Genomic DNA, 70,691 nt, shown 5'->3' on the forward strand with positions numbered 1-70,691 from the left:
GGCCTTTGATCGGCTCGGGGATGACGACACTATGTCCACTGCCTGCTGGTTGCTAAGGACATCCCACACCTGCATGATTTGCATTAGCATTAGATTCCTGAAGTGTGACTGCACCAAGTGGTGCATCTTGTATAATTTGGTCGAGTACAAGTTACAACTATAAAGAGACAGGGGGGATTGAGCCAAACAAGAGAAGACGGAAGGGCAACTAGAATGATTCAAAAACACATCCGTGACCAGACCAGTGAAAACACTCCTGCTGATTCCAGACCAATGCTCTTTTAAACAACCATTGACGCCAAAAGGGAACAAAGTAGCATGCTTTTGCGAATTATAATTAGAAACAGCTGCAAAAGGCAAAAGCAATTACGGACAGTGACTGAAAAATAAAGCCAACTAGTCATCCATTAAAAGAGCATTTCAAGTGATAGAGAAGTCCATTACATAGGGTAAAATAAACTATGCAACTTCACCAACTACCATCATTTCAACAAAGGGTTCAGTTCAACCATGACAAAATCAAACTTTTGACAATACACATTGTTTAAGGTGATGCACCATGGGTGCACTAATGGAAAAGGCAATCAAGCGAGGGGGTATGAATCCGAAAGAGAATTTGGAACCAGTAAGATACCGATGCGTGATAATCAGTTTGCTCATTGGTATAACTGACAACAAAATGAAAACTAATGCCCACATGCAACACATCGTGATTTGATTAATGCGGGGAATAAAGGCACTAAATCAGTGCTTGAGTAAATTCTGGGGAAGACACCCTATCACATGGGGATATATTTTGTACTACTAGGTTATTAAAAACAAGGGGTATAGTCAAATATTTCAGTAATTTTGATCGGTTGCTGTACTTTATAACAGTGACATAGTGACCTGTGATAAACAACAAAGATTAGATTAATGCTAGATGACCAGATCATTCAACGAAAGCTGAAACAATTTGTACATCTGGACCTTAAAGAAAAGTTATCAATCTTTTAATGACTCGAAATGCATAAGGTCGGTTCATCGCTTGGAAATCCAAAAGTTCTGATGCACAGATAACCAATGATGAAGTAATTTATTTATGAGCGAGAATTTTATCTTTAACAATCCAGTGAAGAGCCCTTGAGAATTTTAATTTATCCTGCTTAGGCCAGTTTTATTTTATCTACGGTGGTTAAGAGCCCCTGCACTACCAGCTCAATGCTGGAAGGTGCAACTCATCTCACCGCAATGACTAAACCAATTGGTCATGTCAAGTTCAATATGAATAAGATTTAACAGCTGACAGCCAGCAGATAACAATAGGTGGTGACCATGCAGTGGAGAAGGGTGTTAAGCTGGCTAATCATTATATATGCAGAAGGCAGGAAAGGGACCAATGCCACAAAATATTATTCTTGCACCTGCCATGATGACAGTTTATCAACCGACCCCTAAAGCTATAACATTTTGAAGTCAAAAGACTGGATCACTCGTAGGCATGATCATGAATTCTCTTTTAGCTTCAATGAAATGCACGGGACGTCCTGGACGCTGAAGGCCCACCATGTGCCGCTACTTAGATCACGAATGCGAAAGTGCGGCAAATTGACACTACATTGCAACTAATCATGCTCTGATGAAAAAAGATTATGGCAAGATTTTGTTGGATCGGAGATATACTCAAATGCATAATATCTGAAAGCGCAAATATCTGAAAACAAAACAGTGAACACTAAATTGGAGGACTTGGTAGAGGAAATTACCCCATCTGATGCAAGGACGACGAATTGATCCTTCTCCGTAAGTGACCAGTGGAAGAACTCTGGTACAGAGATGACACCGTAATCCTTGAGGCAGAAGTCCCCAAACGCGCGGGCCATTGCCAGGCCTGGCGCGTCGTCGAACGGCAACCAGACCCGCGGCACCTCCGGTTCATCCTGCAGCGCGAACACTCTGCCCCTGCACTTCTTGATCCGTTCTGCCTCACCTGAATCACAAGTAGAGCCATTAACACAGGCAAACAAAAAAATGGCAGCGCATCAATAAAGCTAATTTAATGGCGGGGAACATGGTGGCGTACTGGGAACATCAGGTTTGAGGTCCACGGTGAGCTGCACGGCCACCATACCGCCGGCGGCGCCGTCCCTTGAGCCTAACACGGCACGCGAATCGCCAATGTTGGCCATGTAGAGATCCGAGCCCTGCGTGCAGAAACCGCCTGTGAGTTGCACGGCCGAACGCATATACGTCCAACAGAATTTGATTTGACGTTTGTGCCTGCGAGGAAGGATGAATCGATGGGCAGGAGAGTCGTGTCAAGTCCAGTGGCACGTACGAGCTTGAGGACGGTGACGGCGGTGCTGCCGCTGCAGAAGCAGTCGAGGGTGGCGTGGGAGCGGAGGTCCTTGTCCATGGCCTTGTAGGCGCGCGCGAAGGCCTTCCTCCACGCGGTGGCGGGCATGTCCAGCCCGGCCTTGGACGCGCGCACCGCGGACATGAGCCTCAGCGGCAGCGCGTCGCGGACCCTGCGCGCCACCAGGTGGCCGTGCGGGCCGTGGCCGTCGAACACCCCGCACAGCACGATGTCCTCCTCCCCGCCGAACCCCTGCCACGGCGACAGCTCCACCACCATTACCACACCGCCCGCGGCGGACCAAATCGACGGCGAGAACCCAACCGTTCGCGTCGGGAGAGACGGGGAGGGAGAGAGAGATTAGGCGGGAGATTCGGCGGCTTACATCCCAGACGAGCATGGCGTCCTGGTTGATCCCCTTGCGCCCCTGCTGCGTGAACACGGCGGCGGTGCGGCTGCGGCCGTCGTTGGAGAAGATCCGGCCGGGGACCGAGCCGAGCTGCTCCTCCCGCGGCGCCTTCCACCTCCTCCCGCACCGCCTCCCGTCCTCCCCTCCAGCGCCCGCCGCCGTCACCGTCGTCCTGCCACCGCTCGCCACGCAGTTCCCCATCGATCACGCCTCCCGATCTCCTCCTCCTCCTCCAATGCCGCACTCGCCCGGCAAGTAAGCGCCGAACAGAGACACCCGCGCGGAGACCAACGACGCCGGCCTCCGCTGCCGCCGCCCCGTGCAGGCGGAAGGGGAGAGGGATTCCCTCCCGGGGTGGTCGGGTGTGGAGTGGAGAGGAATCGCAGATCAGCCGCCGCGCTCAAACGCAACGTGAAAAGTCAAGGCGGGGGCGGGTCCCTGGATGAGGAGGGAGGTGAGAACGGAGGAGAGAGAGAAGAGGCGAGCGAGTTATTTATTGCGGGCGCGGGCGGGCAGGCGGGCACGGCAGCGACGCACGCACGCAGAGGCGGAGTGAGGCAGACAGCTCCGGCCTCCGGGTCACGGAGAAGAGGCTGCCTGGGCTCTCGCTCGGGGACGGCGACATCCGAATTTTTTTTATAGATTTTTTATGCATTATTTGCTCTCTACAATTGAAAAGTTGAAAAAACATCTGAATCCGTATCTGATCCATATTCAATTTTTTATATCTATTATTTGAGAATATATATAATAAATTTGAGATTTATTTTTTATGAATTTTTACAAGATCAATATTAAATACAAGGCTATAAATTTATATAATAAATTTTATATTTTATTTGTTCATAATCGAAAAAAATAATTAAAAATTTGACATTTGAATAAATATCTGTTTCCACCCATACACGGCGTGGGAGGGAGGCGGGCGGCAGGCGACGAGGGGGCGGCTCAGCGCCCCGACGCGCTGTCCGCCCCGTGCCACGGCACTGCTTGTCGCTGGTGTGGCGGCCCGGTCGTCGGCCCGGCCCGGATTGATTTGGGCTCTGTTTGGTTTTCGTCCTAGAGTATTAGGAAATTTTGATTGCTAATTACGGTATTAAATAAAATTAATTTACAGAACTAACTCTAGAACCCTGCGCTAGGAACACTGAAGAATCTAATGAGGCTTTTGATCGTACTTGAGCTAGGAAACCTGAAGAATCTAATAAGTCTTTTGATCGTGTGATTAGAGGATGTTTACTAAAGCATCACTGTAGCCAATCATCGATTAATTAACGTCATTAGATTCGTCGCGAAAAGTTATACCTATCTCTAAAAAAGTTCTACAAATAGACTTCATTTAGCACATCATGCATGTGAGATTTTTTCTTGAATTGTGTGCACTAAGAACCGTAGGCCTTGATTATCTGTGCGGTTGGCTAGGGGCGGCAGGGCGTGTACCGGCTGCCGGGTCGCGCACTGCGAGGAATAATCAAGCGGCGATCAGGCTAGACCGCCGACCGGGTCGCCGGGGTGCGGATGTGGCTGGCGGGTGGCGGCAGCGGTCAGAGCGGGGAGCAGCCCAACGGCCTCCAACGGGCGAGTTACGCCGATCGATCCAACTACTATTTGTTTTGCTCGGTTTAAATTTTGAAGTGAAAGCGAAGTATAACTAAACTTACATATGCCCATTTTTAATAATGCAACTCTTGTGCTGGCCTAATTTTAGACATAAGACTATTCAGATTTAGCATCTCAATTATCAATTCCGCCTGATCTTGATCCAAGCCTTTTATGGGTGGTTCTCAAGTGACATGGTTGTTTATCCTCAAAGTTGACTCTTTTTTTGCGACTAACCATTTGAAAAGTAAGAATGAGACTCGTGCTCAAGCCACGTCATAACCTAGATGGGAAAAAATACAGCCACATTAATTGAAAAACAAAAGAGAAAAAAAGGCGAGCTAGGGGTCAAAATTGAACGACGTTGATGATAGAAGTATTATGTTGCAGCTGATGGTCAATATTCCATCCATCTGCAAAAAGAATGCAATTCTCACTTTTTGATAGTAAGTAATACAGTTTGAACTTTGACTGAGTTACATAAAAATAATAATAACATTCATGATACAAAATAAATACCATTAAATTAGTTATAGAATATGTTTTCATAATAAATTTATTTGGAGACATAAGTGTTAAAACTATTTACTATATATTTGATCAAATTTGAACTAGTTTGACCGGCAAGGATCCCCATAATGCATTCTTTTGTGGACGGAGGAAGTATTAGATAAACATAAAAGTAGATCCGGTTAAAATGGGCCTTCTTCCTAAAATTATTCTTTGTTCAGGTTATGAATTTATATCTCTAAGTCCTACATTTCATGCAACTAAACATGATTTAAAAAAATAAAGAAAATTGACATGAGGTCTGCCTTTCATTCGATCAGGAATCGTTCACGTCAAGCTTGGAAACAGGATACATTTATAGTAGTTGATTACTTTATTAGACATCCAAACACTTCGGTGCGGCCACAGCACATGAAAACTCTGAAAACAAAATATTAGGGTCAAATCAGCCAGGATAAGATGATAGGCAAACGAACAGGTAGAGGAGGTGAACAGTGGGTACAACACTGCAACGATGGGCGGCCCGAAGCACGACACTAAAAAGCACGGCACCAGCCTGGCCATAGGCACGATTGATCGGGTCGCGGGCTGACCCGGCACGATGAGATGTTAGTGCATGGGCTGCCACTTCGGCCCATAGTGCCGTCCCGAAGCACGGCACGATAATGACCCGGCACGATAGCGGCCCGTGTTATTAAATGGCCCAGCAGCCCACTTCCCCTTCCCTCTTCCCCTCCCACATATAAAATCATCAAACCCTAATTTCTCCACCCCACCCTAGCCGCCCCTCCCTCTCCTAAAATCCTCCACACGCACGGGACCTGCCTCCGGCCGGCGTGCGCCTCGGTCCCGCCCTCGCTCCGGCCGCCGCCGACCCCAGCCAGCGCCCGCGACGGCCGCCGCCCACCACGGCCACCTCTGGCCCCCGCGCGCCCCCGGCCTGGTGCCCCTCTCGTCGCCGCGGCCGCCTCCACCTGCCCCCGCGTGTCCGCACGCCCTCGCCGGCGCTCGCCCTGGCCGCCACCGCCTCTTGTCCGCGCGCGCCCCAGCCGGGCACCCCCCTCGGCCGCCGCCGCCTCTGGCCCCCGCTCGGGCGCGGCCGAGTGCAGCATGCCCCCTGCCCGGCGCCACCTCTGGCCTCCGCGCACCAGATGGGCCGTCGCAGACCGATGGGCCGCCAGAGCCCGATGGGCCGGTCGGGCCGCCATGCCGGCTCAGCCCTATAAAGGCCTTAGTGCCGAGCCTGGGCCGCTAGTGTGGCACGATGGCCCGATGGGCATGACACTATCGGCCCGATGTTCGGATAGTGCCGGGCCGCATCGGGCTAGGGCCGGGCCGCCCATTTGGAAAACTATACTAGCCACAGGTGGAGGATGGCTAACGGGTGGCACTTGTCCGAAAACCATGCCCACTACGTCAGCGGTTGAGTCCGACCGCAGGATCGTAGAGGAGTGCTGGTTGATGGAGCGGATAGGAGAGCATACGGATACCTAGGGATTAGGAGGCCACCGCCCAAGAATGTTCAGTTATATCAGGCTGTAGAAGAACCAAAAAAAGGTAGTGCGAGAGAAGTAGGATCACAATTGGAGGCTTGGAGACAAGAGGTTTGTTGATAAATTTCTGTTGGATTGATCTCTTTCCTAATAAGCCGAATGGCCTATTAGGCCCCTTAATCCCGTGCCCCCCTTAATCCCGCGCCCTGATCGGGGGCGCCCAACCCATTAATGGTTGGTGGGCACCCACTGTACAGCGCCAGATAAATAGGGGTGAGAGGCCGGGGCGCTCGGTACGAGGTTCACCGTGCCGCCGATGCCCTCACCCACATTCCCAAAACCCTAAGCCAATCTGGAGGGGGCGCTGGAGCAGTGGGAAGAACTACCATCGCCGCCGCCGCCTTCGTCCTCGACTCGTCGCCGTTGGCGCCATCGTCCACGACGACGTCGCCACGACTGCGAAGCCGCTGCATCACTCGCTGCTGACCTAGTGCAGATCACCATCAGCAAACAAGGGATGGCCGGCTCAAGCTCCTCTGGTGGCGCCGAAAGTCTCTCTACTTTCTCTCTCTGTGTATTTCCCATAGATCTAGGAACCCTTGTACTCAGATCATAGAAAAGAGAAAGAAACCCCACTCGATCCGTGCATTGTGTGATCCTAGAGTTCTAACAATGGTATCAGTCGCCTTGCTAGCGCACAAATCTAGTAGGGGAAAGTAAGGATTCGTCCACGAATCGACAGAAATCAAAGAAACGAAAGCCAGCTCGATTTCGAATCGAAAAAGAAATGCAAACCCTAAAGGAAAAGTGCGGGCGGGGCTCACCTTTGAACCTGGGCCGCCAACGGCTGCCGGCGCGCGGGTTGGACACGCGCCACCCCTCGCCGGGGGTGCGGCACAGAGGAGCCACCACCTGCATCCGGGTCACCGGAGCAGCGCGCGGGGGCTCGACAGTTTTGGTGCTGGCAACGGCTAACTCGACGCCGGCGCGCTCACCCCACGGCGAGCGTGCACGCCGGCGAGCTAGCCGCATCGGTGCCGTACCACCGTCTCGCCTTCCCCGGCCGCTATGGCCGCCGTCTTCTCCGCCCAGTGGCCGCCACCGCTTCGCGTGGAGAGAGAGGGGGGAGGAAAGCAAATGACCTAGGGTTTGAAGGGGACGGCGCCGGCGTCGCCGTTTTGTTCGGGCGAAAAGACCAGACGACCGTCGGATTTGAGCCGACGGCCGGCGGCGGCCGAGCGACGAACGGGCCAAAAGCGGCCCGAGAGGGAGCCGCGCGGGAGGCCGAAATCCCGGCCCAGGCCCAGGTTGCGGCCTGGGCGCGGGGGGCGCCGCGCGCACCGGCATGGGCCGGGCCAATTTCGGCGCTGGACCGCATGCACAGTGAAAATTGTTTATTGTTTTTCTATTTTTTCAGAAGCATTTTCAATAGAATTTTGAATGGATTTGTTTATAGTTTGATCCCTGTTCAATTTTGCATCAACGTGTACATTGTTTAGAGATAAAAGTCCATAGTATTGCTTCTGAAAATAGAGATAAAAGTCCATGTTTCTGCTGCAAAAGTTTAAAGTTATTGCTCTCTAATTTAGTTCGAACCAACGAGACAATTAAATTTAAGAGCATGTTTAAAGTAATTTTGAGGATTATGGTATTGTTATTTTTCTGACCAACATTGTTAATTACAATACTATAATTTTATAGTTCTTGTGCATTTATTTCTATTTCTGCACAACGGTGATATAGATTTAATTGCATAAACAGTTGTATGTTCTATTTTCGACCAATGTTGGAATTATTACATGCAATTGTTGTTATTATGTTCTCACTATTTTTTAAAATTTTCAGCGGGGATGAACTTGATGGGATTCATCAACTACATCCCATCTCTAAAAGGAGACAACTATGGCGAATGGATCAAGAAGGTTGATCTTGCTTTCGTCTGTGGAGAGGTGGATGAGATAATCACCACTCCAAAGCCCACTGAGCCACCGGCTCCAGTGAGAGGGGAATCTGACACTGATGCTGAGTGGCAGAAAAAGGAAAGGGACTATGCTCCCTTAAAGATGGCTTATGATCTAAAAAAGACAAAGTGGAACAATGCCAACAAGAAATGTATGGCAGTGATAAAGAACACAATTGATCCTAACATTTTGGGTTCAATTGGAGAGTGTGATTCTGCTGCAGAGTACCTTGAAAAGATAAAAAATCAGTTTACTGGTTCTTCAAAGACTTATGCCACACATATCATAGAGCAGTTGGTCACAAAGAGGTACTATGGCGATGCCGGAACTATAAGAGATCATATCATGGGGATGTGCGCCTTGAACTCCAAGCTCAAACCAATGGACTTGGATCTCAAGGAAGAGTTTATTGTGCATCTAGTATTCGCTTCTCTGCCAAAAGAGTTTGCAACATTCGTTGTAAACTACAACTCACAGCCAGAGAAGTGGAACATGGAAAAAGCAACAGGCATGTGTGTGCAAGAAGAAGAAAGATTGAAGCGCCAGAATGGTGGCTCAATTAATTTTGTCCACAATAAAAAGAAAAGATCTTTCCAAGCTAGCTCTTCCTCACAGTTCAAAGACAAAGCCCCTATGCCACAGAAGTATCAGCAACAGCGCCCTCTAGCACAAGATGAGTGCTTCCACTGCCATGACAAGGGACATCGTAAAGCAGATCGTCCCAGCTACTTAAAGATGATAATGGCAAAGAATGGTAAGAATGTAATTTCATTTGTTAATGAATCCCTGTATATACAGTTTTCTAAATCTACTTGGTGGATTGACTCTGGTGCAACTGTGCATGTTGCAAATTCTTTACAGGAATTTCGTTCGACAAGGACTACGCTAAGAAGTGATAGACAAATTAAAGTTGCGAACGGAGTACAAGCAGAAGTTGAAGCTGTTGGCGATGTCTCCCTCGAGCTAGTTGATGGTTTTATGCTTGTATTGAGAGATGTTTTATTTGTTCCTTCGCTTCTGTTATCGCCATAAATTAACAGGGTTAATTAATGGGCCGATAGTAAGTTGGGCTTAGTGCGGAAATTAAAGGAGGCTTACGAATCGGCTCCTGTGTGAGTGTTTGGGTCATGTGGGCCATGTATCTTTAGATTTAGTTCAGTTTGAGTTAGAGATAGAGTCCGATATGGACACGTTAGTTTAGATTGTTGTCCAAGTCTCCGAACTATAAATATGTACTCTATGACATTTGTCAAAAAAGAGAACGTCATCACATTTTGCAAACAACAACTCTCGGCGCACCGCCACCACTAATTCTAGGGTTTCATCCAAGCAAGCGTCATGTCATCTCTGCGCGATCATGTTTTAATCTTATACTAATTCTCGTTGCATGGAATTAGTCGCGTAGAGATGACACTCTGCTCCTTTTTTATCTAGTAGATCTAATCTGTTATGGTTAGTTCTTATACTTAAGAATTGGCGTAATATCTGCTAGTTTAGGCCTTGCAAATGGGTTGGACGATCTGGCGACATATTAGATGCTTTGCCTTGATCTTAATAGGGATTGATCCGGGAATCGGCTTTCGCTTGTTCTTAGGCCTCTTTTCTGGTCAAGGTTCGATTATCTTTTACGTTCGTTAGGCCTAACTACATGTAGGATGTTCCGATCTAGCAGTGAAGCTTTTACCGTCGTGGATTAGATTAGCTAGATTTAATTGAAGCAGTTTTTGCAGTTATTTGCTTTATCCATTACCATCTGGATATGCAGATCCAATCTGACACCGGGACTCGATCGGCTCTTTAAAGCCGATGCAAGAGTCGTCCCGGGGAGCCGACCACGGCTCGGACTAATGTTTACACGTGTCTGTGCTTGTAGGCAAATCGTCAAAGGCACGTTCGCACCCTCCTGATCGGGTATAGATCAGGTGGCACGCCCTACATCTCCGGAAGCGACGTCGTGTGCCAAGATCTGGGCCGTTGACCGAGGGACTGGTGCCAGCCAGCGCCCCAGCAGCCTCCCGGCTCCTCGTGTTGCCTGTCCCTACTCGCCGGTGGGTTTTGACCGATAGCACATTCTGGCACGCTCGGTTGGACACTCAGCAGCAACAACGTCCACCGCCGGAATGACTGGACCTCAGAGGCAAGCGCCGATCACCAGCCCTGTCACGTATGAAGAGCTGACCCCCAAGCACAAGCAGAAATACGATGAGGTCAAAGCTCAGTTCGAAGCCGATCTCATCGGCTCTTTCGAGAGGACCCGCAACCACAGCATCAGGTGGAAGGGGTTCTCACCCGAAGGCGCTCTCGACAACGTTGACTTGTCCGTACCATCAGAGGAGCGCACCAGAGCCCTGCGCCAGGAGATGAACTACATGGTGGCTCACACGCTTCATCGGCACTCAGAAAGCCTGGTGAATGAGCTCGAGCGTGTGGCACATCGTGTCGTCCAGGAGGTGATCAAGAGCCAGTACTCCCCATCAGGACCAATCCTGGGGAGTCACAGGGGAAAAGGACTCACTTCAGTCTAGGCTGCCAATATCGTATTCGCTCACAAATCCAGGCCCGCAGGCTTCGCCGATCTACGTCGTCTACAAGATCGGCGGTGATCCCGGGAAGGGCCAGTGGAGATCCCGCACGGCTACACGTGCATGTACATACCTGACAGCATCAGTCCAACGTGCACGGGACATCTGGTGGGTACAGGAGCTTCAGGGGCAGATGCGGAGAAACATGCATTGCTAGCGAAGTAAGCTACCGGGCCGAGTACTGAGCCCTCGGCCCCAGGAGTTCTTAGTGTGGATCAGATCAGCGCAATACTAAGGGACCAGTTCGGCATTCTGCCCAAGAGAAAGGCGACCGGCTATTCCAAGTCGTACCCAAGCGAATACGACTTGATCCCGTTACCACCCAAGTATCGGCTCCCGGAGTTCACCAAGTTCAGCGGGTCAGAAGGGGCCAGCTCCATCGAGCATGTGAGCCGATACCTAACTCAGCTCGGGATGATTTCGGTATCGGATCCTCTGAGGGTCCGGTTCTTCTGTCATTCTCTCATGGGCTCAGCCTTTGGATGGTACACATCATTGGCCCCAGATTCGATCCGCACTTGGAGGCAGCTGGAAGATCAGTTCCACACCCACTATCACTCAGAGGCTGCTGAAGCCGGGATTGCTGACCTCGCCCAAGTCAAGCAGAAGCGAGGGGAATGTGTGTCGAAATACGTGCAGCGCTTTAGAGAGGTTAAGAATCGATGCTACTCATCGCGCATCACAGAAAAGGTGGCAGTCGATTTGGCAGTTCTGGGGCTCGCTAAGCCGATCAAGGATCTGGCTTTTCAATTGGAATTCACCTCTCTGGCGCACATGGTACAGAAGCTCACGACGTATGAACACTATCACCCTGAGTTGTACCAGGAAAAGTTCAAGCGCCATGTGAATATGGCCCAAGTAGATGATTCTGATGATTCTAGAGGGGAACAAGAAGTGGCTATGGCAGAGCGGACCCGGGGGGCAAACCCCGTCCTGTGCAAGTGGGTCAAACAGAAGGGGCTTGTGAAGGGCTTTGATTTTGACGTGGCCAAGGCAGAGCAGATATTCGACTTACTGCTCAAGGAAAAGCAGTTGAAGCTCCCAGAGAATCACAAGCTGCCAACGACGCAAGAGCTGCAGGGGAGGCTGTACTGCAAGTGGCACCACTCGTTCACCCATGCTACGAATGACTGCAAGGAGCTGCGTCGGCAGATCCAATCGGCTATCGAGCAAGGCCGATTAATTCTGGCCCAACACACGATGAAGGTGGATAGTCAACCATTCCCACAATCTAACGTGGTGGAGCTGTCGGATTTTAGACCTGAGGGCCAGAACTTGGCGTTCCAGATTAACATGGCGGGACCCATACGCCGCCGTGACGAGCAGAGGAAAGAGGCCGCTTCTGGCAAACGGCCCCAAGATGAAGACGAGCCGGAGCAGCAACATGTTATTGAAGAACAAGTGCATCACATCCGCAATCAACTCCCAGCTTCCAATCGGCTTCTGGAAAAATACCAGTATCAGTACAAGTTGCACCGCCGATATGAATCGGAAGAGGAGGAGTATGAGCACCGCACAGGAAGGACGCTGGGGAGGCGCCAGGCTATACGCGACCACTGGCATTGCCCGTTCTTTATGTACTGTTGGAATTTCAGCATGAGCCGATTGCCTACTATCAATGATTGCTTGGAGTGCAGGCCTCGGGGATGCCAGCCAGGCGAGACGTCGGTGTTCCAGCGCTTGGAGCCCAAAGCACGTCACGACGACCATATTGAGCGGCCATCCAGGGATGATCTTGAGCTAGAAGGGGAAGATAAGTATCATCGTCCACGATGGTGTCCTGATGGGCTCAGCCGCTCACAGAAGCGCAGAGTGCAGCGCTTACGCAATCTCGAGGAGGCAGAAGCAAGGTACCTCGACGTACTGAGGAAAACACGTCCGGATCTCGCAGGGCAAGTCAGGCACCCGCGAAGGGTGGAAAGGCGCCCTCCAAGGATGGAGTGGCGCCCCAAGCAGCCAAGAGCCGATGAAAAGCCATCGGCTGATGTGAATATGGTGTTTGTGCTCCCGTCGGAGTTTCGGGCGCCCCAACCGGATGAATTGGCCGTCGTGCGGCTGGATCTTGGCCCACAGCCGATCATCTTCGAGAAGCCCAAGGAGAAAAGCTACAAGCACATGAAGGGATTATATCTCAAGGGGCTCATCGACGGCAAGTCTGTGAACAGGATGTTGGTCGACACTGGTGCCGCGGTCAATCTAATGACATACTCAGTATTGCGCCGATTGGGTCATTCTGCTGCTGATCTTATCAAGACCAACGTGATGCCCAATGATTTCAACGGCCAGCTGTCGGAGGCACAGGGCGTCCTCAATGTGGAGTTGACAGTTGGCCGCAGGACCATCCCAACCTCGTTCTTCATCGTCAACAGTAAGAGTACGTACACAGTGCTGCTTGGGAGGGATTGGATTCACGCCAATTGTTGTGTTCCTTTCACGATGCACCAGTGTTTGGTCCAATGGGATGGTGATAAAGTGGAGGTGGTCTGTGCAGATGACTCCAGCGAGGTTTTGCTCGCAGACATGAACGCCTGGGACGCGGAAGGGCAAGAGCCGATCTCAGGGATCGCGCTGGAAGACTATGATCGGATCGAAGCGATAAAAAACAGATTGAGGCTGGTCTTATCCACTGACCTCACAGAATAAATACATCCTGGCACGCTACGGAGGCTAGCAGGTTTAGGGAGCCCGGCCCCATCGACAGGCCCCAAAAAATAGACAATTCTTGTTTAGAGTCAAAACTGTTACATTGCGGACAGACTTTAGCCTTCTCTGGCAGTTGGTTAGTTAATGAGCATTCAATTTCGAGGGGTAATATAGAGACGGCCGGCCCGTGCGGTCGGCCGAAAATTTTCTTTTGTCATCTCCCCGTGTTTGCTGTCGACGTGGCAGAGGATGACGAGTCGCTTGCGTCCACAGTCGATTTTACAGGCGACGGCAAGTTGGTGTACGGGTTTACATCAGGTGACGATTTGGAGGAAGTTGATATCGGCCCCGGGGATAAGCCGCGACCAACATTTATCAGCAAGAAGCTAGATCCGAGCCTGCGTGAGCCGATGATAGCACTGTTGAGGGAATACCGGGATTGTTTCGCGTGGGATTATACTGAAATGCCTGGTCTGGATAGAAGCATCGTCAAACATCGGCTCCCGCTTAAGAAAATGATTTCGGCCGTTTCAACAACGAGCAAGGCAGATGAAGGCTGAAGTCCTGAAGGAGGTCAAGAAAGAGGTGCAAAAGATGTTGGACGCAGGGTTCATCAGGCCATGTAGGTATGCAGAATGGATCTCCAGTGTGGTCCCTGTACAGAAGAAGGATGGCCGATGGAGAGTCTGCGTGGATTTCAGAGACCTCAATAGAGCGACGCCAAAGGACGAATATCCGATGCCCGTGGCAGAAACATTGATCAACGCTGCTGCCGGTCACAAAATGCTGAGCTTTATGGATGGTAACGCCGGCTACAACCAGATCTTCATGGCCCTAGAGGATATAAGCAAGACCGCATTTAGAGTACCAGGCACGGTCGGCTTGTTCGAGTACTTGGTTATGACCTTTGGATTGAAAAATGCCGGCGCAACGTATCAACGCGCCATGAATTACATTTTTCATGATCTCATCGACAAGCTGGTAGAAATCTACATTGATGATGTCGTGGTCAAGTCCACATCGGCTGGGGGCATCTGGAAGATTTGCGTAAGGTTTTGGAGCGGACTCGGAAGTTTGGGCTCAAAATGAACCCGAAGAAATGTGCCTTTGGCGTATCGGCCGGTCAGTTCTTAGGATTCCTGGTACATGAGCGAGGAATCGAGATCGGCTTGAGGAGTCAAGAAGCGGTAAAGACAATGAAGCCGCCTACTACGAAGAAGGAGTTACAGAAGCTCATCGGCAAAATCAACTTTGTCAGACGATTTATCTCCAATCTGTCTGGGCGTATCGAGCCGTTCATGGGTCTGGTGAAGATCAAGTCCGAGGATGAGTTTCACTGGGGGGCAGAACAATAGCAGGCTCTTGATGAAATCAAGGAATATTTGTCGAAGCCTCCAGTATTCGTTCCGCCTCAACAGGACAGGCCTTTCTACGTGTTCCTGTCCGTGGGTGACACTTCCATCGCCTCGGTTCTGATTCAGAAACATGACGATCAGGAGAGGGTTGTCTTCTACCTCAGCAGGCGCATGTTGGACGCCGAGACCAGGTATCCTGAGATTGAAAAGCTTTGTCTTTGTTTATTCTTTACATGTACAAAGCTTCGACATATTTTGCTCTCGGCAGAAACGATCGTCATATGTAAATCAGATGTCATCAAGCATATGCTGTCGGCTCCTATTCTAAAAGGCCGACTAGGAAAATGGATGTTTGCATTGTCAGAATTCGATATCCGATATCAACCTGCAAAGGCAGTCAAGGGACAGGCACTGGCGGATCTCATTGCAGACAGGGTCAACACTGACGTGTTTGCACTTTTTGTATGTGCCTGGGCCATGTTTTTCGACGGATCGCCTTGTGATGATGGGTGTAGCGTAGGAATTCTTTTGGTATCGCCTCGTGGGGTGATTTATTCTTTTTCCATTAGGATGGCTACTCCATGCACCAATAATTTAGAAGAGTATGAGGCCGTTCGTAAGGTGATGGAATTACTCCTGGAAGCTGGTACAGAAGCAGTGGAAATATTTGGGGATTCGAAACTGGTGATTTCTAAGCTCACGGAAGAATATAAATGTGAGAGCGAGCCTCTTTTTCCGATATGGATGCAGTGCTGTGAGTTGATGTCACAATTCAGGTACATTAATTTCCACTGGATACGAAGGACTTTGAACAGTGAAGCAAATGACTTGGCACAGATGGCTTCCGGATACAAGGAAACATCTGATGGGGTCGATGTAGAGGTTCAGTTTCTAGAACCTGGAGACTGGAGAGCCGATATCTTCAATTATTTGAAGGATTCGGCTCGGGGGACACCCAGAAGGATAAGACTCAAAGCTATGAAGTATGTTCTAATAGGGGACGACATGTTCTACAGGACTTTGGAAGGATTGCTGCTTAAATGTTTGGGGCCTTCGGAGTTGAATCAGCTCTTGCATGAGGTTCATGAAGGAGCCTGCGGTACTCATCAATCGGCTCATAAGATGAAATGGCTGATTAGACGATCGGGATATTACTGGCCTACCATGCTTGATGATTGCTTTAAATATTACACGGGATGTCAGGCATGTCGGAGATTCGGCAAGATTCAGATGGTGTCGGCATCAGTAATGAATCCTATCATTAAGCCATGGCCATTCAGGGGTTGGGCCATGGATATGATTGGCCAGATTAACCCGCCATCTAGTAAAGGTCACCAATGGGTGTTATCTGTCACGGATTATTTCACAAAATGGGTGGAGATGGTACCCATGAGGTCGGTGGCATCAAAAGATGTGATCAGTTTCGTTAAAGAGCACATCATTCATAGGTTTGGGATTCCTCAGACCATTACGACCGATGGAGGATCGGTCTTTATATCGGAGGAATTTAGAAAGTTTGCCAATGACACAGGGTTCAAGCTGATCAGAACATCCCCGTATTATGCCCAGGCTAATGGACAGGCCGAAGCATTCAACCAGATCCTTATCAAGCTGATCAAAAGGAAGATCGATGAATATTCTAGGCGCTGGCATGAGGTGTTGTCAGAGGCTTTGTGGGCATATCGTATTTCATGTCACGGATCCATCAAGACGTCACCATACCATCTGGTCTACGATCAAGACGCTGTGTTGCCATGGGAGATCACGGCCGGATCGAGGCGTGTTGAGTTTCAGAATGATCTATTGGCTGAAGAGTATGCAGCCTTGATGAGCGATAATGTGGAGGATCTTACAGAGCTAAGACTTTGGTCACTCGAGAAGATCAAGGAAAACAAGGCTAAAGTTGCTCGTGCATACAACAAAAAGGTCAAGCCAAAAGAATTCAAGGTTGGAGACCTAGTTTGGGAGGCAGTGCTACCATTGGGAACTAAAGACAGGAAGTATGCTAAGTGGTCTCCAACTTGTCATGGGCCGTACAAGGTTGATCAGGTCCTTCCTGGAAATGCGTACATGCTTGAAGAATTAGATGGTGTCAAGTTTCCTGTAGCCGTCAATGGGCAACACCTCAAGAAATATTTTCCGAGCATGTGAGAAGGCGACTAACAAGAGCCGATGAGATCCATCTGACTGCATTATAAAAGGCCAACACGTTGAGTTGGCCAGTAAAAAAAATGAGATAGGCCAACACGTTGAGTTGGCCAGTAAAAAAAAAGCAAAAATGAGATAGGCCAACACGTTGAGTTGGCCAGTAAAAAAAGCAAAAATGAGATAGGCCAACACGTTGAGTTGGCCAGTAAAAAAAAACAAAAAAGCAAAAGTGAAAAAGGCCAACACGTTGAGTTGAAATCCATCGCCTCCAGGAACAGTGTGGGGAGCTGATATATTGCCATCGCCTCAAGGGACAGTGAGGAAAGCCGATGCGTTGCCATCACCTCCAGGAATAGTAACATTAAGGAAAGCCGATGCGTTACATCACCTCCAGCATATAAAAAAAAGCAGGATCTATTCTATCGATCAATTGTTGAGAGCATCGGGAAGCTACAGGAGATCACCAACAAATTGCCGATGCCGCCAACACTACTGATACCGGTATGACGAGCAAACTTTATTTCTTACTGCAAAATACTTGGGAATTTTGAATTTAAATAGCTTAGCTCCTCTGTGATATGCTAAATTCCTACCAGAGCCATATATACACATTTAAAACCTTTATACATATGCTGCTTGTGTTTGCATTGAGCATTGTCAAATTCTTTGTGATCCTTGTGAGATTCGCTTCATATTTTTAAGATCAAGATCACGTACACTCCATGTACTCAACCACTCATATGCTGACTTCTACACTGGAAGTTACGCAAGTATATGCCTTCCATCCATAAAAATGCTCCATTCCTTTTTTGATGGAACTCTTTATATTCATCATGTAGAAAGATTTGGGCTATGTAAAAAAATGAAGAAAAATATATAAATGTTTGTGCCCAAAAAACATGAGAAGAAAAAAAAAGAAGAAAGAAAAATGAAAGACAGCTTACATCTCAGCAAAAGATAAAAGGGAGAGTTCTGCAAAAAGGGGATGCGGGTTCCAGCCACAAAAATTCCACACACATGCACATCTTGATCTGATTGTATGACTTGCTTTTTCTATTGGATCCGGATTTTGACTTTGCAACATGTGCGGCAGAGTATGCTACCTCTTCATTCCCTACCCTGAACTCCACAAAAAGCCATACTAGAGATAGGGAGAAAGGAGGCAATATAATGCTTTGGTGAGGAATCATACACATTGAGCGATTTGAGAGAATCATTTGAGGAGTGAAGTTATTTTCTGTTCAAAAAATCCAAGTTGTTTAGCAGGAGGAGTAAAGTCGATTCGTCTCTTTGCGTTGGCTATCAGTAAAGCATCAGCTATCAGAAGAGCAGCATCAGAAGAGCCGAGGCGCTGAGTCCATCATGCAGATTGAGGTGTCAACTATACAAAGTTTCAAAGCATTCATACTTTGAAACTTGGGGGGCATGTGTTATCGCCATAAATTAACAGGGTTAATTAATGGGCCAAGAGTAAATTGGGCTTAGTGCGGAAATTAAAGGAGGCTTACGAATCGGCTCCTGCGTGAGCGTTTGGGTCATGTGGGCCATGTATCTTTAGATTTAGTTCAGTTTGAGTTAGAGATAGAGTTCGATATGGACACGTTAGTTTAGATTGTCGTCCAAGTCTCCGGACTATAAATATGTACTCTATGACATTTGTCAAAAAAGCGAACGTCATCATGTTTTGCAAACAACAACTCTCGGCGCACCGCCACCCCTAATTCTAGGATTTCGTCCAAGTAAGCGCCATACTGCCCTGATCGCTTCTTGCGATCAGGGCAGCGTTGTTCTTGCTTTTACCTTGGTATTACTCGTACTGAAGCATTTTTGATGGCGAGTAGTGCTAGTTATCCTGATTTTGGTAGCATGATTTATAGTAGATTCATCGTGCTTTTGTTGCTTATCATCTACGAACATCATGTCATCTCTGCGCGATCATGTTTTAATCTTATACTAATTCTCATTGTATGGAATTAGTCGCGTAGACATGACACTCTGCACCTTTTTTATCTAGTAGATCTAATCTGTTATGGTTAGTTTTTATACTTAAGAATTGGCGTAATATCTGCTAGTTTAGGCCTTGCAAATGGGTTGGATGATCCTGCGACGTATTAGATGCTTTGCCTTGATCTTAATAGGGATTGATCCGGGAATTGGCTTTCACTTGTTCTTAGGCCTCTTTTCTGGTCAAGGTTCGGTTATCTTTTACGCTCGTTAGGCCTAACTACGTGTAGGATGTTCCGATCTAGCAGTGAAGCTTTTACCGTCGTTGATTAGATTAGCTAGATTTAATTGAAGCAGTTTTTGCAGTTATTTGCTTTATCCATTACCATCTGGATATGCAGATCCAATCTGACACCGGGACTCGATCGGCTCTTTAAAGCCGATGCAAGAGTCGTCCCGGGGAGCCGACTACGGCTCGGTCTAATGTTTACACGTGTTTGTGCTTGTAGGCAAATCGTCAAAGGCACGTTCGCACCCTCCTGATCGGGTATAGATCAGGTGGCACGCCCAGCATCTCCGGAAGCGATGGCGTGTGCCAGGATCTGGGCCGTTGACCGAGGGACCGGTGCCAGCCAGTGCCCCGGCAGCCTCCCGGCTCCTCATGTTGCCTGTCACTACTCGCCGGTGGGTTTTGACCAACAACAGCTTCATAGAAACTTCATTAGTGTGTCACGTCTAGACAAAGATGGTTATGGTTGTCATTTTGAGAATGGCAAATGTGAACTATAGTTTGATAATAATTATGTTGGTGATGCTTTCCTTCACGATGAGCTTTATTTATTATCTATGTGTGATAAATTACATTCCGTGTATGATGCGAATGTAAATGTGACAGCGTCCTTGTCAGTGAATGCGAACAGGAAAAGAAAGAGAACTCAAGTTGAATCGTCGAAATTATGGCACTGTCGTTTAGGCCATATTTCGAGGGGGAGAATTGAAAGATTAGTAAAGAATGAAATTCTTCCTCCACTAGAGTTCTCTGATATTGAACAATGCATAGAATGCATTAAAGGAAAGTTTTTAAAGCAAATTAAAAAGGATGCCAACCGAAGCGCAGGAATTTTAGAGATAATTCACACAGACATTTGTGGACCTTTTCCTATGCGAGGTGTGGATGGTTGTGACTCGTTCATAACATTCACAGATGATTACTCCTGTTTTGGATACATTTATTCAATTAAAGAAAGATCAGAGGCTTTGGATAAATTTAAAATATTCAAAGCTGAAGTTGAAAATTAACATGATAAAAGAATTAAAATAGTAAGATCCGATTGTGGGGGGAGTACTACGGTTGGCATACCCCATATGGACAAGTTTCTGGACCTTTTGCGAGGTTTCTATAGGAAAATGGAATAGTCGCCCAGTATTCTACACCGGGCGAGCCTCAGCAAAATAGAGTAGCTAAAAGGCATAACCGTACACTGATGGATATGGTGCGCAGTATGATGAGTTACTCCACCTTGCCATTGAGTTTGTGGATGGAGGCGTTAAAAACCGCCATCCATATTCTCAACAGAGTGCCAAGTAAGTCGATGCCCAAAACACCGTACGAGCTGTGGACAGGAAGAATACCCTCACTAAACCACCTGCGTGTGTGGGGGAGCCCGGCTGAGGCTAAAGTATTCAACCCAAATATTGGGAAACTGGATCCCAAGACTGTAAGCTGCCATTTCATTGGCTATCCAGAAAAGTCAAAAAGTTTTCGTTTCTACTGCCCAGACAGACACACAAAGTTTGTAGAAACGAACCACACTATTTTCCTAGAGGAAGAAATGGTAAGGGGGAGCATGGTAACTCGAGAAATTGATCTTGAGGAGAAGTGGGTGTGTGTGCCCACTCCGATGATTGAAGAGCCGTTTTTTCTCACTACCTGTTGTTGCTGCACTGACAATATCTGATATTGTGATGCCAGCACTTGCTGCTGCACTGAAAATACCTGATATTGTGATGCCAACACCAGTTGTGAGTTCTCCAGCTGTGGAAATAAATAATGATAGGGAACCTGTCCTTCAGGATCTGACAGAACCAATTGCCACAGATGAAGGGGAGCCACAACAGCCCCAAAAGAATAATGTGCCACAAGTTGAGGTACAATATGTACCAGAAGTTGAGATCCCTAGAAGGTCTTAAAGAGTCAGGAGGTCAGCTATTTATAGCGACTATAAAATTTATAATACAGAAGATGTTCATATGGAGGGCGATCCCACTTCATATGAAGAAGCCATGAGAAGTGCTCACTCATCCAAATGGCTGGAGGCTATGGAAGATGAGATGAAGTCGATGAGTTCCAATGGTGTTTGGGATTTAGAGGATATTCCTAAAGGGGCCAAAATAGTTGGCTGCAAATGAGTCTACAAGATTAAACGTGACTCCAGAGGGAATGTAGAAAGGTTTAAAGCACGACTCGTGGCAAAGAGCTTTACGCAAAGAGAATGGATTGATTACAATGAGACATTCTCTCCAGTCTCATGTAAAGATTCCTTTAGAATTATAATGGCACTGGTGGCACATTATGACTTAGAGTTACATTAGATGGATGTAAAGACGGCATTCCTTAACGGAGATCTATGTGAAAGTGTTTACATGGCACAACCGAAAGGTTTTGTCATGGAAGGAAAAGAGCATATGGGATATCGCCTAAGAAAATCCATTTATAGATTAAAGCAAGCCTCTAGGCAGTGGTATTTAAAGTTTGATGAAACCATAAGAAAATTTGGGTTTAAAGAGAATGATGAGGACAATTGTATTTATGCAAAGTTTAAAAGTGGAAAATTTATTTTTCTTATCCTGTACGTGGACGATATTTTACTTGCTAGCAGTGATGTCGGTCTGGTACTGGAGACAAAGAAATTTCTGTCCTCAAATTTCGATATGAAAGATCTCGATGAAGCTTCATTCGTTTTGGGAATTGAAATTCATCGAGATAGAAGAAATGGGGTATTAGGATTGTCACAGAAGGCTTACTTGGAAAAGGTTCTAAAGAAATACAGTATGCATGCTTGTAAGCCTTCACCTGCTCCTATAGTCAAGGGCGATAGATTTGGGAAATCTCAATGTCTCAGGAACCAGTATGAGATCGATCAAGTGAAAATAGTTCCATATGCTTCAGCTGTCGGAAACCTACAGTATGCTCAAGTTTGTATATGCCCTGACTTAGTTTTTGTTACCGGGATACTTGGCAGATATCAAAGTAATCTAGAACAGGCACACTGGATCATGGTAAAGAAAACTTTGCGTTATGTGCAAGGCACAAAAGGCCTCATGCTGACATACAGAAAATCCGATTCTCTGGAGATAGAAGGGTACTCAGATGCGGATTTTGCGGGAGACATATCGTGGAAAAGCTCCAAACAAAGTGTCACTGCGTCATCGACGATGTACGCTGAATTTGTAGCATGTTATGAGGCCTCGGGAGCAGGTTGAATGGTTAAACAAATTCATACCCGGTTTAAGAGTGGTAGACAGCATTCAAAGACCACTCAGAATGTACTGCGACAATGAACCCGCAGTGTTCTATGCTCACAACAATAAATCAAGTGGTGCTACCAAACACATTGACATAAAGTTTTATATTGTGAAAGAGAAAATACAGAATCACTCCATCACTCTCGAGCATATAAGTTCAAAGAAAATGCTTGCGGATCCGCTCACAAAAGACTTACCACCCAATGTGTTCAATGAACACATAGCCGGCATGGGTTTAAGGGAAAGCCTGTGATTTTTGGAGAATAAAAGGGCCCAAAAGTTAAAGAATTTGTTTCAAAATAGTGATATGTGTGGTAGCTGTTGAGTCTATCGGTCTTGGACCGTGACGATAAAACATGCTCTATTCATTAATCTGTGATGGAACAATTAAAGGAAAAAGTTTCAAATTAAAGTATAAAGTTAAAGTACAAAGTGAAATCAAGGGAGAGAATGTTGGATTGATATCTTTCCTAATAAGCCCAATGGCCTATTAGGCCCCTTAATCCTGCACCCCCTTAATCCCGCGCTCTGATCGGGGGCGCCCAACCCATTAATGGTTGGTGGGCCCTCACTGTACAGCGCCAAATAAATAGGGGTGAGGGGCCGGGGCGCTCGGTACGAGGTTCACCGTGCCGCCGACACCCTCACCCACATTCCCAAAACCCTAAGCCGATCTGGAGGGGGCGCTGGAGCAGTGGGAAGCACCACCATTGCCGCCGCCGCCTTCGTCCTCAACTCGTCCCCATTGGCGTCGTTGTCCACGACAACGTCGTCACGACCGCGAAGCCGCTGCATTACTCGCCGCTGCCCTAGTGCAGATCACCATCAGCGAACAAGGGATGGCCGGCTCAAGCTCCTCTGGTGGCGCCGAAGGTCTCTCTACTTTCTCTCTGTGTATTTCCCGTAGATCTAGAAACCCTTGTACTCAGATCATAGAAAAGAAAAAGAAACCCCACTTGATCCGTGCCCTGTGTGATCCTAGAGTTCTAACAATTTCAACTTTGGAGTTTTCCTAGCCAAAGTTACCTACCCCTGAACATTTGGACTGACAGTTCAACTTTCCACATCAATTCTCACTCTCACGTTTTTCTCAAACCTTATCCCTCCTCCTAAGCTTTGCATGATCCGAGCCACATTAGATTCAGTACAGCTGATATTATTATCATTTACACAAAAAAGTTAACTGATCTCCCATCAAAATTATTCTTTCGAGCATGATCATCAGACGGCGCGGCGCAAAAGAGAAGGCCCGTAGCGCCGTAGCCTTTTCCTGAACAAAGAAAGGAACGTATCTGAACCCAAAAGAGATACTACTACTGCTACTCTATACAATATCCCAAGCGGGCAAAAGGAACCTTGTACTTCAAGATCTCCAGAAAATCTCTGCAAATCAAGTCCGGCGGCCCAGTGCATGGATGAACGGCTCGTTCATTCGTTCAAGCACCAAGCCGTGGCGTCATCGCGTGCGCCCGCCCGGAGGCCGCTCGCCGCCGGCTTTCTGCGCGCGGCCGCCGGCGCCAGCGACCTGCACGTATCTTTCCGCGTTCGTGCCAGCACTTTACGGTGGGGATCCCAATCCACCTGCCCATTGAATCCGATCCCGAGCCGGCGCTTTCCCTCCGAGTTCCGGCGGGGCCCCCCCCGGCCCCGAGCGGCTGGGGGATCCCCATGATCAGGACCACTTGCCGCAGCACCTCGCCTGATGAATGCCCAACCACCCCCGCCCCAGGCCGTGGACCATCCGCGTGCGTGGGTCGGGCGGATCGACCATTAGCGGAGGGGTCGCGAGCGCACGGGCGGCGATTGATCACTCATTAGCCGCATCTTAGTGCCCCACTAACGCTAAGCGCCGGGCCGCCGCGGCGGGATTTTTCTGATGCGAGGAGGAGCCGGCCGGCATGTAGGGTCGAGTTGACGGCTGGGAGCCTGGGGGTGGTTGCGCCTCGATCTCTAGCGTCCAGCCTGCTCGATCGCGCACGGGTGACGACGCCGTGCGGTGGCATCCACTCTGGTTTCTGTTGGAGAGGCTTGCAGCTCGGTCGTCAGTCCGACACGTTACGTCAATACGTGGATCGTGAGAAACATGGCTGGCAGTCAACTGGAGTATACTAAGGCCACGTTTACTTTTTAAAAAATTTCTACAGCACCCATCACATCGAATTTTTAGACATGGAAAAATAGTTATTTAACTGTAAACGATAAGACGAATTTTTTAAATCTAATTAGTTTATAATTAGATATTAATTATCATATAACAACAAAAATACTACAATATCAAAAATTCAAAAAAATTTGCGAATTAAACAAGGCCTAACAACAGCATGCGGATGGACTTTCGTGGTTGTACTGACATGTGTTGTTGTTGCATTGTCCATGACTAGGGTAGAAGCAGGGGACTAAATAGGCTAGAATGGGCTTGTTTGGATCTTCTATTTTTTTAGCCCTAGAGAATCTTACTATTTAAGATTATTAAATAAAGTTTATTCACAAAACTATTTGCAGAACTCCTGGATTATTTTGCAAGACAAATCTAACGAGGTATGCTAATCCACGATTAGTGTCCAGTTACTACAGTAAATCATGGATCAATTATGCTCATTAGATTCGTGTCCCAAAATAGCTTAGGGGTTGTGGAATGTGTTTTGTCAATAATCTACATTTAGTACATCAAAATAGCAAGATTCCCTAGCGCTATTTTTTTAGTCGGAGCATCCAAACACCCCCAATGTTACATAGACAATCACTCCGCAGTTGTAGAGACTCAGTCACTCAGAATGGCTGTGATGATGGCCGTGCGGATTGCACGTTCTGGGGTGTCATCAGAGAGCAAAGGGATAATCAGTCAGAAGCAGCCGACTAAATAGGCTACTATACATAGATAATCAGTTAATCACTCCGCAGTTCTAACTTGTACGCACGCAAATTCACCTATGAGTCCACATGACTAGATCAGCTGCTGTCGCCCGGAGATTTTGGGCTACCGACACAAACGTGCCTTCGAACACAAGTGCATTCTTCCAGTTCCAGAGGGTGGCTATGACGATGGCCGTGGGGTGACACGTTCTGGGGTGTCATCAGAGAGCAGAGGGGTGGTCCAGAATGTCTCGGAACGAGCTTTTTTTTAGGGCGTCTCTGAACGAGCTTTGAAGATGTCGGATCGGGCACATTTCGGCCTATCTCTAGCTGCCACGTTTCATATTTGGCAAGCAAGAATCTTTTGTAGCAGATGTTTACATCCTTATATATACTGTATATATATTGTGAACGTGTTCCGCACACAAAAAAATAAGAAAAAGAAAGAAAGATCTAGTGGACGTGGGTAAGCCCAAATCTACCTGTAGATCACAGCCTAGCGTTTCTTCGAACGGGCATTTTGCAGCCCGATAGCTTCGAACCTTTCCAAACCCCATAAATCCCGTAAACACAAAAAAAACGTCACATCAAATATTTCGACATATGCATGGAGTACTAAATAAAATCTATATACAAAATTTTTTGCATAGATGAGCTGTAAATCGTGAGACGAATCTAATGAGCCTACTTAATCCATGATTTGCAACAGTGATGCTACAGTAACCATCCGCTAATTATTAATTAATTATGGATTAATTAACATCATTAGATTCGTCTTGCGATTTACAACCCATCTGTGTAAAAAAATTTGTAAATAAACTTCATTTAGTACTTCAAATTCGCAAGATTTCATCGCAAATTTTTTTTACAAAACATCTAAACCGGCCTTAGTCCGAGAATTCTGCCGTGGCCCAATATAGAGCTGCATACAGGTTGAGCCCAATGTGGGCTGGATTAACTTTCACTCCCATCACTCATGCCGTCTTCATTCCACATCCTCCACATCCTGCCTCCGCACGCCGAATTAAACTCCTCGCGGTAACTCGTACGCGACACGTACCGTACGTTAATGGGCGAATCCCGACGCTTCTTCTGGCCTGTCGCGACACACCATTACCATTAACCCCCGTCATGATCGGTAGCTGCCGCAGCCGCTTTCGCTCTCACCCTAGCCCCGGGCCCCACACATCCCCCGCCTGTACGACCCTGGCGGCAGTACAGTCACATCCGTCACGCCTGTCCAGCGGCACGGTGCATTCAGCCACCGGCGACGGGGAACGACAGCCACAACCGCGTGCATTCCCGCCCTCCTTCCCTTTCCTTTTCCCCCACCGTGAAATTCGTCCGCTTTTGTTGCCGTTGTGCGGTGGGGAATTGTGGATTCACTGTTTCACTGACGAGGGAGGTAAGGTATGGGGTGGCGGCAGCAGCCAGCAGCGGGACAAAAGGGGAGATCGCGTCATCAACCGGGCGGCGACAGCTCCCGGATAGCAGCAGGTAGGCGACCGGGCTGTTGCACTCTGCTTTCCCCCGCAGCCGCCGCCCGAGATGGCAAGCCCGGGCCCCACACCCCCGGCCGGATCGCCAGCTGGCTGCAAACCTAGCTAGCTTCGATCCGCCCGCCCCTGAATGGCAACAACGCAGCTGGCCCTGTCATCGATCGGGATCAGATAGATCAGACAACGATTAGTGCGTGACTAGCCATCGCTTTTGCGTTTTCGCCCGGCGGATGGAACGGCTGCGCCGTGCTTATCAGCGGTTTTGACTACGGGGGATCGGTAGCCGGCAGCACACAGAATCGCACCAGCCAGCCGCCACTCGCGTCGTGGGATCGCTGTAGACCAGTAGCAGCTAGGGCAACGGGATGACAGACACCGTGTTCGGCTGGTCTTCAGTCCTCCAGCCCTACAGTATTTTTCTCTCACACCACTCCAGCTCCAGCCTCCAGCCACCAGCCAGGTAATAGTATTTTTCTCTCACACCACTCCAGCTCCAGCCTCCAGCTCCAGCCTGCCGAACACGGTGAGAAAGGCTTCGAGGCGCCTGGAAAGGAAAGCTTTTGGCCGCGCCGCAAAGAGACATTACTGTAGATACGCGACGCCACCGCACATAGAGACAGATGGTGCCCCGAGGTAACCCCGCCGGCTGGCCCGTTCAAGAGCACAATGTCATCCTCCTCGGCTGGCCCGCGACGGAGAGGCTGGTGGCCAACCTCCCCGACGACCTCGTCGTCGAGATCCTCTCGCGGCTGCTGGCCAAGTCACTCTGCCACTTCAGGTGTGTCTTCAAGTCTTGGTGCGCCCTCATGTCCGACACCGCCCAGAGGCACAAGTTCGCGCACACCGCGACTTGCTTCTTCGTCTGCCGCCGCCGCTACCCGCCCTGGGGCTTCGTCATCGCCAACAAAGATCGAGCTGCTCGACTCCTGCAACGGGCTTCTCCTCCTGCGACGCTCACCGGCCACCACCGGTAGCGCCGGCGCCACTGTACAACCCCCACTGCCACCGCTGTCGGCGGCTTTCTACGTCGTGTGCAATCCAGCCACCGCAGAGTGGGTCACCCTGCCCCCGCCGAGCGTCGAGCCCGAATTCGACGACTTCTACACGAGGGCGCGCTCGGCGGCGCTGGGCTTCGACCCATCCACCTCCCCGCATTTACACGTCTTCCAGCTCGAGGAGGAGGAGCACCACTACGAGCACTACGTCAGTGCGGTGGAGATCTACTCATCGGAGACCGGCGCTTGGGCGAAGAAGGGCTCTGTTTGGTTCTCTGTACTAGGGAGTACTAGAAAATTTTGATCGCTAATTACGGTGTTAAACAAAGTCAGTTTACAAAACAAACTTCAGAACCTCTGTGCTAGGAACCCTGAAGAATCTAAGGAGGTCTTTGACCGCGTGATTAGAGAATAGTTACTACAGCATTACTGTAGCCAATCATCGATTAATTACCGTCATTATATTTTTCCTCGAAAAGTTATATCCATCTCTGAAAAAATCTTGCAAATAGACTTTATTTAGCACTCTATGCATGCGAGATTCTTTTTTAGGCTTGTGCGCACTAGAAACCCTGGTGCGAACCAAACAAGGCCAAGGAAAGCGGGTGGTGCCTTGGGCTCCAGCTGGCCGGCCACATGACCTACCTCAACGGCTTCCTGCACGTCACCACGTGGCGCCACGTCATCGCCGCGATGGACACCCAGTGCCAGGAGTGGCGGACCATCGGCTCGCCGTCCCGGCGGTCTACCGACTACGACTTCGTCAGCCACTCGCAAGGCCGCTTGATCTACGTGGACGTCCAGCGCAGACAAACGGGTGTCCAGCTGGTGATCTATGCTCTTGGGGAGGATCATGACAGCGAGGAGTGGACTCAGGCAGCATCTCCAGCAGACTACCAAGTAATACATCTCCAAAAAATACATATAGGTGGTCACTTATTATTGGTATTGATCTTTTTATTCACCTCCTCCAACAGATTACCAATACTTTATCACTCATATTTTGTACCTGGGCCGCACTGACCCAAAGCAGCCCGTATGCAACCCAGATTCTATTTTCTCTCGCTTTCTTCCCCTGATTATATGTGCAAGCATCTTGCCATTCGTTGTTGACATAAATATTAGCGACACATATAAATGGAAAGAACTCTTTAAAATGAACCGCCTCACGCCCCTGCACGGAACCACCACGCTTGGGCTGCTTATTCCTCTCCATCTCCTCCATCTCAGCAATCAAAACTGCTGCCATCTCGAAGTCATCATCAGACTCATCGGACTCATCGTCAAAAAACAAATCAAGAAGTGAATTCATCTGCACAAAAAGGAAAAATAATTAAACATCCTGATTAACTCAAACTGAATGAAGGAGGGAGGTACGGCCAAGCTAGGATCATATGCAAGTAGTAACTCACATATCATTCATATTGCAGAAATATACTTGTACAAATATTTATTGGGTAGAGAAATGAAAGGCTAACCAAAATACACTTGCAGAAACATTCAGTTCTTTTTCTATATATGCAGAAACAATTGCTCAACACATGAATATATATGGTGATAGCCTATTTTTTATTTCCATCAAATTAGATCAGACCACATGCTGGGACAACAAAGAAGCTACTCTAGCTCAGCACGTCAACCAAGCAAAGAAACAAAAAACTTGACCTGCGGGGGGTAAGACAGCCCCCGGGCGTTGCATTAAGAGAAGACCTTCTCACACAGGTCAAGAAAACCCCCGAACCCCTGCCCCATCCTTACACGCTCCCACGGGGGGTCGAACCCAGGACCTGAGGAGTGCCGCTGGGTTCCTCTAACCATCTCAGGTGGAGGCTCTTTTGGCACCAAGCAAAGAAACAAGATCTGCTTGAAATCAAATTCACGGACTCCAAATCACATTCATTAAGCAGATATGTATAGAGGCATCTAATTTATATACCTTTCCTCGTATGCTTGGGAGGGAGGGAGATCAGGGGCGCTGGGTCCCTGGCGATTTGGTGGAGGTCTGACTCCTCTACTGCGTCAAGCAATCCGGTGAGCGTGGCGTTCCTGTACGTCTTCGTGCCCGCACTTTTCAGGTGCAAATCGATGAGCGGGGTGTGTCATGGAGAACTGATCCGACGAGCGCTGGCTGCAGACAAAGCCTAGGGGATTGAGCCCCGGCCTCGACGGCGAGGAGTTGGTTCTCTTCCGCTACCCGCCGGGAGACGTAGAGAGAAACAAGCACAAGCACAAGAAGATCAATTTCGCTTGAGAAGAGGTCGATTCAGGTGAGCAGGCTCTCAATCTAGTGTATGGTACAGCACCGGGAAGGAGCGAGACGAGCGGCGGCGCTGGGATGGAGTGGTGAGTGGCGGCGCCGGGATGGAGTGGTGAGCAGCGGCACCGGAATAGAGGAAGGCGACGCGGAGCGCGCGATGAGGAAAAGTCCTCGTGCCGAAAGCAACGGTGGTCGGTGGATAGGGGAGAGGTGTGTCTCCCCTCTATTTAGGGTGAAAGAGCTGTGTTTTTGGCAATTGCCAAAAATTTTTGGTATTGACGATGGGATTGGTAGTCTGCTGGAGCACTTCATATTATCAAAAAGACAGTTTTTGGTATTGGGAAGAGAGATAGATAGTCTGCTGGAGATGCTCATAATTGACGCTCTGTTTGGGCCAGGGGAGTTGTCGTGTGGGCTGGAAAGGCTTGTCGTTGCGTTTCATCCCAACTGCGATAGCTATAGGTGTTTCTTCTACGATCGTCACTCGGACAAGAGGCCCATCATGTCCTGTGATATGAAGGAGAGGCGTGTGCTCTTGAAGGTGTCGCCGACGAAATTCACCTATTTTTCTCGGAAATCTTATACATCTTTTACAAGATTTTTTCTTCCCCACCTGCCAGTGTTTGAGATTCTTGCAAACAATATTATCCGTTAGATCCTCTCAACCCTAACCTTCTTCCTCCTCACGTCCCCTTTCTCATCATGCGCCCCCGCCGCCCTAAGCCCGCTCGTCTGCTGGCCGCCACGCGCTGCGTGCTGCTGCTGGCCGCCGCGGCTTGCTGCTGCGTGCTGCTGCTTGCCGCCGTCGCGCGCTTGCTGCTGCGTGTTGCTTGCGTGTTGTTGCTGCTTGCTGCTGTGCGCGCGCCAGGCTGCTGCTGCGGCGGCCGCCGCCGCGCGTCGCGCTATGCACGCCGCCGCCGGAGGAGAAACCGTCCAGCTCACCGGAGATTATTTTCAACATTTTCATTTTAGTATTTTCAATATTTTATATTTTCAATTTCAAGATTTTGTTTTTACAGGTTCAGCATTTTTAAAGCCAAAAGTTGAACATGTTTAACAACATGTTGAGTTAATTCCTTAATTCTACCAAAATGTTGAACATGTTTACAGTAGATAATTGGGCCTAAGTGAACTTTAAAGATGAATCTCTTATCTATCTTCCAGAAGATCCATAAGAGCCTCCCATTTTTCTTGTATGTCCCATTGTACTCTGCTGGGACGTTAATTAGATCGCCAGATGTCAAGTAGGAGTGTGACGATCTCCGGTGCAGACCTCATAAACTGAAGTTTGATTTTGTAGATGTTTGGCGTAATTGATGCTCCCCTGTTATTAAGCTCCAAAAGACCATAACAACTATAGTTGTGAGATTGCCCTAAAAAAAAACTATAGTTGTGAGATGCAATGCTCCATCTCAGTTTTTATGTACGAGCATAGGATCAGCATGGCAGTTATATCAGTGCAATGCAACACATGCAATGATGCAATGCTTTTAGATGGGTCAGGTAAAGTTATCAAGTTTCCTGCAGAGCGAAAATGCAAAATTATCTGGTTACTCTGTAATTAGTGTGGTGTTTTGAACACTAGTCGCCGCTATGTGCTCTGGCGGCTGGTATTCTTCCGGAGATCTTGTTGAAGACGCTGACAAACTACTCGTTGATCAAAAAGTATATAGCAAAAAACCCAGATGAGGCGTATAAGCGAGCTGAAGCGTGCACAACTGCACAAAGCTTGAATTGCTGTACAGATCAAAGAATTTTCATTTCCGTGACGGCGAATCTAAGAATCCGATCACGACGGCCGCAGCCGCGGCGAGACGGGGGATGGCGAGGAGAGCGACGACGCATTGCGCAGCCGGCTGGGCGCCGGCCGGAAGCTCCACCTCCTCATTCGCACAGGCCCGCCGCCGCCTCCGCGGCCGCACCCTAGGTTAACCAAATCGGTGGTAACTGATCCGGTTCCGGTTTCGGCCGGTACCCAACCGGCCAAAATTCAAAATTTATATTTACATTTAAAAAAATGAAAAATTCTCAATAAAATTCTAAAAATACTTCAAGGTGCGATGAATCTAATGGTGTCAAATTTTCTCAAAAATTCGTTCATTTAGTATAGTTTGCGGGGATTTAAAGTTAAATCAAAAAAGAAAAAGAAAAAAATGGGCCGGCCCATTAAGGCCCACCGGTCAAACCGGCCGGTAAACCGATCAAACCGGCCGGTAAACCGGTTACACGGGAGCTTTTGAATTTGGATTTGAATTCAAACCGGTCAAACCGACCGGTAAACCGGTCAAACCGGTTGCACGGGAGCTTTTGAATTTATTTGAATTTGGATTTGAATTCAACCGGTTTCCACCGGTAATAGGTCAAACCGGTCCGGTAAACCGCTACCGGATGGCGGCGGTTTCACCGGACCGGTGGGGGGAAAAACCAGACCCGCACCCGCGTGCGGCGTTCGGCGCGAGCGCCCGCCGCGCCAGCTCCCGGTTCCCCTTCCCCGTGCGCGGCACGCGCACCGCGGGCCTGGCGCCCCTGCAGGTCCTCTCTCCTCTGCCGGCTCGGCGGTGCGGCCGCCGCCTGCCGCGCGCCGGCGCGCCACCAGTTCCACTCCGCTCGCCCCGACGGCGTCGCGCCGCCCGCGGGACACCCCGGCCTCGGCGTCCCGGGCCGTGGGCCTGCCGCGCTGGGCACCGGCCTGACGGGCCGCGGGAGCCCGCTGCACACCACGCTGACGTTCGGGTGGTGGCGCCGACGCTCTCCTCCGGCCGCCGGCGCCGGCGCCGCGCCAGAAGGTCCGGAACCAATCATCATCGCTGCAGTGGCCGAAAAAGCTCGGTGCATAGGCCTCCCCGGAAGCTGCCGCGCCGCACTTGTCCCTCTTCTCTTCTTTCCCCCGCGGCCGCCGCCCGAGACGGCAAAGCCCGGCCCGACCCTCCGGGCCGGCCGGCCGGATCGCTGGCTGGCTGCAAACCTAGCTAGCTTCGATCCGCCTGCCCCTGAACGGCAACGGTGCAGCTGGCCTTGTCATCGATCGGGATCAGATAGATCAGACAGCGATTAGTGCGTGATTAGGCATCGCTTTTGCGTTTTCGCCCGGTGGATGGAATGGCCGCGCCGTGCTTATCGACGGTTTTGACTATGGGGGATCGGCACCGGGCTGGCGGGCGAGGCGGTAGCCGGCAGCACACAGAATCGCACCATCCAGCCTCCAATCGCGTCGTGGGATCACTGTAGACCAGTAGCAGCTAAGGCGATGGGACGACAGAAAGGCGTCGGGAAAGTAAAGCTTTTGGCCCCGCCGCGGAGAGCCGTTACTGTAGATACGCGACACCGCGCGGGCACGGTGGACACAGACAGATGGTACCCCGAGGTAACCCCGTCGGCTGGCCGGATCAGGAGCACAGTGCCATCCTCCTCGGCCGCGGTCGAAAGCGACCCTGCTAGCTAATTACCACGCCGCCGCCATACCAGGACAGACAGATGCTGATCTAATCTCGTTTACTGCTAGCTGATAATCGATTTAATTAGCATGCGGAGCACGTAACCCGCAATTAATTACGCTTCAGGTCGAAGCCGCATGCGCCGCCGTCGTCACCGCGCGCGATAAAGATCCGCGGCGGCGTCCGAACTCGCCAGCTGTTGGAAAGAGAGGTGGCGCGGATCGGAGGCCGGAGCTAGGCTCAGCTCGCGCTCGCGCTCGCGTCGCGTGACAGAGGAGATACGGCACCGCGGCACAAAAGTTTCAACCCGGACAGGTACCATACAGATACAGGGGCGACGACGGTGGGTTTAGGGCGAGTAGGTTTCAGCTAAGCTACCGATCGACGACAGCTTTTTGTTCGGGAGTACTTTTGGTCTAAACACAACGTGCTTTGCAGTGATCTGCTCCACAGGCGCGGCAAAGCAAGGTAAAAAAAAACTGTCTGGTCCTTATCTGCTGGTACGTATCCCGCGATAAAAAAAATCTCGGCATCAATTCCCCTGATCCGCTTGTCTAGACTCTACCCCGCCTCCCCCTCGTGCCGCCGTCGACGTCAATGTGCCGCTGTACACAGAATTGTCACCGGACAGCGACGGCCGAATTATACACGCGTCCGGATGTACGAATCTACCCCTGACCATGGTTACTTCCTCCGCGCGCACTCGGGTGGTGGGCGTGGCATGCATTTTACCGCAATCGCGTCGCAACACCTGGCGTGCGGCGGCAGCGCTGCCTCTCCCGGGTCGCGTTCGATCACGCGGCCGGGCCGGCCGGTGGCGATCGCGACGGCGGCGTGGTAAAACGCCGGCGAGTCGCGGGGCGACGCGTAGCGCGCGGGCGAGCCGAGCGCCGCCAGCCACACAAGGCAGCAGGCCCGGGCGGGGCGGGGTCCGGGTAAAAACAAGGCGTGGTGGTCAAAGGCGGGCCTACTGCGCGGCGGCATCGGTCAATTCCTCCGGCGGACGGACGCGTGGTTTCGTTCTGCTCTCCCTAGCTCGCTCGGCGGCTGAGCGCGACGGCGCAGTTCTCGCTCGCGATCAGCAATGGCCGGAAGGAGGTGGACGAGATTCTGTCACGGTCAGGGGGAGAGCGATGCCATGTTCTCAGCCGCTCAGCACTGGTTAAATGAGGGGTGCGGTGACATGGCACGACATGATAGGGCAGATGGTCTGGCCATTTTAAAACCCGTCTGCACATGCATTACATTGCAATGATTCAACCCAAACATGGATACACATCTTCAGCTACTACCTTGTGCACAAGCAGAGGTGCCTAGATGGAGAGACAGTGACGGGCAATGGCTTGTCTAGCAACCAAACCATTGCAATGCAAAGAGCAGCTGGTCTATACACAGCTGCCACTCAATTAGGAAAACCCCTGTACGTACAATACGCACTAGAGGCTGCTATAGCTATTCTATGAACATTTTTACATGAGGGCATGCACACACACACACACACACACACACACACACACACACACACACACACACACACACACACACACACACACACACACACACACATATATATATATATCTACACGCATGCAATTACCATGCCCTAATTTTTTCATCTTAATTACACGACCGCGATATGCAGTAAAGAGTTAATAATAATTGTGTGATTGGGATGTCATGAACTGCATGATGCGCAATTATTAATATGCAGGGTCCAAACTATATATAGCTTCAACAGGCTAATCCATATCTATGTAAGTATATTAGTAGATTTTTTTTTGTTTGAAATATATATGGCCTATGTACTAGCAATGTCGTTGCTTAATTAGCTGCTAGACCGTACAGGTACGTGCTCGTGGTATATATAGGCAATGGGGGCACTAGCTAGCTATATGCATGCAAGTGTCCTGTGCGTGCTAATGAGACTACCACTACAACAACTACTAGAGCTAGCAATGTTGACTACCTGAAAAGCCAGCCATGCATATTCGATGCATGCCCATAGGCGGTGTCGTCGGTATCATGGATTATTCACGGGTTCCAGTTCACCCCGGAGAGCTGGTAGGGATGCTGGAAAGTGCAGGCGGCGGCTGCGGCAGCTTCCGGCGGCACCGGCGTGCCGAGAATGGCGTGGTGGTGGTAGGTCACCGCGGCTTGCACGCCGAGCGGATTGAGGAACGCAGGAATGGCACTAGCGCCGCCGCCGCCGCCGCTGGCGCCATTGTCGACGGCACCGGCGCCAACAGCAGCCAGGTGGTTTCTGTCGGACGGCGACGACAGGGACATACCGCCGTCAGTGGTGGTGTCTCTGCTGCTGCTGTACCCATGAAACCTCTTTGTCGGAGGAAGGATCGCGAGCGCTGACGTGTCGAGCCAGTCGAACGGGGTGGAGGAGGGGACGAGCAGCTGCTTGGTGGCTGATGGAGCCGCCCTCGCCGCCGCGGCGAGATGGCTCAGGGAGCTGGCGCCCGCCGAGAGGCCGGCGGCGTCCTCCGCAGTGAGCAGGCCGTCTAGGAATGAGTGGTCCTCGTGGCCGTTATGATGGTGGAGCAGCGAGGTGTAGTTTCCGCCTCCTCCCCCCGCGGCGGCCACGACAGGCGCGGCGGCGTGGGTATGGTACGCGGCCACCACCGCGTCCTCGACGGAGTCCTCGCACTCCAGGCTCCTCTGGTGATCTCCGAGTCCGAGCTTGTTGGTCTTCTTGTAGATGCGGCACAACACCCAGTCGTCCAGCTGAGACACTAATCAGAGCTTGATCAACCACACCATGCGTATGTTAGATTATCAAATCACGGACGCGTAGAACAGATTGGGTCGCACACATACCCTGAGAGAGGTGGCCTTGCCACCGCCGGCGCCGGGCGGCGGCCGGTGGGCGGTGGCGGAACCTGGGGCGTCCGCGAGGCGGTACTCGTGCATGATCCAGTTGGTCTTGAGGCCCTTGGGCGGCTTGCCGCGGTAGAAGACGAGCGCCTTCTTGACGCCGACCTTCTCGCGGCTGCCGGTGTATGCCAGGATGGGCTTGTCGGTGCCGGTGGCCTTCCAGTAGCCAGACGTCGCCGCCCTGTTCGGCCGCGCTCCGTTGGGGTACTTGCGGTCCCTTGGGCTGAAGAAGTACCACTCGTGCTCCCCGAAGGTCGCCTTATCTGATCCAGTCATGTCCAAGCCACAGTGCATGAGATTATTGAGATCGAGCAGCATATGCATGCAGGTAGTATGAAACGGCAGTAGCAATCTAGCACTACTACTTTACTTTGAAAAAGATGTGCATAGTACTAACATATTATTTTAATACATGTATGCGAGCGCTAGATTAGATGCTGCATGATCCGTCCTCGTACGGGTAAGCAGGCGTTAGACGATAATCATGTCAATTAATAAAAAAATTCACCAATCAAAAGTTGGTACGGATGGATTTACATGACGCCTACGTACCAGGGAGCTCCCACGGGTCGAACTTGTAGAGGTCGACCTCGGCGATAATGGCGACGGGCAGCGGCGCGGAGGCGGCCTTCTTCTTGAGGTAGTGGACGACGAGCTCCTCGTCCGTCGGGTGGAACCGGAACCCCGGCGGGAGGTCCGGCGCCGATCCCGCCTGCTTCTGCTGCTGCTGCCGCCGCCGCGGTGGCGCCGAGCCGGACGACGAGTCCGTGCTCTCCATGGACCTCATCGATCACCCTCCAGCAAGCACCAGCAACAGATCAGCAGATCGATCTACCAGACTATATATACGCACGCAACAAGCAAGGCAAGCCCCTGTGCCACCCAACCGCCAGGCAGTTAGCTTACCGCGGGATGGCCGGATGGGTATCCTGCAGCTCTGGCAGAGCTTTTAGTGCGAAGGAGCAGACAGCGACGAGGATGGCCGGGGTTTGTTACGCTGTCGGTTGGGACGAGCGAGCTGGGCGAGCAGGGCCGGCGGGCGAGTGATCCGCGTGGGGATTTCTGGTGGTTTCGCCGAGGGGGAGGTGGCGATGGAGGAGAGCCGGGCCGGAGACGGAGGCGCGGGCGGGCGGGCAGGGGAAGAGAGGGGGAGGCGCCGAAGGCATTGGCCCGAGAAATATGGCTCCGTTGCACCGAACCAGACCCCCCCTGGCCCGTCGCCGCTCGACACGTACCCCGCCGCCGCCCGTACCGCGTGTCAGCTCGCCACCGGTCGCGCGGCCTCTCTGCTCACGCGGGCCGGTGGGCTGCGGCGTCCTGGCTCTCTGTTTTTTTTTTCCAGAAAAAGTCATTTATGCCTCTCTCTCAACTTTGGACCGAATCCGCTTTTCCTCCCTAGACCACAAAACCAGTTATTTAGACTTCTCGAACTTCCGAAACCATTCGTGCGACCTCCTTTGAGCGGTTTCAGGGTGACGTGGCAGCGGTTTTCTCTTTTTCTTTTATATTTATTTTGATTGAATCTTTGAAAAATCATATAAAATCATAAAATAGAAAATCCAATTTTGTTAGACTCCACATGAGTAGATCTACGCAGTGAACATATTATATGATATAATTTAGTATAAATTTTTTGCTGTAATTTTATATATACTTTTCTGTAATTAATTTATAGATACAGTTTTTGTTGTCTAATTATGGTAAAATATTTATGGTGGGCTAATCATTATATGATGGAGCTGTAGTAAAAATGTTATAATTATGGGATCATGTATGACTGAGATATAGATTTATCTATATAAACTTAGATAAATTTAGACGAATCTATAGATAAACTTAGATAAATCTATATCTCAATCATACATGATCCTATAATCATAAAATTTTTACTACAGCTCCACCATATAATGATTATCCCACCATAAAAATTTCACCATAATTAGACAACGAAAATTGTATCTATAAATTAATTACAGTAAAGTATATATATAAAATTACAGCAAAAAATTTATACTAAAGTATACTATATAATATGTTCACTGCATATATTTACTCATGTGGAATCTAACAAAATTGAATTTTCTATTTTATGATTTTTTTATGATTTAATATGCTTTTTCAAAAATTCAGTCAAAATAAATATAAAAGAAAAAGAGAAAATCGCTGCCACGTCACCCTGAAACTGCTCAAAGGAGGTCGCGCGAATGGTTTCGGAAGTTCGAGGAGTCTAAATAACCGGTTTTGTGGTCTAGGGAGGAAAAACGAATTCGGTCCAAAATTGAGGGAGGCGGAAAGGATTTTTTCCTCTCTTTTTTTTCGCCAAGAGATCCGAGCTGCCGAGCCCAGTCTCAGGTGGGCCTCGCTGTTCGGCCTGCTTCTAATGATACATGGGCCGAATTCTTCTCTGCTAGCCTAACTTGAGCCGCTGCTTAGCCCATGGATTATCTTATTTAAATTTTGGAGCGGGGCAGCTACAAGAAGAAAGTGCAGTGCAGGTTCCCTGAAAAGAAAAATGCAGTGCCAGTCTGAACTCCGAACTCTGAATCGAACTATACCTGTTTTCTTTTCATTAAGAAAAAAACAATGGTGGAACTTAACCTGTTTCTCGGAATGTTCCAGCGCTGAATTAGAAAAAATTTGAGCTCGTTTTGTACGGCGTCCAGTCCGTCCGTGCTCATGCGTGGATCATGACTTGACCGTGCCCATAGTTTCTTAATCACAAGCAGGTTTTTCTGAAACATGTTTCTCATACCGAACCTTTTGATTCCAGTAAAAAGCTGGGGGAATTCTGCACTAGGTGAATTCTGAATTCAGCATTCGAGTAAACAACTGAAATACAGCACTGAACCGAGCTGCGGTCAGATCGGTGCCAAACGAGATCTAGCAGCCGTATTATATACTATATGATTATTAAGCACATTCTTTGACGTATTTTATTAACCGGTCGTTAAGCCGCGGCGTTATTTTATTAGCCGGTCACGGTGCGACAGTTCGAGTCCCTGCATGGCTGCACGCTGGGGAGCGGACCGGTTCTAGTTCTAGCTGACGAAAGGAAGTCGCTGTCAACATACACGAGGCCAATTTCCGGAAACAAAGAAAATAAACAAACGGGCACTTTCCTGGACTTCAAAGATCAAAGACCGGCGGTTGACCACTACACCGATTACTGAATTAATTAGCGCTTAACTAGTTTTCACACTCGCAACTGAATTAACCGCCAGTGATTCTTCAGTTCGTCAGAAGGAAGATTCTGAGAAAAAGCCCTGCGGTTTGACCTGAGCCCCAGCCCCATTCAGTCCGTGCAGAGGCTAACCAGTGAGCTGACGCACCGTGCTGTAGAAAAAAAGCTTTGGGTTTCCGTCTGGGACTGCTACCGTGCTACGCGCTGTAATCAGTTAACGCCGCGATCCGTTTGGCTGACCTTGATCGTGTCAATGATCCTGACGCCTTGGCCTCTGACCGGACGCCCGACGATCCTTCCGTTGATCAAACTCTGACTCTTGCTGATCGATGATCCAGGGTCAATGCCTATCTTAACGCCGGGGGCTGCGCTATTAATTGCAGGTCAGACTAGCGTCTGACTCTCAACGGATGGTGTCTGTCGGGCCCGGAAAAACCGTCACACCCACGAGGCATGTCGCGGCTGCAGGGTGATCGATCTGCTGAATGTTCAGGTCAGACGGCAACGCAGCTCGAGTCCTCCGGTTTCTGTGGCGGCTTGGGGGGGAATAGAAACAGCAGAGAGGTTGCCCGACAGCCTCAGGGAAAGTTCAGGTTCGCCGGTTACCGGTTGAGGTTGAACCCTGAACCGCACGCAACATCCGAGCAAGTATCACCCTGTGGAATTTTTTTGAAAAGGAGATCGAATTGTGATGTGCCGGGACAGCGCCACCCCTCCCTCCCTTTCGCCGGATCATGTTCTTCGTTCGCCGCCTGTCTTTGTCGGCCAACGTGATCGCGATTCGCGAAAGCGGATGCGCTTGTCTTGTTCGTCGTCCATGCGTCTCCCCTCATGCTTGCGAGTCTTTCATTTTCTTTCTTTTTTGGTTATGGACTAATAAGCTTCTTCCAAGTACTCATCATCCAACCACTAATAAAGAGTACCATTAGCATTGGACAACAGAAAGGGCAGTCGCAAGGGCAACTCCAACCTTTTTGTGGAATTGGTTATGGAGAATAATACGCATGGATGGCTCACTTCGTTCTTCTTTTCCACCACATTACATTGTTTTCTACCGCATTTCCAACAATGTATCTTGAGAGAATCCAACACAACCAACGCTGGTCACTCGTGCGAGCGGTATGAAGCTGCCTTACAAGTTCCCAAGGAGAGTTACTACGACCCGTCCGATCATTCGCGAACTGCTTGAACGAGATGAAGAACAGCAGCAGCCAGGCATACTCCAGGCCACGACCGCCGGTTGAACACTGACCAAGTGATGACCATAAAAAGACCGGAGAAGAAACGTTCAGAAAGTCAGCCTCCGATCCGGGCGCACGAGTTGAGCAAGTGCAAATTGGTGTGGTGGTGTGGTGGTCTATCACCAGCGCCGGCGCAACAACTTGTTTCGGATTGTGCATCTCTTGGATCGGGGTCTGCAGCCTGCAGCCGCCAGATCGACGGTTTGACGACCCTGCCTGTCGCTGTAACGACGCGTTGGATCGGAGAAAGACAACATCGCGGCGACACCGGCATCGATGGAGAGCGAACCCTGGTGATCTTGTGGTGGAGGCGCATCGATCCTTTGTGGCTGCCGGGCGCACGCTTTGACCGCGACCGCACGCGGCTGACGGCGACGACGACCATGCTGCGGGCGGACGCGGCCGGCGATTAATAAAAATTAAGCGAGGTTTATTTCCCAGCGGCGATCTGCCGGGCGGCGGCGGCGACGGCTGAAAAGGACAAGGATGATTGGCGGATGGGGAATCTGGATCGCCGCATCGCATCTCCTGCGCGCCGCCGCCGGCTCGCCGCGGGAGCCCGTACTGGTGCTCCGGGTCCGCAGCAACCCGTACTCGGGATTGAACGGAAAAACACGGTTGGCGCGGTGCCCGCCCGTGTAGCAGGAACCGGTCCTCAGATGATGACGCAACCACCGGCTGGTGTTGACGGAGTGTGTCCTAGTCGTGGTCGGATCAGAGACCCGCTCGTCGCAAGGGCATGGCTTGAGCATATGTTTTGCTCCTCACTCGTATGATCGTATTAATTATGCATATGCATGCGCGCTTTGAAAGTTGACATTTAGTTCCTCACCTTTTTCTCTCTTTTCTCTTTTTCATTCACTTGCTTGCATCAGTTACTTTATATCATGCATTTTTCTTACAACAAATAAGGCCCACGTCATGCATTTTTTTTCTAGCTACTTAATCATATCGTGCATGGTTCATCATATCAGCAGTCGGTATAATCCACTACTCACCAAAAGAGAGATAAGGATCGGGCTTTTGGACTATTCCAATTCATGGGCAAGAATTCAACAGTCTTTGCTTGCAAAAGGAAAAAAAAAGGAAAAGAATAACCCAAAGGACGATGACCACAACTACGTGGGTAAGAAGCAACTTCAAGTTCAAGGACACAATTCCAATATATTCAAAGTTATTTGGGTCTTGATCAATTTCTTCATGTTGTCTGGAGAAAGTGTGGAACTGTGTGGACGATCGATATAGAGCATTTAACATTGGTTCTTTGTTTGAAGTTTGGAAGGTCTTATATATAAAACCCACTTCGAGTATACAAATTATGCGATTGTAGCTATTTTAAATTTTAGGTAATTTCAAATGCAAACCAATATTTTGGCCTAGCTTGTGTGAAACCATGTTTTCTGAAATGATAAAACCACTAGTTCTTCACTGAAATCTCATGGTAAAAGTTTTTTTTCTAAAATATAGATGACTTATAAAATGTATGAGTAAAAAATGTTGGTTCTGGTTTATGATTTAACCCAATATACCAAAAAATATCAGTCATATATTGTCAAACAAATCTGAAAAATAATTACCATGGAATTGCTAGGAACAAAAAATATTTGTCTCCTATTAACCAAAATTTGAACCTCAAGAGGAATAAATTCTCATAAAATACCTAGTAACCTCAAGGCCGTACTACATTCAAATAAGAAAATGCATGCCATATTTTTTGTCTGGTACTCTTTTACTCACCAATATGGAGAGATCTGCCATTCATTTACAGAATCAAATAGAGTGTTACAAGATTGATCAATTATTTCCTGAAATATGGGACATTGGATATATTTAATACGTGTTGTGCTTTATTGGGAAATCTCAGAAATACATATTACATTCAAATAACAGTCAAATGCTTTGGGATCAGTGATCTTACTTTCTAACAAATAATAGTATCTGATTCAAGAAATTGTGTACAAGTAGAAGGAATATATGCCAAATCAATAACTTCTGTGTTTTGTTATTACAAAAATAGATCAATTTAATAATAAGATTTAAACTTCTGAATACCTTGGACAATTTTAACCTTGAAGATTCAATATGAGATAAATGTCTTACACCTAGAAATACTTAGTAATAATAGCACCAATTATTTAACAAAAAAAATCAAGTGTCAATTTCTTAGTGTCATAGGCTCACAGTATAAGTCCATTTGAACCGCAAAACATCATATGGACATATGTCATGCCTTTTTTAAAAAAGAAAAGGACATTTCACTCAGTATCAGTCCCAAATTACACTAAGCCACTGGATCTCCAAAAAGTTGAACTCCGCAATGCTGTTCTCCCCTGCAGGATATGCAAAGTTGCATTTGACATGCAAATTAAAGGGAGTATGTGCGTGTGATGCATTGGCAGGGAACACATTTCATTAATCCATGCATGCACCTAGATTAAACTGATAAATTCAATTGAACGCGAGGTGTAAACATAAATATTGAAAACATATGCCCTCCATAGTTGCAAAGTAGTGCGTGCCCCCCCCCCCAAAAAAAACTTCCCCTCTGAATTTGATTTAAACAAACAAATAATAAAACACCATTCAGATGGTAGTGACTAGCTGATAGCGAACTAAACATTACCTTTTTTTTCAAATGCAAGCAATTTAGCTGCTAAAGTATTGCAGCAGCGAAGCCGCTAAAATGTAAAATGCAACGCCACTCTTTTCAAACGATCCATAAATATTACACCGAAGAAAAGGTACTAATGATGAGACATGAAGCCAAAGGGGGCCATATCCCAGAGGCTAGGCCACAGACATGAAAATGGGCAAGACAAAGACGGTTAATCCAACATCGCCATGCAATGCGAGTATGATAGACTCACAATGCAGTGGCAGTTTGCAAAAACCATATGTTTACATATAAATCTATTTATTTTTTACATGTACATGTGCCTGTCATTATTTGCAAAAACGGCATCTTCACGTGGACTGTGTATAGTCAGTCGTTAGCTTATTCTAAATTGAAATATTTCTACCACGCCCCAAATTTACTGAAAAAAATGTCCAGTTATGAAACGCAAAAAAAAGAGAATGGAATCCCTTAGAAAAAGCAAAAAATGAACCAATCTCTCCCCCTCCATGTTAACGTATTATTTAACCATGCATATAGAATGCGTGATCTGGTCGTCGTCGTTAACTGTTCTCTGGTCTGACAGTAGTCGCGGCGTTCAATCGTCTGTTCAAAATTACAGCCTGGAGGCGATCATCTGACTTCGTGGCACCCTCTCCGCTTCTTGAATCCTTTTCATGACCGCGTCCGCTGCCTTGTTCACCAGCTCGGCCAAGTCACTGCAGGTCGAGAGAAACATCGCCATTGCAGATACAGTTAATTATTAGTTCCAAGATTGCTGCACCATTGCATTGCATGCATAATGCACGCAGAAGATGGAGACACGTGTGAGAGCTAGGCTAGGTCTGGGCGTGATCGAGGGAGCAGCACGTACCCTGTGGCGGGGTCGCAGGCGAGCCCGACGGTGTACTTGGCCTCGCGGAGCGCGAGCCTGAAGCGCTCGATGTCGCGGGGGGTGTAGGCGTCGCAGTCGACGACGTCCTGCGGCAGGGTGAGCTCCGAGGGCTTGATGCCGTAGAAGATGGGGACGATGACCTTGCGCGCCTCGACGATGGAGGCGAGCTCGTGGAGGCAGTAATCCGAGTCGAAGTAGCGCCTGGAGAAGATGGCCACGGCGACCTTGCACTGCCTGATGCCCTCGTCGATGCTCGCCCCCAGCCTGTCGCCCGGGCGCATGGACTTGTTGTCCAGGAAGGAGCGGTCGCGGCCGCCGCTGAGCTGCAGCAGCCGGTCGTACAGCAGGCGCGCCACGTTGTGCTTGGTGTCCACGCCGCGATGGTTGATGAAGACGTCGTACTCGTACGCCGCCGCCCTCGCACCGCCGCCGGACATCTCCTCGTCGGCGCACTCCACCCGGCCGTGTCGTGACATGTTTCTCATACTACCGGGACTTTTGATCCCAGAAATGAGTCGTGAAGCTGCTCCACTAGGTGAATTCATCATCAACGTTCGTTCGACCACACAAACGACAGCAGAGAAGTGCAGAACTGAACTGCGGTCGGCTTGTCGGTGCCAAGCCAAATGTAGCAGTATGCAATCACGCACATTCTTTGGCATGTATCTCCTAGGAGTATATATAGTCTCTGGAACGGGTCCGTAACGTCGTACTTGCATTTCCTGGCAGTCCAATTGAATCGCCTGTCAGCGTTCCGGTCCATCCTTGGAAGACACTAAGCCGCGGAACGCACTATTTTATTAGCCGGCCGGTCATGCCACCGTAGTTCAATGCATTCCGGGTCCATGCTGCGTGTGTCTGCATGCTGGATCGGACCAGCCAGCTCTAGATGCATGGAAGTCACTGTCAACGTAAAGCAGGCAGCTTATTATTCAAAAACTAATTAAATTAAAAACAAATTGCGAGTTGCATGTGAACCCCTAACTGCATCTACAGTAGTAGGCTCGCCAAAGATCATAGACCTCACCAATCATCAAGATCTAATTTCAGTTCCAAAGCAACTGCAATAACCGTCGGTCAGAATCTTCAGCTGATGTGAGAAGATAGATTCACCGCGAAAAATCATCCTGCAGACGTTTGAGTAGCTTCCAAGTAGTCTCGTCGCCCGTACACAGCTTAACGAATAACGAGTGAGCTGACGGGCATCGCGGGGGGTTTGGAATTCCGTTTTGATGGGGACTGCTAAAGTTAACGCTGCTATCCGTTTGGTTGACCTTGATCTTGTCAATTCCGGTTCCGGGGTCTCGTCATCTTCTTCTGACCGGACGTTCGTTCGATCCATCGACTGCTGATTGATCAATCCCGGCCTGACTTGTGTAGTTGTGTTAGTGATTCGTGATCCTGGTCGATCAACACTCATCTTAATGATGTGGCTGCTGCGTTGCGCTGCTCGATCATGCAGGTCAAACAGGAGTAACCGCGTTTGGTCAGACCCATCAAGAGAACAGGGGCGACTTGTCTTGTCTCTCCCAGACACATAACACATGGAGGCCTGTAGCAGCTAGCAGGATCGATGGTACGATCTGCACTGGAACGCTGAATTTTCAGGGTCAGGCCGGTCAGACTACAACGCCGTCGAGTCCTGCAGTTTCTGAAGCAGCTTGGGAAAATAGAAACAACAGAGACAGGGAGGTTACTAGCTGAAGCCGCGGCGAAAATTCAGGCTCGTCAGGTACCGCCGGACCCAGGAACTGCACGCAACATCCGAGCAAGTACTGCCCAGTGGCTACGTACGATAATAATTGATAAAATGATTGGTTTGATCCGGTTCCCCTTTGTGATGCCACCTCACGTCGTCGCCTGATTCTTCGATCATGTACAGTAAGAACAGGGAGACACGCAAGTCGTTGGTGCAGAAAATTAAACGATCGGCTTTGTCGATCGGGGCCAGCAGGATCGTTGTCTTATCTGAGCATGTCCTTGTCAGCCAACGCGATCGCGGAAACGGACGCTCTTGTCTCTTTTGCGGGTTCTCCTCCTTTCCTCATGTTTGCAGGTCTTTCATTTTCCTTCTTTTTTGGGGTTTTGGATGGTCCGATATATAACTGCGTGCGTTCACACACACACGTCTAGCTTGAGTAGCAAGCAACTCTGCTGAGGAGGCTTGCCGTACTAGTAGAGATTAATTAGGTAGGGTGAGCATTACCTTGCCGGTTAAGATCGACTAACCTTCTTCCTAATAATATACTGTACTATAGTCCAGTCACTAATGAAAGAATTCGTCTACCTTTGGACAACAGATAGCTAGTAGGGCATTATCAAAGGCCGGTGCGTGCATTCTTTTCTAACGCGTGCGTTTGATTTCTAGGAATAATGCTTAATTTCTTTCGAGAATTCGAGACAGGCAGTGCCGGTCACTCATGCGGGAGGCATGAAGCTGCCTTACAAGTTCCAAGGGAGCTCAGCTATTACGACCCGTTCGATCATTCGCGAAAACTTGAACGAAGGAACAGCGCGCAAGATGCATCGACAGATCTTGGGTTTGAACAATGACCCAAGGAAAAACGAAGAAGAAGAAGAGAAGACGCCCGCCCATAATTCAGTGCAGCACCCATGCATCTATCTGTCAGCTGCATGCATCTGTCAGGCGCGAGGGCGTCGCGTTCCGGTCGTCACCCCGTTGCGTCACGGCGGGCACACAGAAGCCGTCAGCTGCGTGACTGCCCGCCTCGTGTGCACTGGCCGTGTCCCGGAACGAGTTGTCGATCGAGCTCGTGCGCGGTGACAGCGCCGAGGGAGACGCACGCAGCGGCATCATCAGACGAAAGCCTGGTTGCGGTGGAGGCGCGTGCCCTGGCGGTTTGACTCCTTGGCGGCTGCGGCCCGGGGGCGCAGGGAGACGCACGGCGTCGCCAGCACGAACAAGGGGGATTGGGCGATGGGGCTTGCCGCCGGGAGCCGGGATGGCAACATGACCGTGTCCGATCCGTACTGTGTTTTAAGGGGACAGCCGGACAACCTGTCTGCACTCGAGGTTGAACGGGGAGGCAGCAGTGTTGGTGCCTGAAAGTTTTGCCGGATTGCCTGGATCGATCTGGATGTCCGTACGTGTAACAATCAAGAAACGGTCGTCCAATGTGTAACCACCTGCTCGTTGAGAGATGAGAGTCAAGTGTCATAGTCGCGGTTGGAGACTGGTTCTGAGCGCGAGGTGATCTGGGTTCTGATCTCCACTCGTACGTCGTATCATGCGTGCGCTTGACATTATTCGACATTTAACCACTCGCATTAATAGGGTCTTTGCATTCTAGTTTTCCTTTTTTCAGTTCACATGCCTCATGTTTCGGAGAGTTACTATAGCTGTGTATTATTTGTCTTAGTGGACTCGATGTCTTTTGAAACTTTCTCTTTGATCCGCGAACGTATAATCACTTTTAATTAATGTATTCTTTCTAATGCAACATCAAGTTTAAAAAGTTCTGTCAACAGGACCCTTGTCATGCGTTATATATTCCAGTTAACCAACCTAGCAAGGTTGATCAGCACGAGCCCCCAGTACTTAGAAATCTATACAAGGATAGAGCTTTTTTGGACTATTCCAATTCAAGGGCAAAGAATTCAACAGTCTTTGGTTGCAAAATAACAATGATAAAACACCTAAAGGGGGACAGCAAATTAAATTATATATGTAGGTAAGGAACAACTATATATGCAAATCTCACAACCGACATTAGGCTAGAATTCCATAATGTTTCAAAGTTAGGGTCTTAATTCATTCAAGTCTAGATCGAGAAAGGTGTGGAAGATTTATCCATTTATCGTTTGTTCCTTTTGAACATGGAAATAAAGGTTCTATATAAAACACAGTTGAATATCCATCAACATATTTATGCAGGTATAGTTTTTAAACTATGGGTACTTTACAGTATAAATAAACGTACGTGACCAGTCATTTGAAATTCGTTTTGGCCCTGTGTGAAACCATATGTTGAATTCCTGTATGATGGACTGAGTCTTTAACTGAACAAAGAGCTAGCTCATGGACTTATAACATTCATGTAAAAAAAACTGTAAAAATAAGGTTTTTGTTTACTAAACCAAATTTACCATGGAGGAACAAAGAGGCTCCTAGCTAACTACTACTAGTAAAAATGTTGGCCTTTACAGTCAAAATTTCCAAACAAAAATTTGAATCTCAAGAGGATTGGAAGAAATTGACAAAACAAAGCAACAAATAGAAATTTGCCATTCGTTGAAGGGTTGATTAGATCCATATCATTCAAACTGGAAGTCCGACTCTAATTAAGTCTATGGTCCAACTAGACTATACATCAAATAATGAACTTTAATTTATGGTTAAATTTGACAAACATCACATATGCTCGTGGCTTGACTAATAAAAAAAGGCTGAACTTGCTTACAATGCAGTTATCCTACATTCCTACGGCACGCACAAATGGTGGGGTCCACAAATACGATACAGTGGTAATAATAGGATAATGCAAAAGGAAAAATTAGTTCACGCATTATTTTCTCCACAAAATTTCAGTGTGACAATAATGAAATAACATTGTTCTGGAGTATTTTGTTCTAGTAAGACAATGCAATATAATGTATCATAAATTCTTGGAGTACTGTGTAAACCTGAGTTGTCGGTGGTGCCGCAATGATATGGTTCAAAGTTGTGTTCGCCTACACGGCCGTATAGTCCATTTACACATTGTATAAAGCTATACAGTGGCTACCCGTGTACGTTTAATCAGTTGTTTAACTCATTTAAGTGGCATGTTTAGTCCAAATAAAGAACTAAATGGTAGGTGACTGATTATTTAGCGTTTACTGTTTAGGCTAACACTGGTTCAAAGTACACATCGTATGGCACTCGAGCTGAGACTGGATACCCCATGACATGCATATGTCATTCTTTCGAGACAGCACTGCTAAGATGAGTTTTCTCTGGAATGTAGCTGGTATACCCTTGTCACTTGAAGAGCTAACATGTGAAACCTAATAACATGCACCACACTTTCAAACGATACATGCTGCTAAGATAGATCATTGTAAAAACTGTGTGAGAAAGGAAATGAAGAAGACGAGACATGAAGCATTGACAGGTACATGTGTGTATATACCCCAGCTGGCCAAAGGGAGGAAAATGCATGGGTCAGAGAGCGAGACAACGATCTTTGAATCCAACAGCACCATACAATGAGTTAGATGATGATACTCGCACTGCAGTGGCTGTATCTAAAAAATCTCTTGTTACATACAAGTCAATTTATTTATTTTCTACATGTACACATGTGGCTGTCATTTTTTGCAAAGCCACATCTTCCTCAGAAGGACCGTGTATATATATATGGGCATACATTTCTACAATTGTATCCCCAATTTTATGAAAAGAATGACTAAATTAGAAAAAAATCAAATCAATTACATTGAAAAAAAAGAAAAAAATGAACCAATAATCCCCTCCATGTTAATGGGTAACTGTATTGATTATTAACCATGGATGCATCATGTTACGGTCGTTAACTGATCGATGATGACGCAGGCCAGCTAGCTCGCAGCTGGTAGTAATTGATGTAGTATATGCTGTTCCGATCAAGGTTACAGCCTGGACACGATCATCTGCCGTTGCGGCGCCCGGCGATCCATTTCTTTGATTCTGTCCATCACTGCGTCCGCTGCCGTATACACCAGCTCGGCCAAGTCCCTGCCATTGCACAAACACGCAGTTAGCTGATCAATTCCAAGAAGCAAGTCGCATCATCGCATGTGCTAGCTCACGCATATATAATAATGCGCGCAGAGGTCGTCAGGACGACGAAGCTGACGAGCAGAAGAATTTCAATGGCGAGTGAGTCGCGCGTACCCTGTCTTGGGGTCGTAGGTGAGGCCGACGGTGTACTTAGCCTCTTGGAGTGCGAGGCGGAAGCGCTCGATGTCCTTGGGGGTGTGGTGTTTGGACTCCTCCACGGCCGGCGGCAGGACGAGCTCGGAGGGCTTGATGCCGTAGAAGATGGGGATGAGGAGCTTGCGCGCCTCGACGATGGAGACGAGCTCGTCGAGGCAGAACTCGGAGTCGAAGTAGCGCCTGGAGAAGATGGCGACGGCGACCTTGCACTGCCTGATGCCCTCGTCGATGCTCTCCCCGAGCCTGTCCCCGGGGCGCATGGACATGTTGTCGAGGAAGGAGCGGACCCGGCCGCCGCTGAGGTGCTCGAGGCGGTCGTAGAGCAGGCGCGCCACGTTGTGCTTGGTGTCGACCCCTCGGTGGTTGATGAACACGTCGTACGTCCTCGGCGCCGGCGCCGCCTCGTCGTCGTCGGCGCGCGCCGCCCACCGCGCGGCCGCCGGCGCGTTCCCCGCCGCCGCCGACGCCGACGCGCGCAGCCGCGACGCGATGGCGGACGGCCCGCTCGCCGCGGACCTCTGCTGCTGTAGCCCGCACGACGCCGCCATTGATCGACGCGGACTACTAATGCGAGCTGACGATCGAGATGGACCTCCTGCTGTGGGTCTCCTGAGCTTCTTCCTCCGCGGTTTCCGGAATGCGCGCGCACGGTGGTGCTGCTCGATCGATCGATCTGGCGCGCGGTAGAAGTTAATTATCTGCTCGATGGATCGATCGAACGGATGAATGGGCGCCTCGCGATGAATCGATCAAAGCTAGTAGCTAGCGATTGACACCGTCTATGGGCGCTAGTTAAATTAGCTGTGGAACTACCAATGCTGATGGTGCTGCGGAGGCATGCTGCGGCTGGTTTTATAGATGCCCGGGAGCGCCTGCTAACGCACTCGCTGGCGCGAAGAATCAATGCAAGAATTCAAATGTAGCCGGTCGGACGGGGACCCGTTTGACAGGAGAGAAAAACTCCTCCGTTCCCTCCCTCCGCCGGGGCGGGGGGCGCGCGCTCGTGCTGTCCTCCAGCGTGGTCACATTCAACGCAGCCCGCGACGCAAGCAACGAGCGCCAACCGCCACCACCTCCCCCGAACACACATCGGGATTCGTGCTCTGGATCGACGCGGCTGATGGGCCAACCGGCGGAGCAGGCGGCGGCCTTCGCGAGATCAACCAGCGCCGGCGCGGCGAATCAGAGGCCATTCCTCCTGGCCCAAGGAAAGCCCTGCAACCTCCCCCAGCCCGCCCTGGGGGTGGTGGAATCGTGTCTGAATTCCGCGGGTTTGATTTGTCGCCCGCGGGCGCGCACGTGGACCGGCCCAGCAGCGTGCGCTGGGCATTTTACCCAGTAGTATACAAATATAATACTCCTACGTGGATCGGGTCTCGGGCGCGGGAGGGAGAGAGAGCAGGGCCGGGCCCCCCGTCGGAGACCCCTTCAAAGACGACGCCATATCGATCGAGCTCCGCTGACGCCGGCGCTTGGACCCTCCCTGCCGATCGCTGCTCGTCGAAGAGGGGGTTTGAGGCGTTCAACTCCTCGCACCTCGTACCTGTTTAAATTAGAGCTTGCTCGGTTTGGAGGGGATCGGAGAAGATCGGAAGAGATTAAACGTCAAAATCCCCCTCAATCCCCTCAGACTCGAGAGTGCGTTTAGATCACTGCCGCGCCGTGAAACAGAATTAATTAATTACCAGCGCGGTGAAAAGGCGAGGAGATTAATTTTACCGCCCGAGGTCGCGTCAAGTCAGGGAGCGAGGGAGCACGATGGTCTGATGTCCGACGCACATGGTGATATGGAGTAGTCCACCACGTAGAATCGTAGATTGCTTGGGGAGGCAGCCATATCGGAGGAGAAGATGATGCTAGTTGCTAGCTGGCGACCGCGCGACTTGGACGTTGAGGAGGAAATAAAGCGATCGACGCTAAGTGCATGTTCTTCTCTCCCTCTAAGACGCCAAAAACGCAGACAAACACAATCTGAACCCGGTTAGTTTATCTGGTTTGATGCTGCAATTGCGCGTCTTTCCGTGGCTTTATTATTGACTCAATCGCTAGTGCTAATACGGTTACATATTGCCTTTCCTAAAGTTACGTGCCCCGTCAAGGATGAGATACAGAATAGTTGCATGGAGGCGCCAAAAAAAAAAGCTTTCAGCAAAGTCGCAGTGCAAGTTCTGTTTGGAACGTGGTGTTTCTGTTTTCGTACTAGCTAGGCTGTGTATGTGTTGTCCCATTAATGTAGGACTAATATCGAGTTAAACTCATTGGAACAAATATAGATGTTACTACCTCATTTTCTTTTTTATTTAAAAAGATAACTACCGCAAAAGTTTTGTACCTTCATCAATTTTTTTGTGACATATAATTGCGGCGTGGCACGTAATTGGAGGCAGCATATATCGACCCTCTCAACAAGAGGCAGTCTGATCTAAAAAAAAAGAGGCAGTCTAAGATAGATGACGGATTATATATGTGTATGAGACGGTGCAACTTTATGGCACTCATAAGTTAATTGATTTTTTGGTAAAACCTGTCCACATAAATTTGAATTTGTGTTTAGTTTTTTCAGGGCAAAACGATGTGAGCGTCGACAATGAGATTCTTCTCTGGCGTGTAAAAAAATTTCACCCAGGAGTTAAAAAGTACTCTCTTTAGAAAATAAGTCATCTTAGAAATTTTAGGATAAATTAACAAGAAGGTAATACAAATCATATTTACTCCTATTTATTACCTATATTTGCTACTAATTAGTTCTTACATGCAAATGCATTTTGTAAGTTGACTTATCTTTTGGATAAATTTTAAATCCTAGAATAACTTGGGGGGGGGGGGGGTTCTGAAATAAGATCAGCAGTAGGAGCACAAGTTACCGACGCTGACTGGTGGGACCCACAGTCAGTAACCCTGTGGCCACGACGTCTCGCATCGCAATCGCCGTCGCCTCCGCCTCAGCCTCACTCCTCCCATCCTCCGCCGGCCGCCGCACTCCGCCAACCCATCCCCGCCCAATCCCACCGCGCGGCCGGCCCCATGTGGGAGCGCGGCAGGCCGCCCCGCAAGCCGCGCCCGTCCCCGATCATTGTGCCGCCGCCGCCTCCGTCGCCGCCTCCCCGCCTGAACCTTCTGCTCCCCAGATCCCTCCTCGCGCTCGCCGCGCGCGCCATGCCGTCGCGCCGCCCCTCCCCGGTCCTCCTACTCCTCCTGGCGCTCGCGCTCGCGCTCCTCTTCCTCCTCCTCTCCCCGTCGTCCCCCTCCGCTTCCCGCCTCTCCCGCTCCCTCGCCTCCGGCTACGCTTCCGCCTCCTCGTCTCCGGCGTCCCCCGCTGCTCCGCCCGCCCCCGTCAAGATCTACATGTACGACCTGCCGCCCAAGTTCACCTACGGCGTCGTGCGCAGCTACACGGCCGCGCGCGCGCCCTCGGGGTCGGCGGACGCCGCCGCTGTGCTCCCCGACGAGCAGCTGCGGTACCCGGGGCACCAGCACTTGGCGGAGTGGTGGCTCTTCAAGGACCTGCTCCGCCGCCGGCCGCGCGACCGCCCGGTGGCACGCGTGGACGATCCGCGCGACGCTGACCTCTTCTATGTGCCCTTCTTCTCCTCCCTCAGCCTCGTAGTCAACCCCATCCGCCCCCCGGCGGCAGCCAACGCCTCTGGGGTGGCGGCAGCGTACAGCGACGAGGCCATGCAGGATGAGCTGCTGGAGTGGCTGGAGAGGCAGCCGTACTGGAGGCGGCACTGGGGGAGGGATCACGTTTTCATCTGCCAGGATCCCAACGCGCTGTACAGGGTGATCGACTGGATTAGCAATGCCATACTCCTGGTCTCTGATTTTGGCCGGTTGCGCACCGACCAGGCATCCCTCGTCAAGGATGTCATCCTGCCCTACTCACACCGAATCAACTCTTTCAAGGGTGACGTCGGGATAGATGGTCGGCCCTCTTTGCTGTTCTTCATGGGCAACCGATACCGCAAGGAGGTTAACTCCTGAATCCTGAAAGAAAAATGATAGCTTGATAATATTCGGAGCCTTGTATATCATGTAGAGAGTATAGATAGGAACTTAGGTAACACAAACACTAAATCTGACTTGTGTTTTGCTAATTTCCAGAGTACTCAAACATGATGTCAACTAAATGGTTTTGTATTGATGATGTTCCAATGTTTGAATTGTCATAGTGAAGCTTGGATAGTTGGATTCGAACAAAGTTAGGATCCAACTGTGCTTGCCTTGAAATTAGTTCACAGAGTAAAGTGCACAGACAGCTCATAAACTCGTTCAGGCTCACTTAGGGCCCTGAACTTATTTTGTGATTTCATATCCCTAAACTTTAAGTGGTTCACTTGAGATTCAAACCTTCCTAATTGATGTATTCGCCCATGTGGCATGTTGACTGTGTCCCAGCTAACAACCTAGAGTGTCTAAGCATGCATATAATGCGTTCCTCTAGCTCTTAAATTTATTTCTTTTAACCAAACTATGACTCTTGAGGGTTTGTCTTATGTAGTGGTTCATCTTTATTTTTCTTGTTGGTCTTAGTGTTGTCAGTCCATGCTTATGATCATCGTGCCTCAGCAAATGGAGTTGTAGTCACTGCTGCTTCTAATTTGTACTTTGTTTATGCAACGGGATATGCTTACATGGCTGTTATTGTTCTGAATTATGTAGGGTGGTAAGGTCCGTGATGCACTTTTCCAAATTCTTGAGAATGAGGAAGATGTAACCATAAAACATGGAGCTCAATCAAGAGAGAGTCGCCGTGCAGCTACACGAGGAATGCACTCATCAAAATTTTGTCTCCATCCTGCTGGAGACACTCCCTCAGCCTGCAGATTGTTTGATGCTCTTGTCAGTTTATGTGTTCCTGTTATAGTGAGTGATTACATTGAACTACCATTCGAAGATGTTATAGACTACAGTAGCATATCAATTTTTGTCGGGACAAGCAAGGCAGTACAACCTGGATACTTAACTTCAATGCTTCGAAGAGTAAGTTCAGAGAGGATTCTGGAGTACCAGAGAGAAATAAACAAGGTCAGTACTATGTCACCTATATCATATGACTGTATACATCTATAGGATGTCATGGTGCATGCTATGCTACTTATAAATATTTCCCCCCTTAGGATGCCTTATTCCTGAGACAAATGGTTGCTGCAGTAGTTACATAGATGTTTCCTGGCCACAGTATTGCAGTGAATTGTGTTCTAACTTGGAAAAACAATCTGTACATTATATATATTCATAGCATGGTGGAAACATATGTGTTGCCTGAATGATGTTATGGCATGGTGACCTTAGATCAGTTTCTTTCAGAGGGTTGGAAAAGAAAAATGAAGAAACCGAAGTATAACTACCCTCATCAACCTATCTGGATATGATGTAGTTATCTCAACTAGAAATTCTTATGAAGTTGTGCTATTACCATATCAAACTGTTTAAAATTGTTGTGAACGGCTCTCATACTTGTGACTATTGGAGTAATCTGCTTGGTGCATTTTGCCAGAGATGATGGCCCCACCACTTCATTCTTTCTTTCCTTAGAATATAAAGTAGTAAGAGCATGGATTTATAATGGTTTAAATTTGTTTGACAAACTCTGTCACTTTGGCAACATTATTTATTTTCCAACTATCATACATGAGTCATTATGCACTTTGTATGTCTGCAAAGGCATTTGTTTGTCAGCAGATGGGATTGGTAACAAAATTTGATCCATCTTAACATGTATTGTACATGATGACAAGATCATTCGTGCTAATGTCCTATAATATATCATTGGCATGTTTCGGAAATTTAACCTTTAATCCTTTTATGAAGATGCAAGCTGGCACATTCCACTGAATTTGCAGTTCACTATGTAGTACATGCAGTTGATTAAGCGGAATATCTAGGATGGGTTGACAGGGCAACTGATTGGTCCAACTTAAAATTCTAGCGTATATTGAGATCTTATATTTATCGCAGTGGCGGTTGAGATTTGTAGCAGGAGGCAGCAAATGTCTTAGTTCAATTTTGTTTTATGTATTGATTGCCCATGGTTTAGTTTTAGAGGCATGCCATGGATATAAAACTTCTTCCAACATAATCTAATTATAATTAGCTTATTTTCTTCAATGTGAATGCCTGTTTCAGGTAAAACGTTTCTTTGAGTATGAAGATCCAAATGGACCAGTGAATGAGATATGGCGCCAAGTATCCCTAAAAGCACCATTGGTAAAATTGTTGATTAACCGCAACAAACGCCTGGTTGAAAGAGGCACCAATGGAACAGATTGCTCGTGCATATGCTCTACAACCCCTACTGACATGATCACAGCTGGGTGAAGAAGATGGGGAACCCCTATGAAACTTTTTGCCCCATTTCCAAGTGATCATATTGCCTGAATTTTTGAGGCTGTGCAGCTCCTACGTACAGCGAGATTACCAGTAACTACTTTCAACACAAAATTACTAACTGCTGTAATCCTTCAATTTTCAGTAGGTATGTATAGGAGGGGCCAATAGTTAAGAACCCTGCTCTGATGCCTCTGGCGTCAATGCAAAACAGTATATTTTTTGTATGATGTGTAAGTTATATTAGTTCATTTTTTTCAGCAATTTGGTGGCCTACTTTTCGATGTTACATGAGCTCAGACATTTGCTTCCTATGGATTCAAACTGTTTCCTCTCTCAAGATCTAATCTCAGACATCACCACCCCACACAATCAAAAAAATAGATTTGGAGTAGTTTCTCTTGCAGAGCCGAACAAGCAGGTGTTGTCATCTAGATGTTTGCCTCTATTTTCTAGGACATCTCTAGTCAGATTCCTGTTTTCGGAGAGAAGCTAGGAAGAATTGCACTCTAGGTGGTATCTTGAGGTTCCAAACAGCCGACACATGGACAGGCAACACACCCCTAAAATTAATAATCTGTAGAGGGATTGTGAAGCCCCCATGGAAGAGAACATCCAGATCAGTGTCACACCCCAAAAAATCTACCAAAATAAAACACGCACTAAAAATAAGTTTCAAAACTTTTCATCGTTGAGCTCGATCATCCATAAACCCCTAATCCTTTCCCAGAAATTTTCGCCGTCTTGACACCCGATTTCAATCGTCGTCCCATCTTTTTCTTTTTCTCGTTCCGTGCGACGCGCTGCGTGTCGCCCGACCGCCGCGCGTGCCCGACCGGCCCCGCGGTCGCCGCCGAGAAATCCGCCACGCCCCTCTCTTTTTCCTCTCTTTTCCTTTTTCTTTTCCTTTTTCTTTTCTTTTCTTCTTTTCTTTTCTCTCTCCTTCTCCTCTCTCCTTCCTTCTCCTCTGCTCCCTGCCCACGCACGGCCGGCCCTCGGCTCCCTGTCCACGCCGCGCGCGCCTCGCCCCCACGTGAACCACGCGCCGCGCCGCCCGTCGTCAAGCACCACGCCGCTCGCGCCTGCCCGAGCTGTCCCATCGCCTGTGCTCGCCGCGCCGCCCGCCGAGCCGCACTGCTCGCACAGCGCCCCGTCTCGCCGCTCGAGCCGGCACAGCTCGACGCCAAGCTCCGCAGCCGGCCCCTCCATGTGCCCTCTGCCCGAGCCGTCGCGTCGCCGCCGCGAATCGCGCCGCCAACGCTCGCAAGTGGCCGAACGCCATTAATGGCGCCCCGCGAAGCTCGCCGGCCGACACCAACGCGCTCCGACCTCCCCACCGCCTTACTTCGCCTATAAGTAGGCCCTCCGGGTCGCTCTCAAGCTTTACAAGCCGCCCGGCCACCGCACGCCCTCTCCCCTTCGCCACAGCGCCGCCGCCACGCACGCCAAAGCCGACCGCCGCCTGCCATAGTCGTGCCGCCTCCTCACTGCCTCTCTGCCCGAGGTGAGAGCGGGGATAGGAGCACCTCGACCCCCCTCGTGCTCTTTCCCCTAGCCCCGGCCGCCGCCGCACCTCGCTGTGACACCGCCATGGCCGCCGCCTGGCCGTCACGGCCATGGCCGTCGCGCCCTCCCTGCGGGCCCCCTCCTCGGAAATTGAGGAGGGGAATCGATTCCCCGGGCGCCCCTCCTCCTTTCCCCCTCCTTCCCGGGTGCCGCCAGCCCCTAGGGTCGCCGGCGCCCCTGCCCCTCCTCTTTTCCTGGCAACGGGAGGAAGAAGATGAGTGGCAATTTTGCCCAAAACCCCCTCCCCTCTCTTCTATTTGTTTAAGAGCCCTCCCACTCTTTAGCCTTTTTGCAAAATAAACCCTCCCTTTTATTATATTCCAAAACAAACCCTTTCACCATATAAACTTAATTCTAAATAAACCCCTGACATTTTTCAGAATAGCCCGGATATTTTCTAAAATACCAATCAAGCCCTTGCCTCACCAAAAATATTTGCAAATAGGCCCCTAAATCCTTATTCAACCCCTGAACCCCTCTTTAACTCGTCATTTCATGCGCCAAAAATCCTCTGATCGACTTGAAACTTTACCACGCCATTTCTAATATAATTTTGGCCATGCCATTAGAAATCCGCCCAAAAATATTACTCTACCTCCATATCTTAATTATTTCCGATTCGAGCTCAGCGATAAAACCTTTATTTCTTGTTCTTGATTGTGTGCTTGCTTGTATGCATCGTAGATCACGGTGTGAACGAGGGAGAACCCGTCGACGAGCAGTACTGCGAGCAAGTGAACGAGGACCAGTTTCGGGATCCCAAACCCGAAGGACAGTACCTCGATCAGGACTTCCCGGAAGGCTTTGAGAACGGCAAGTTCAATCCCGCCCTTTGATGCATGTTTTGTCCCAGTTTTTTTTTTATAAACACAACCTATTGGCCTGTTTTATAAAACTGCATATGTTTTGTCTACTGAAAACATGGTTGGATAGCCACCCCTTGATTTGTTATAATCATTCCTTGACCACCTAGATTAATGTTTGAATGTGATTTGTTTGGACGTTAATCACTGCTAGAACGCTTAGGACCTTGAACTCGGTACCACTTGTTTTATAAAAAGAAAATGTGTGAGTGTGTGTGGGAAGGAAAAATGTGGAATTTTCGAAAGATGAGTTTATACGGGATGGATGGCATTTCTGTGTGAATTGCCAAATGGTGTGCTTGTACCTGTGTGGTTGAGCAAGGAAGGGAGATATCCATCTTGTCACAATTAAGGACCGAGTTGGTGTGTCATCTTGCCTAACTCCACTATCATGCAAACCACTCGACCGTTGTATGGGCAACGGCTTATCATAAATCCCACTAGTTAGTCTGATAGCCATCAGGAGAGCTGAGAGCAACGGGTGACCAAGTAGAAGGGATAAGCTATGTACGACTTATGCCCCGGTTAAACCTCGGTGATAGGTCAATGGCCCCTTGGTGGATTCCGTGTTGGCTAGTCAGGTCTAGCTAAGGTGGGTAATGGTTTTGTTGGGATCAACACCGACACTAAGGTGATCGTGCTATGGTACCCCGCTTGTGAGTAAAGTTGCACACCTCTGCAGAGTATAGAATCTATTCGAATAGACATGCCCACGGTACTGGGCGAGTTACGGTTTGGTCACACAACTAGTGTTTTTTCTGGAAATGGTTGGGCTGGTGTGAGTTGTTTTGGAAAAGTATCCGGCAGCTGTGCCGTGTGCTACGGCGGATGAGGAGTCCGGTAGCAATTTAAAACTTGGATCCTGTGTGGATCAACCCTACGTGTTACTCGGTGTGAGAAAGTTGCTTTAAAAATCCTTTTCTTGCAAATGAATCCCCTGCATAAAAACTTGCTTTCCGCAAATTAAACCCTAGTCTTATTCTTGATTTACCCTGTGCATTATATTTTGTTTATACCCCCTCCGTGGGTGTGGTTGGACTTGCTGAGTATGTTTGTACTCACCCCATTCTTAATTTTTACAGAGGAAGATCCAGACTTCGTTCTCGAAGACGTTGAGTATGGGTTCCGTCTTGCACCTAACCTTGCCTGTGGATAGGGTCACCCGCAGGAAACTCCGTATGGCGCAAGACTCTGATGACCTCTTCGTAGTTAATATTGTTGTGTGGGTTTTATTTGTTATCCTCGCGATAGTGGCGCTTCACTGCCCATTACCGTGTAAAGTTGTACGGTGATGTACCATCTAATGTAATAAACGTGTTATCAGCCTTCTGGGACTGATATTGTATCACATTTAAGTCTTCTCTTATGAGGGGACGCTTCAATCAGAGAGTCCTCCCGAGCAGTAAAAGTGATGGTTGAAGCTAACTATCTAACTTACAACCACTCATTTATCAACCTCTGCCCAGTCATTTTTCAACCTCTAACCTACATCCTCCTAAAGGCGCACTTTAGATTTTTCCCCATCCCAAAGGTTAAAAATTATGCCATCTTTTCATTAACAATCTGATAAAGCTCCCAATATTGGATAGCCAAGCTGGAGGTACCCAGCCAATTATCCTCCAAAAATTTGATCATTTTACCATCCCCAACCTACCATATAAACTCCATTTTGGCAGCTTGAGCTGCCCACATCACCCCTTTAATGAAGTCAGAGGCTCAACTGTACTAGAAGCAAACAGGTTGGGATTTATTCAGGTCCAAAATTAGACGTAAAGTAAATTTGGAGTGAATCATGTAAAAAGTTTAACAACCCAGATGCCTATTTTAGAAGTTGATGAACTTAGTGAGAATCTGAAAAAAGTTTAAGGCTAAAAACACTTCCTCATGTAAAAAGTTTAACAACCCAGATGCCTATTTTAGAAGTTGATGAACTTAGTGAGAATCTGAAAAAAGTTTAAGGCTAAAAACACTTCCCGTTTCACACAAAACGCAAAAATTAAGTTGTATGAAAACTTGTTTTTCTTAAACCTCAGATTTGAGGGTTCTTAGGCTAAAAACAAGCTTTAGGGAATCTAGTTTCACAAAATCCATGCTGCCCACTTGTCGTCCAATAATGAAATGGCAGCACCATATGTTTCTGTCACCGAATTCTACTAGTAACTGAGATGATGGGGACTGCGATTAATTGCATGCGGCCGTAGCTACTAATAACGCGCGTGTTCCATGAATCCTCTGATGGCGCTCATCTGAACACGAGGGCGCCGCGAACCCTGTGCCTTTAGTGAGCCAGGTTTCTGTCACCGAATTCTACTAGTAACTGAGATGATGGGGACTGCGATTAATTGCATGCGGCTGTAGCTACTAATAACGCGCGTGTTCGATGAATCCTCTGATGGCGCTCATCTGAACACGAGGGCGCCGCGAACCCTGTGCCTTTAGTGAGCCAACAACGACTGTATTCACTGCCTCGATTGCGATAGGAAGAATAGCAGACGCCTACCTGTATGTTCTTTTTTTTCGAGAATACGCAGGAGAGCTGCGTATCATTGCATTAAGAAAAAAAAATTGTTTAAAGTTTACAACGCAGGTCTAAAGAGGCACACGCACACCTCAACCAAACTTCAAAAGACTATACGGCCCTAAAAACAGCCGAAGAACGCCTACCTGTATGTTCTAAATGGAGCCTCTTACCAACATGCTGCACAAGCATTTCGAGTAATAAAATGTTTCGCATCAATATATATATATGGGTTGTTAGAACATGGTTTTGCGTGGACGACGCTAACAAGTAACAATAGTTTGGCTAGAAGAGTAAAATTTGAATTCCAATTTTGAATCAAGAGCACACGGGGAGGAGAGAGGAGGGATGAAAGACCAACTTGAACTCATCGACATGCTGCACATGCTTACGGATTGCCATTGATGAGTTCTAGAGTTTAGATCTAAATATGACTCTGTAATATACTGGTGGAGATGTCAGACCTGGGGCAGCGGAACTGCTCATAAGTATAGAATATTCTAGAACAAGGAATAATGCATTGACCATATCTTATGCTACTGTAACTAGTTGATCGAGAGTAGAACTAGTTGGAACTGAAGGAAACTATCTACTCGAGTAGGACTCTTAAGCTTGTAGACTAGGATTTCCATGAACCTTGTCCCCCAGACTATATATGGGGCAAGCAGGAATCCTCTCAAAATATACATCGTCTAAGGCAATACAAACCAACCCCCACGGGATGTAGAGTATTACGCTCTCAGTGATCCAAACCTGTCTAAAGCTTTGTCTTCCATATACCTTCGAGTTCCTGATCTCGACGATACTTTGCCTAAATCTTACCACCTCGGGGTGTGGGCTTGGCGGCTAAACACCGATGGTTTGGAAAAGATGGAGGAGGTCACAGAGGGACTCAACAACATGTGTGTCGTGGTAGAGAATATCATGTCTCCGTGGTGTGGGTGGCCGATGGTGGCGCCAGGTATTGTGGGAAAAATTCTCGTGATGACGTTAGACTTGGGTCAATTCATAGTGGTTTTTAGTAAGAGGTTGAAAATTTTTCATGGACAACAGTATCGGGATGACCTTTGTGGGCGCCTCTGTGGTCACATAACTGCTCATAGATGAAACTTATGGATTAAAAAAAATACTTTCAGAGTTTATTATGGACCTAAGTGACACAAATTATAAGTTTATGGATAAAAATGCACTTTCAAAGTTTATGAACCTATATTTTTAAAGTTTATGGACCTAAGTAATATAAATTACAAGTTGATGGATTTAAAATGCACTTTTGGAGTTCTTAAACCTAAATGATACACTCTTACAAATTGGTGGACCTCTGTGTATTTTTTTTAAAGATCATGTCATAGCACGTGTTTTGCAGCAATATAATCTTTTTTGCGATCGTGACTGAGCACGTATTTCATTAAGAGGGAGAAGAAAAAAGTTCAATACAAACCGAGCATATTGGAGGAGAGTTCCAATGCTCGTCACACCCCGCTGGAAACAAAAACTAAATTACAAAAGGAACGATTTGGCGACCAGTGACACTACCAATAGCAGCTGTGAAAACCTCAAGTTGCTTGAAACCGCAAGCACTCAGTTCAGTGCTTCTTCTTGCACTGCCGAAATCAGCTCAACAACCGTTTTGACCCCATTGTCAAAGGTCCTCCGGTTACGTTCATTCCAAATGAACCACGAAGTGAGAATGACCAAGGAGTCAAAGCAACGACGATCAGTTTTCTGAAGTCTCTTGCGAATGGAGGTCCACCAATCAGCCAAGTCAAAGCACTGTCTATCCGGCGTGAGAGCATGCCAGCGCAGCCGAAGCAGGATATGGTACCATACTTCTCTGGTGAAAGAACAATCCACTAACAGGTGAGCAATGGACTCCGATTCCTGAGCACAGAGGATACAAGAGTCGTTGTCCTGGAGATTGTGCCGCTTTCTTCTTTCAGCAGTCCAACACCGGTCATGGAGGGCCAACCAAATGAAGAATTTGCACTTGCCCGGGGCACGTGCTTTTTTCAAAATCTTGGCGCCAGGTATTTCAGTCTGACCGATGAAGAAGGCTCTGTAGGCTGAGGCAGTGGAGAAACGGTGGTCATTCGTCCATTTCCAAAGAAACATGTCCTGGACTTCATTTTGAAGCACTAAGTTACGTGTTGCATCCCAAACCAAGAAGAAATCCAAAATAACCTGGACAGTTAATGCACCCTTGATATCTCGGACCCAACTGTCATTGGGTAGACCCTGCGCCACCGTTCTGGTTTTTACTTTTCGGCACCCAACCGCATTGAACAAGCAAGGGGCAAGCTCCTGGATGCACTTTCCCTGCAACCAACGATCTGACCAAAATAAAGTTGATCGCCCATTTCCCAATTGAACTTGGATTGAAGCATGATACATCGCAGCAACCAAAGGTTCAGTTTGATCAGGCAATTGAGCCCACGGCCTGCTGGAATCAGTTTTTTTGAACCACAACCATCTCATTCTCAGAGCATATCCGAAAGTCTGAAGGTCCAACAAGCCTAGACCACCCAGTTCAGGTGGTCTGCAGACCTTTGGCCAGGCCAAGCTGCATTTGCCTCCACTCACGGAGTCAGAACCTGCCCACAGAAAGGCTCTGCGACGCTTATCAATGCATTGGATTACCCAAGGAGACAAAGTAATTACCATTGCAGTATGCACAGGAATGGCCGACAATTTTGTTTTAACAAGGACCGCGCGACCAGCTTTATATAGCCATTTAGCTTTCCTGGTGGGCAAGGAATCATTCACCTTATCGACCAGGGGCTGTAAATCACATTTACGTAGTTTACCAACTGCTAAAGGGATACCTAGATAGCACATTGGCAAGGGGCTCAGCTTTGCAGGAAAATGCTGCAGCAATGTCACTGTATCCTCCAGGTTGCAATGTATTGGAGCAATGATACTTTTATCAATATTGCTGTGCAGCCCAGAGTCCATGGCGAAAATTTGCAGTATACCTCTTGCCAGGACCAGATCTTGCTGTTGTGGAGAAAGGAACAGTATGACATCGTCAGCATAAAGGAGAAGTCTCTCTGCCACCGACTGATCAAGTCCAAATAACAGTCCCCTCTCATCGGCTAGCTTGAAAAGTGCGTTCAAGGCCTCCATCACTAGCACAAAGATCAAAGGAGACAGAGGATCGCCCTGTCTGAGGCCACGAGCGTGACAAATGCGATGACCTAGGGAACCATTGCAAATGATCTTCGTACTGGCCGAGGATAAGATCATGGAGATCCAGTTGATCCATCTTCTGGAGAAACCCATGTGAGTAAGCAAATCTATCAGGAAACTCCAATTTACCGAATCAAACGCCTTTGAAATGTCCAGCTTGAACAAAGCACTTGGCTTCTTTTTTCGATGCAAAAGTTTAGTTGTAAGCTGTGCCGCTTTGAAATTGTCATGCAGCACTCGACCACGAATGAAGGCACTTTGATTAAGACTCACTAGCTTATCCATTTGTGGCGCTAAGCGACCAGCCAAAACTTTTGTAAAAAGTTTAATGAAACTGTGTATGAGGCTGATGGGCCGAAAATCACTCACCAAACATGCATCTGGCTTTTTTCTCAGCAGGAAAATATAAGCTTGATTGAGTAAGCAAAGACTCCTGCCATCTAGGGACCAGAGAGCGTGGAAAGCATTCATAACATCCTCCTTAATGATCGGCCAGGCATGCCGGTAGAAAGCACCCATAAAACCATCCGGCCCTGGCGCCTTATCCACCGGAATTTCAAGAATGGTTTTCCACACTTCCTCCTCGCTGAAGCAGTGATCAATTTGGGTGTCACCTAGCGTCGAGAGGCCCAGATGAGCCAAATCAAGCCTGAAACCACGACGGCCGGGTGTGCCCAATAACCCATCAAAATGTTGAAAAAAAGCCTCGGCTTTATCATTATCATGAGTGTGCTCGACCTCCTGCGATCTGATAAATGATAAAGCCGAGGCTTTTTTTCAACAAAGCGCAGTCAGTGTGGAGTAGGAGAGGAGCGTGGTCTGAGCACTCGGAGGCTAATGCAGAAAGCCTATGATCAGGAAGCAAAAGCGACCAATCTTCCGTGCAAAAAACACGATCAAGCCGTTCCAGTGTCGGTGCATCTCTCTCATTCGACCACGTGAAGCGCCTACCATTTAGATGCAGCTCCATCAATTCTGCCTCATCAATGAAACGTCGAAAATGACCCATCATTCTTCTATTCAACATATTACTATTTTTATCCTCGGCTTTGTAGATTAGATTAAAGTCCCCACATACCATCCACTGATCCACACAGGATGATCTGATAGTTCTTAGCTCATCTAAGAACATGATTTTTTCCTGGTCGCCTTGTGGCCCATAGACACTTGTGAGCCACCAATCAACCCCTGTAGCATTGTGCACGATCTTAGCAGTGAGTGTGTAATCACGATTAACATGATTAGAAGCCGACCAGATGTCCTTCCTCCAAGCAAGAAAGATCCCCCCACAAGTATGAGCAGCCGGGAGGTAAAAGTAATCAAAGAGTGGGCCAAACATATCAATAATTAGCCTATCATCACAATCATCGAGCTTAGTTTCCTGTAAGGAGATGAGAGAAATTCGCTCCTGCACGACCAATTCTCGAACAACATTGCGTCGGGCCTGAGAATTCAGACCACGCACGTTCCAAATGAGAATGTTTTCAGCAATCATCTAGAAACCAATGTGCGACAGGGGCATATGCAACAGCATAGCAGCGACTCAGGGCGACATATCAGTCGCAGCAACCGTGGCCATACCTAGACCAGTAGGCAATATAATCTGGGTTGTTAGAACGTGGTTTTGCGTGGACGACGTACGCTAACAAGTAACAATTGAATTGTGTGAAAGGGAGTGCAATAAATGCAACTAAAAACATCGAACGCGATATGTCTGGGTGTTGGATCAGTTGTAAAAGGAAACAAAAAATAGAAAACTTTCATAGAAAAGGTTTAAGAAAAGGATACACTGTACTGTCCACCCATACTCTCTCCAGCTCGAAGTTCCTCAGCAGATGATGGATATATATTATCGCTCCACAACAACCAGCAGTACTTGGCAGAGCCGCAGAGAGGTACGTTACACGTGTGACCAAGGATGATGTTTCCACGCCTAGCCGGTGGGCAATGCAAGCAGTGTTGCAACGCTATACGGAGAGTGAGTTTACAGCATCTCCAACATCCAACAAATTATTCATCCCTCTCCTCAATACTAAAAAATAATACTAAAAAATAATGTTTTGATGACGGAAGTGCTCCAACAAATTACCAATCCAATTTCTATTACCTATAAATTTTTTGTAACCACCAAAACACACCTCTCTCTCACCTAAATGAAGAGGATTTTTTTCTTTACTCTATTCTTAATGATTGGATTTTGGCAGCCTACTACAGCAACCATTACCTAAAACACAAAAGTAGTTATGGTAATAGAGAGAGAGCGCGCATATTTTGGGTATGGGGTATGGTAATTTGTTGGAGATGCTCTTAGTGATTATAAGAGACTTAGTAGCACTTTAAGTTCTGGGTTCAACTCCTCGTGGGGAGCGAATTTTTTAAAATTTAATGGTGTTGTGTTTTTAGTGGTAGACGACGTTTTCATCGACAGCGAGATGGTTGTGGTGATTTCATCAATCTCGAAGATTTGCAGGTTAAATCTTTGAAGATGCTTATAGGGATAGAGTTTGTGTGTGTATTCATAAGGGGTAAATGTAGATATATATAGTAAGTGTCTGAATTGTACCACATAATGTAAAGAGAGAGAGTTGTTCAAATAAGGAAATAATATATGCCCGCACATACATAATTGAAGGCAAGACACTTGCAGGGCGCCCCACTACTAATTGACACTACTCAATGGTCGGCAGGCAGCATCATTTTTTTTTGAACGAACGGCACGAGAATGTGCCCATTTCATTGATAAAGAGGAAAAGAGTACAAGTCCAAAATTACATGGTTTAAAGGGCTAATCTCGCAACAATAAGGCCCCAAGGGGGTGCGCTCCTGCCACAATCCAGGCAGACACCTCCTCTTTAATCTTTCCTATTACTGAGATGAAACTAGACTCCTTCCGATTGAAGATTCTTGCATTGCGTTCATTCCATAAGACCCACATAATGAGTAGCGCTAGGCTACGTAATGCCTTCCCTGGCGTTCCTACAGTGGTCGTGATGTTGATCCACCACTCAAGTGCAGTATTCGCGATCTTCCAATTTGAAGGTTTTAGGAGGGGCTCTTGGACCCAAAGCGCTATATGGTCCCAGATTCTCCTTGTGAAGCGGCAATCAGCAAGCAGGTGAAGAGCAGTCTCCATAGTTTGTCTGCACAGGGCACAAGTGGCATTGTACGGCCACGCGCGGATGGCTAACCTATCTGCTGACCATACCCGATTTTGGAGTATAAGCCATGCAAAGAATTTGCATTTCGGAGGTGCCCACGTCCAGATACAGGAAAATTTTGGTGCGGTGATGGTTCCAAGAAATTGTGCCTTGTATGCCGAAGCAGTCGAATATTCGCCAGTTGCCGATAGCTTCCATTTAATGGTGTCCTGTGTGCCGTTCTACAGCACAGTTTGCCGTACTAGGCCCCAGAGCTGCACAAACTCTACTAAGTGTGTTATGCTTAAGGTGGTGGTGTTTCTTATCTCACGTATCCAGTTACTGTTTTGCAAGGCATCAGCTACCGTGCGGCACTTTCTTTTGGAAGCTTTGAATAAGTTTGGTGCAATGTCTCTTGGTCGACGTCCGTGTAGCCAACCGGACCGCCAGAATTTTGTCTTTTTTCCATCGCCAATGGTTATAGTTGTGCATGCAGCAAAGAGAAGTCGGTCCGTATCATCACAAGGGATATCAGAACCAACCCACGCTTTCTCAGGGGAGACCCATTCATGCCATAGCCAGCGCAGCCGCAGAGCTCGTGAGAACTTTTCTAAATTTAGAAGTCCCAGACCTCCCATCTCCTTAGGAAGACAAGAACGTGTCCAGTTGATTTTGCATTTTCCACCTGTAAGCATCTTGTCGCCTGCCCATAGGAAGCGCTTGCAGATTTTATCTATATCATCTAGAACTTCCTTCTGTGGCTTGAGAGCCGTGAGTGAGTAAACAGGCTGGGCCGTTAGGACCGATTTTGTAAGGGTTGCTCTTCCGGCCTGTGTAAGATTTCTGCCGTGCCAAATCAATAGTTTGCTCGCTGTTTTATCGATGAGCGGCTGGAAGTCCACTCTATGCAATCTTGTTGTTGACAGTGGAAGACCCAGGTATCTTATCGGGAAGGCGCTCCTCTTAACCGGCAAACCTGTCAAGAGTGTTTGAAGATCAATGCCCTCACAGCTAATAGGGGTAACACTTGTTTTCGTCAGATTCGTGATAAGTTCCGACGCTTCCCCAAAGTTGTGAAGTAACTGCGCCAAGTTGCTGATGTCAGTGCAGTCCGACCTGATAAAGATTGCGGCGTCATCCGCATAAAGTGAAGCCCGAAATCTTGCTGCCCGGCCACGTAATTTGCTGAGAAGGCCCCTGGCCATGGCAATTGATAGCAGTCTTGGAAGCGGATCGATTGCCAGAACGAAAAGCAGTGGAGATAGCGGATCTCCTTGCCGTACTCCGCGATCATGCGGTATTGGGTCAAGGGGAATACCGTTAAGCAGCACCCTTGAAGTTGAAGTGGCTAAAATGGAGGTGATCCAGTTCGTCCATCTTGTAGGGAATCCCCTCTTTTGTAGTAGCGTAATTAGGTAGTCCCATCGGACGGAGTCAAATGCCTTTGAAATGTCAAGTTTCATGAGCAGGGCTGGCGTTTTATTCCTGTGAAAGCGACGCGCCAGGTTGCGGACGTACATGAAGTTGTCATGGATGCTACGACCTTTTATGAAGGCGCTCTGGCAATGCGATGTCAAATCATTCATGAGTGGCGCAAGTCTCAGTGCCAGAATCTTGGTGATTATCTTGGCAATTGCATGAATAAGGCTTATGGGTCTGAAGTCCTGTATTGTTTCTGCTCCTTCCTTCTTAAGGATCAGGACGATTGTTGCCTTGTTGAGCAGATTAAGGTCGTTGCAGCAGTTGTTGTAGAAGGCATTCACCGCAGCCACCACATCTGGCTTGATGATTGGCCATCATCTCTTGAAGAACAATCCAGTGAAGCCATCAGGCCCAGGGGCTTTATCACTTGGTAGTTGTTTGATGGCGTTGAGTATTTCGGCTTCAGTGAAGGGGGTGTCTAGTGACTCAAGTTCCACTGAGGGAAAGGTCAAGTTGTCCCATCGTAGATCTTTCGTGCGGTTGGGTGGCGCTGCTAGCATTGTCGAGAAATGTGCGTGTATTATTTCCTGCTTCTCTTGGTGGGACACAGCCCAACCTGGTCCAACGCGCAATCGTTGTATGAAGTTTTTTCGGCGCCTACCGTTTGCCCGGAGGTGGAAGTATCTAGTGTTAGCATCACCTTCCTTTAAGTTTGTAGCTCTTGCACATTGCCTTTTCCATGCTCTTTCAATCACTGCCCATCCTAACACCTTCTTTTTGAGCTTCGCTCTGATTCGAAATTCAGCTTCATTTAGTTCTCTATTTTCCTAGGCGATGTTAAATTGCATTATCACTTGTTGAGCCATTAGAAGTTTTAATCTCGCATTAGAAATGATCGAGAAACTCCAAGATCTAAGGGCCCTTGCTGTGAGAAAGAGCTTATGTCCAAGACGGTGGAAAGGTTCTGTGGCAGAACCGCCTAAATTATCCCGGCTCAAGTGCGTAAACCATCACCATAAAGGCAACATTAGCTTAAACGCACTTCAAACGGAACAATTTTTGGTCTGTCGGGTAACGTCCCGATACAACCACCGATTCTCGGATCGAACAAGCATACCCCGCACGAAGGCGAGTTCAGAGATATTACAACCACACTTTTACAACACAGGCATATTAAAGATTACAAACCAGTTCAAAAGATTATTACAAAAACCAACTTAAGTAAAACAGTTATTCAAGCCATGATTATAAGTTCAGAGTCTAAACAGCGGAAGATGAAACACGATCTCTACGACACGTCGCCCAAAAGTATACCAAGCTAGCCCAAGCCGGGTATCACTCGTCATAGTCATTGCCGGCCGAAGACGTATCCCATTCTACGGACCAGCCAGGAGGCAAC

The 70,691-nt window shown here is 48.4% G+C and overlaps 4 protein-coding genes, 1 long non-coding RNA gene and 1 pseudogene across 5 annotated transcripts in view; 1 reads left to right on the plus strand and 5 right to left on the minus strand.

Annotated features, from left to right (window-relative positions):
- LOC120691869 (probable protein phosphatase 2C 64) overlaps positions 1-3,247 on the minus strand; it is a 4,094-nt gene extending 847 nt beyond the window's left edge. The window contains exons 1-5 of the mRNA XM_039975072.1: positions 2,721-3,247; positions 2,318-2,587; positions 2,063-2,183; positions 1,746-1,969; positions 1-69 (exon numbers count right to left, since the gene is read on the minus strand). The exon at positions 1-69 is cut by the window's left edge and continues 847 nt beyond it. Coding sequence (XP_039831006.1) covers positions 1-69; positions 1,746-1,969; positions 2,063-2,183; positions 2,318-2,587; positions 2,721-2,945 — 909 coding nt within the window. The 5' untranslated portion in view covers positions 2,946-3,247. The remainder of the gene's footprint in view (positions 70-1,745; positions 1,970-2,062; positions 2,184-2,317; positions 2,588-2,720) is intronic.
- Positions 3,248-28,735: 25,488 nt separating this feature from the next.
- On the minus strand, positions 28,736-30,287 carry LOC120691879. The gene is made up of 2 exons (XR_005682397.1): positions 29,788-30,287; positions 28,736-29,163 (listed from the first exon to the last, which is right to left on the minus strand). It is a non-coding gene; the product is annotated as an uncharacterized LOC120691879 (long non-coding RNA).
- A 1,479-nt stretch (positions 30,288-31,766) lies between these two features.
- Positions 31,767-33,124, minus strand: LOC120691896 (translation initiation factor IF-2-like). The gene is made up of 2 exons (XM_039975100.1): positions 32,545-33,124; positions 31,767-32,030 (listed from the first exon to the last, which is right to left on the minus strand). Exons 1-2 carry the CDS (start codon positions 32,941-32,943, stop codon positions 31,866-31,868), a joined length of 564 nt encoding a protein of 187 aa, XP_039831034.1. The 5' UTR covers positions 32,944-33,124; the 3' UTR covers positions 31,767-31,865.
- A 1,635-nt stretch (positions 33,125-34,759) lies between these two features.
- Positions 34,760-37,582, minus strand: LOC120691886 (NAC transcription factor NAM-B2-like). Its single transcript, XM_039975089.1, has 4 exons — positions 37,332-37,582; positions 36,978-37,220; positions 36,369-36,688; positions 34,760-36,275 (listed from the first exon to the last, which is right to left on the minus strand). The coding sequence occupies exons 2-4, from the start codon at positions 37,210-37,212 to the stop codon at positions 35,574-35,576; spliced, it is 1,257 nt and encodes a 418-aa protein (XP_039831023.1). The 5' UTR covers positions 37,213-37,220; positions 37,332-37,582; the 3' UTR covers positions 34,760-35,573.
- Positions 37,583-44,077: 6,495 nt separating this feature from the next.
- Positions 44,078-50,580, minus strand: LOC120695546 (annotated as a pseudogene).
- A 2,600-nt stretch (positions 50,581-53,180) lies between these two features.
- LOC120691905 (probable arabinosyltransferase ARAD1) lies at positions 53,181-56,889 on the plus strand. The gene is made up of 3 exons (XM_039975111.1): positions 53,181-54,242; positions 54,933-55,298; positions 56,400-56,889. Exons 1-3 carry the CDS (start codon positions 53,298-53,300, stop codon positions 56,589-56,591), a joined length of 1,503 nt encoding a protein of 500 aa, XP_039831045.1. The 5' UTR covers positions 53,181-53,297; the 3' UTR covers positions 56,592-56,889.
- Positions 56,890-70,691: the final 13,802 nt, after the last annotated feature.

The sequence above is a fragment of the Panicum virgatum genome, chromosome 2K (genome assembly GCF_016808335.1).
Source record: "Panicum virgatum strain AP13 chromosome 2K, P.virgatum_v5, whole genome shotgun sequence".
NCBI lineage: Eukaryota > Viridiplantae > Streptophyta > Magnoliopsida > Poales > Poaceae > Panicum > Panicum virgatum.

What these genes read in the sequence shown, in the direction of transcription:
- LOC120691896 (XM_039975100.1), bottom strand. Translation starts at nt 32,943, where the DNA reads ATGCACCGAGCTTTTTCGGCCACTGCAGCGATGATGATTGGTTCCGGA. An exon ending in GCGCCGAACGCCGCACGCGG is followed by an intron (nt 32,031 to 32,544) that starts GTGCGGGTCTGG and finishes GGTTAACCTAGG; the next exon opens with GTGCGGCCGCGGAGGCGGCG.
- LOC120691905 (XM_039975111.1), top strand. Translation starts at nt 53,298, where the DNA reads ATGTGGGAGCGCGGCAGGCCGCCCCGCAAGCCGCGCCCGTCCCCGATC. An exon ending in GCAACCGATACCGCAAGGAG is followed by an intron (nt 54,243 to 54,932) that starts GTTAACTCCTGA and finishes TGAATTATGTAG; the next exon opens with GGTGGTAAGGTCCGTGATGC. An exon ending in ACCAGAGAGAAATAAACAAG is followed by an intron (nt 55,299 to 56,399) that starts GTCAGTACTATG and finishes TGCCTGTTTCAG; the next exon opens with GTAAAACGTTTCTTTGAGTA.
- LOC120691886 (XM_039975089.1), bottom strand. Translation starts at nt 37,212, where the DNA reads ATGAGGTCCATGGAGAGCACGGACTCGTCGTCCGGCTCGGCGCCACCG. An exon ending in CGACCCGTGGGAGCTCCCTG is followed by an intron (nt 36,689 to 36,977) that starts GTACGTAGGCGT and finishes TGACTGGATCAG; the next exon opens with ATAAGGCGACCTTCGGGGAG. An exon ending in GCAAGGCCACCTCTCTCAGG is followed by an intron (nt 36,276 to 36,368) that starts GTATGTGTGCGA and finishes TTAGTGTCTCAG; the next exon opens with CTGGACGACTGGGTGTTGTG.